Genomic DNA, 56,910 nt, shown 5'->3' with positions numbered 1-56,910 from the left:
TAGTTAGCCATGGAAGCTGTACTGGAATGCCTGATGAGAGACTTGTTTCAGAATCAAAGCAAACGTTTATCATGTTCAGTTGAGATGAGAGAGCTCGTTTTTTGGTTGGATTAAAATAAGAGATTCTGAGCAGATAAGTGGTCTGATGAATATCATTTTTAGTAATTAGCTATATTGATATTCAAGACTGCTGAAAATTCACCTTTGCTGAATGCATAAATTACAGTACATTTTAAAATATATTCACATAAAAACTGTTATTTTAAATTAGGGCTGCACGATTAATCGTATTTTAATCTCGATAACGATATCCACCTTTCTCGTTTAATTAAAAATAATCTTCACGATATTGGCCACTCGTTATTTATCCTGAAACATGTTTTTAATTTGGCATTTGCATTTTCTTGCATAGCTAACAAGTCTTCACTATGCTTGTGGTTGCCAGATGTGAAGATCTTTAAGCCCCAAAACAGAGCTTTTTTCCTTTAAGGATACACTTTCTGCCTGGTGTTTTATTTAATTTGTGCAATCTGGCAACCCTGTGCACGCACTTATGGCAGAACAAGCACTGATGATGATATGAAAACACACGAGTTAAGTGATCTCTCTATAGCAATATTCTGCTTACATGAAAGTGTCCTATCGACAATGTGTTTTTTCACAAGCCAATGTATACTGTTTGAGTTACCAAATGTGCCATGAACAAACTTTCACCGGGTTTCAATAATGGATCTATTGTGTTTGAGGAATAAATGCGCTTTTCCTACCTGTGGCAATACAACGGGGGTAAATGTACATAAATTGGAATTTATATTTAGAGTTTCTAAATTTTTTACCAGTTTTCGTGTTGAAAATGGCATGGGAATGTTAGTTTTTAAGTGTGTGTTAACGATCTTTGAGCAAATTTAATGTAAAAATCTAATGTGAATACAGATTACAAAACTAAAAAGCTAAATTTAGGCTGGTTTTAGCAGTGTTTTTCCCAGCAGGATAGAATAATTGTTATTAATAATCGTGATTATAATTTTAATAAAAATAATCGTGATTATCAGTTTAACCATTATTGTGCAGCCCTATTTTTTTTGTTCTGGTTTTTTTTGGTGTTCATGTATGTTTAGATAAAGGTCCTTAAATTTGTTTTGTGATTATTTTTTTTTTTTTTGTTTTGTTTGAAGTTTCATTATTTTTTCAGTGTATTTATTTGCTTTTCAGTTTTAAACATTTTCATAAAAATCAGTATATTATGTAAAGTTCATCCAAAAAGACTAGTTAGTGCTCCCAGAAGAGGTGTGTTGTCAGTTCCACAGATTGTGTGTTGTATATTGTTTTTTTATTGATTATTTTTGTTTTTATTTTTTGTTGATTTTTTGTTTTTGTTTTATTCACATACAAGATATAGAGATATTGCTATTGATGTGTAGTAGTAAGAATAAGATTAACATTTTTATGAGTTCTCCTGATTGCTGTAGGCCTATGCTAGTGAGTAAAAGTGAGGGTTTTTTTAATATCTTAGAAGCAGCAAGCTCACCAGTGCTCAGTCTCACTGGTCTCTCTGCTCTGCTGGATTCTGAACCTCTTTTATTTAGTCAAGCATGCTACCTAATTAACAGCCTCAAAATACTCTCTTAATTTATATTTCATCATAATACAGTTATAAGAATTCATCGACAGCTGCTAAAAGCTCTTACTGCTTTTCAGCCTGATGGGGAGCCCCCAACCACTTCAAACGTGATTTCTCCTTCCCCTCTCTCAGTGGTTTTCAATCCTGGTCCTGGGGACCCACTGCTCTGCACATTTTGTGTGTTCAGTTCATCAGCTCATTAGGAGAGATCCATAAACTAAACTGAGTGTGTCAGATAAGAGAGACATACAAAATGAGCAGAGCGGTGGGTCCTCAGGACCAGGATTGAAAGCCACTGGTTAAACCCTACATGTCCAGCCCGTTCCAGTATTGTAGATAGGAAAATGTGAGTTAATTTTTAGAGTTAATTTTTTTGCGCCTGCCATAGATCTCAGTAGGCAGGTGTGAAGTCCAGGTATGTTAACAAGTCTCTGAGGCCCTTTTTGGTAATACTTTAATTGTATGCATCAAATCCCCAAGGCATCATGAGAATTAATCCTTATATAAAACCCTTCATGTATTATTAGAATATTCCACTGGTCACCCTGTTTTTATGCCAGCAGTATTTGGTAAGCAGCCAGTTTGCCCTCTTCCTGCTGGTGGGCTGTGTTGTGTAGGTGGGCTGTGAAAAAGCACCTTATGTTTAATGTGTACATCTGGCTCACTATGAAAATGATATTTGCGTGACAATAGCCCACGAGATTGGATCCTTCCCTGTGTTTGCATTGTATTATCTCTGGCTAGTCGAGCCAATATTCATAGCTGTCAAAGGGGGAAAAAAAATATTTCCAGCTGTACGGTGAAGGATTTCTTCGTTTATGATCATTTTTATCATTGGTTCTCAGCTCCAAATAAAAAAAATGTGTCACGGTGAGGAAGAGGCGAAGACTCAAATGCAGGCAGAAGGGTCCTTCTTTTAATAAGAAGATGAAACAAAACTAACAAAAACAACCCCGAGGGGGAAAACAGGCAGACTAGAAACTGCACTATAAACAGACATAACACCACGATAGAAAACAACAGATCAGCACAGGATTACAGACACCAGGAGAATAAATAGGGAACCTAACGAGGGAGACACAGGTGGAGCAACTAAAACAATAATGATGTAACAAGATGGGTGGGGTCAGAAAATAGGGGAGAGAGCACATGGCACCCAAACACAACACAAGCCATGTGCGCACAGAAAACAGTGTCATCTGTAGGCCATCCTGGGCACCCCAGCTGAAGACTGTGACAGAACCCCTCCCTTAAGGAGTGGATTCCAGACGCTCCAATGAAAGAAATCCCAGAGGGAGGTGGAACGGAGGTGGATCAGGGGGAGAGATGGTGGGCCAGGCCCATGTAGTGGAAGAGGGCCTGGAGACAGAGGTAAACAAAGGTGCCAGGGCGGGGCCGGCAGCTTGGCAGGCAGCAAGAGTTGAGCCTGCCTCAAGGAGGGAGCCGGCAGGGCGAGCAGCCGGGGTAGAGCTGACATCAAGGGTGGCCCCGGCAGGGCAAGAAGCTTGGGCGGCTCTGGGATGGCACCCAGATCTGGGAAGACCTCCAGGCCTTGAAGGACGGAAGAAGACTTCCTTCTCCTCCTCCGTTTCCGAGAGGGTGGCACTGCAGCTTCGTCTGCCGCCTCTGGGAACACTGCAGCCTCTTCAGCCACCACGGGGGGGCACTGCACCTTCGCCGCCTCTGGGGCACTGCAAGCGGACGCTGCCACCTCGGGGGCACTGCGAGTGGACGCCGCCTCCTCCGAAACCTTGTGAGCGGAGGCCGCCGCTGCCGCCTCTGAAACCTTGTGAGAGGACGCCGCCGCCTCGGGGGAACTGTGAGCTGACGCCACCGCCTCAGAAACCTTGTGAGACGACGCCGCCGCCGCCTCCGAAACCTTGTGAGAGGACGCCGCCGCCTGGGGGGAACTGTGAGCGGACGCCGCCGCTGCCGCCTCTGAAACCTTGTGAGAGGACGCCGCCGCCTCGGGGGAACTGTGAGTGGACGCCGCCGCTGCCGCCTCTGAAACCTTGTGAGAGGACGCCGCCGCCGCCTCCAAAACCTTGTAAGAGGACGCCGCCGCCGCCTCCAAAACCTTGTGAGAGGACGCTGCCGCCGCCTTGGGGGAACTGAGCGGACGCCGCCGTCGTCTCCGAAATCTTGTGAGCGGATGACACCGCCACAGCCTCCGAAACCTTGTGAGTGGACGCCGCTGCCTCAGAAACCTTGTGAGAGGACGCCGCCGCCTCAGAAACCTTGAGAGCGGCCATTGCCTCCCTCACCGACATCAGCGAAGGATCGTTCATGCTGCGTCTAAGCCCGAGGTGCCCAGAGAATGACCCCAAGAACCTGGAAGTAGCCGGCACGACCTGAGGAGGTTCTGGAACAGCAGCCCAGACTGGGAGGGGGGCCCCCTCCAGCAGTTCCACCTCCTTCAGATAGATGATGTGGTCGACCATCTCCCAGTAGGACCACATATCCAGCTCCCCCAGCTCCTCCCAGTTGACAGGCTCATCCAGGCCTGCTAAAAACAGGTGGATGAGGGTGCTTTCCTCAAACCCTAGCCCCTGCCCTGCATAGAAGAGATCTTCCGCATACAGCCCAAAGGGGCGATTGTCTTGTGGGCAGGGATGTGACCCATTGGCCAGGGTCTGGATCCTCTGTTGTCTGGCAGCTGAGTATAAAAAAATTCCCATTGCCGCTGAGTCTTCAATCTGGCTGATCTGTTCTGTCACGGTGAGAAAGAGGCGAAGACTCAAATGCAGGCAGAAGGGTCCTTCTTTTAATAAGAAAATGAAACAAAAAGAACCCCGAGGGGGAAAACAGGCAGACTAGAAACTGCACTATAAACAGACATAACACCACAACAGAAAACAACAGATCAGCATAAGATTACAGACACCAGGAGAATAAATAGGGAACCTAACGAGGGAGACACAGGTGGAGCAACTAAAACAATAATGATGTAACAAGATGGGTGGGGTCAGAAAATAGGGGAGAGAGCACATGGCACCCAACAAACACAACACAAGCCATGTGCGCACAGAAAACAGTGTCATCTGGTGGCCATCCTGGGCACCCCAGCTGAAGACTGTGACAAAATGGATATGCTTTGTAAAGAATGATCACAGTTTTGCTAATTCAAGCTTCTTTGATTGATGTCTGACTCTTATTTGACTTCTCCTCATGAGTGTTTGCACTTGTGGTTACAAAAGTGATACCTTTTGGAAAGTTGGTTGTTCCATTTAATGAATGTCTACTTAAAAGGCATAATCTTATTGTAAACAATTTTAGATTATATGATTTTGTTCATTTTGCTGATAGCATAGGACTTGAACTGGATTTAAACTACCAAATATACTTAAACTTGTATTTTGGAACACAGTATCCTGGTATCTTAGCTGATATAAACAGGTCAATAAATGGTCCATGCTTGTCATTAGCCAGTGGACATTGTTCACCTAAATGAAATAGTTCATCGAAAAAGGAAAATTTGCTGAAAATTTACTCATCCAAAAGCCTTCCAAGATGTGGATGAGGTTGTTTTTTCATCAGAACAGATTTGGAGAAATTTAGCATTACATGACTTGCTCACCAATGGAAACTCTGCAGTGAATGGGTGCCGTCAGAAGAGCCCAGAGAGTCCAAACAACTGATAAAAACATCAAAATAATACACAAGTAATTAACATTACTCCAGTCCATCAGTTAACATCTTGTGAATGGAAAACTGCAGAAACTGTCATACTATAAGTTGGTAGCTGTTATTTTCTTGACCAACTTGGACTAACTAATATCTTGCTTAGAGAAACCAGCTACACATGCAGTGCTATAATAACCTGGAATTTCTTGCAGGGTTGTAGCAGTTCATTAGCACTAATTTTGTTGATCTGCACTTATCTCTCACCTCATCTCATCACCTTCTACAAGATGAAGTGATGCTTCATGTTTCTGTTTGTTCGTATTGATTAAGTTGCAGGTCTGCAATGGATTCAAGTTTTTGTGATTCTTTTATTTGTATAGAATTTGTTATGTTTATGTTTGTAAGTATATATCTTTCAATGGTTGCCCGAGGACTGCCTTAAGTGAAAAGAGCTGGCTGTGTTTAATGAAGCATACCTTAAGTCAATGAGGCCTCATCACCGCTGCCATTAAATGAAGTGCGTGGTATTTAATAGTAACAACGATCTGTGGTTATTTCTGGTCATGTAAAGCATGCTATTATAGCTGGAACTAAAGCAGTTTAAAATAATTTCCATTTAGTTTTTTTCTATATCTAAAAATAGGCAAAGAGCATGAGGGTTCATCTCAATAAGAACAGCCTGTAATCAAACCAGGGATTTCAGTGGATGAGCTGGCATATTAATACGGATCTAATGAGTCAAGAGCTTGTCTAAAGTCTCCTCAAATTCTGTCCCTCATACGTATTCTGTATTCCCAACCACAAATTTCCAATGTCTGAATAAGTCAGAAATGCACAAAAAGCTCAGAGAAGGCAGAGAACTGTGACTACCAAGTGAGCAATATCTGAACCGGACTGGAACAGACTGATCTTCCTTGAACTCTTCAAGCAACAGCATTATGGAAGATTCTCTGTCTGTTTTCCGTTCTGCCTGTTGGGTGAAAGGTTTTGGCATGAGAGTTCACAGAGATAGCATGTTCTGACATAAGAGGCACATTTTTGATCATTCATCCAGAAGGAAAGGCCATTAAAGGAAATGAAAGTTCTGTATTCATTTGCACACCCTCATGTTGCTCCAAAAATCTTTGCTGTTGGTTTTTGTAGTGGGACACGAAATGAGAAAATATGTTGAATTTAATACAATGAGAGTTTATAATTACAAGATCTGCCGTGTCCAAAATGGACCAAAACATGTTGAAGGCCATATAATTGCTATGGATGAACTGAATGTACAGTAAGTGTAAGTCATTACTTATCTTCATATCCACTTCACCCCTAGAGCACCTTTCAAATCAAATATATTTATTAGTTATTTATATATTGATTTGTGTGGTAACATCTAAATTAATTTTCATTTAAGTCAAAATATATTTTTAAAAAAATTATGTTTTTTAATTGTTTATATACCATTAATTATTATTTTTTAAACAAATTAATACATTTATTCAGCATGGAATCATGCAATTGAACAAAAGTAACTGTAAAGATATCTACAATGTTGCAAAAGATTTCTAATATAAAAGCTGTTCTTTTGAATTTTATATTGATAAAAAAAAATCTAGAGCATTGACTTAGAATATTAGAATGATTTCTGAAGGATCATGTGATGCTAAAGACTGGAGTAATGATGCTGAAAATTCAGCTTTGCCATCACAGGAATAAATTACATTTTAAGATATAAAATAGAAATTAGTTATTTTAAATTGAAATGATATTTCACAATGTATTTACTGTATTTTGATCAAATAAATGCAACCTTGTTGAGCACGAAACATTTCTTAAATATAAAATCCTAAATATATTCTTATATAAAAAATCTTTACTGCTGTGGCAACTATGAACTGCTGTTGTATGGAAAAAAAAATTTAAAGGTGAACTGCTGTTGTATGGAAAAAAAAATTAAGATACTCCACATTCCATACCAGATGGGGGCAGTATGCCTCAATAAAGTGAATTGGTCTACTCTAGAGTAACAAACGATGAAACGGCATAGTCTCTATGCTCCGCCCCTACCCTTCACAACAACCCTAGAGACATAGCCGAAGGCTAAAGGACGTTTTGCCTCCAGAGGAACGTTGGGTGATGTCAAGTGATTTTGAAACATGACATCTTCAAGCTACTCCCCTTCACCTTTACCAGTGAATATGTTCATATTTGTTTTTGTTCATATTACATTTTGAGTTGTATATACACATTATTTGAATTAAATTAATTTGACAGACAGCATTCTGTCAACATCATTGGTCAACATCAGACAGCTGATGTTGACCAAGCTAGCGCCAAACAACATAACCAGAGCTGCAAACTCTCAAGCATTCACCGTGAGACACACGCAATTGACTCTTTTCAGACGCTTTCAAAAACTTGACCGCTCTGAATATAGTGAGTGCGCGCGTGGCGCTCTCTCTCTCGGGTTCATTATCATCGAAGACATTTCAAGCTTCTTAGGTAATGTTACATTTTAGCATCAGCTTGGTAGAGACAGGCTTTAGTAGATAACAGGTGAAAACCGGATCGGATCTGTGGGTAAGTTATAGCTAGCTAATTATCAAACGCAGCTACGGTTAGCCATCGCTAACATTAGCACGTTTATCGAACAGCCTTCGATACATTTCTATGTTATAACTTCCCGAAAAAAATACGCAAACATATAAAACAAACTTCTAGCGAAATACTAACAGCATCTTACTTACCAATCCAAAATAAATGTTGCAAGTTCGGAGTCGAACCTCATTTCTTTCAAGTCCATCAGTTGTCTCCAGCGATGGAAAGCAGTGCCGATGTTTACTCTGTTTCGGCTCCTTTTCGTATCGGATTTGATTTGTGATTCCGAGCGCGGTTGTGTCCCTGTAGCGGGTGGTGGTGGTAGGTGTCTCTTGCCAAGGGCTTCAGCCATCATTCCGCTCTCTTCCCTGAACTGAAATGAAGTAGTGGGCTGTACCTTCCACACGATTGACATCAGGTTCAAGTACGCCCACAAGCCGTGCGAGTTATTCGTGTATTGCAGGTTGGCTGGTGGTTATGTTTGCCCGCATATCGCCTCCCATGGCCGAAACTGGTATTACGACACCTGTCGGGCCGTGGCTAGTAATGCTAATGCTAATTAAGGTTGATATCTCTGCAGCACTATAACGTGACATTTTTTTAATGACATCATCGCCCTTATTTCTTCTCATTCTTTTGATGCGTGTAGGTCATTTTTTGGATATTTTTACCTCAATTTTTACACATGGCACCTTTAAGTTCTTTAAAATTATTTGTGTTCTACAGAAAAAAAAACACAGCATATGGGTTTGGAATGACATGAGGGTGAGTAAAAATGATAGAATTTTAATTTGTGTGAATTCTCCTTTTAAAAACAATAGCTAATATTTACACACTGAAAATCACATGCCCAAGTACTGAGTCAAGAGACTTAACATTAAGTGAAGATGAGAATGCTTCTGTGGAGTCACTGCCCCTTCATTTATCTTTTAAGCCGCTCTCACTGGGATTTAGTGAGTTGTCCTTGACACTGCTACTGTATGAATCACACAATCAAAAGAGACATTTCATGTCTGCTAGCTTATTGTGGAGTCCAGTGCCAAGCTGCCCTTCTCTAATGATAGTCTCTTAATGGCACCCCTGCTGATCTGAGGTCAGTATGGTCCATGCTGTGACGCTCCTAATGTTTTAAGCAGACCGTGTCTGTGCACTCAGAACCATTAACGCACACCCTGCCAGGATAACCATGTTGACCTGGAAAAAACTTTTAAGATTAGCTTTTCTCTCTCTCTCTCTCATGACCCTGAATGTTCATTTTTGGATTTAACAATGGATAGATGATCTTGCTGCTCTTTTCAGATCAGTGTCATTCTGATGTTTTTCATATGCATGCAGACTGTCATAAGTCAGAGGTTTTGTTTAAAGGTTAGCGAGAGAGTCTGTGACCAGGATTGTTCTTGAGGGAAGAGGGTTGAGCTGCCAAGATAGCAGAAGCAGGTGCCAAACACAAGGTTTTAACCCCCTGTAACCTTTTGACAGGCTGTCAGTGGGCGAGTAATTAAATCAATAGTGGAAGAAAGGATGTCAAGCCTCTTTAATACAAGTGTGGCCTGTAAATTGGACTCTTTGCAGGAAAAGCATAGTTATTTTTCTTTGAGTTAAGTCTGTGTTTGCAAAGGCAGACAGTCTTTTTTTTCTTTTTGAACAGTTTTCTATGCAAGCATTGTATTTAAAAATTAATGAGCTAATTATAAGTTTAAAATAATGAATCAAGTCACAATTGTGAGGTATTATGTCATATTGTGAAAAATAAAGTCACAGTTATGGAAGTAATTACTAAAAGTATTTTTTCTATGGCAGCGTTATTGTGGTATCAACTAACTATGATTGATCACTTGATATATCAATTAAACAATCTCTTCCTGTCTAACTGGACAGTTCCTTGCTAGAATAAACTGCAAAGGAGACCAGACAGATGTACTTAGTCAAAAGTCTGGCTCCATCTGACTGCTTTTAGCCGTCATTCGACAAACAACTCAATCGATATGCATAGACGAAGACCTAAGCAGTTTATAAAATCCTGTCCTGTGTTCATTCACACCGAATGGCCTTAAATATTTAGCTGGAACTCAGCAGACTACAAGTAGTTTCTTTAATCACAAATGTCATTATTCTGCTTGATCAGTGTCAGATTTGATAATGCATCCTGAAATCCTACTTGTCTGCGGCAGATTCCCTTTTAAGCAAATTGTGTGATTAGCAGTCAAAATAATAGAATGCTGCTTTTATGAAGAGCAAGCTTTCATTGAATCGCTGTCGCTCTGTCATAAGTCAAATGGGTAGGTTGTCTGCTATTCATGTCTGTTTGATTTATCAGCGGTTCGAGTCACGTCTTCAACAGCGTCTATTGTGAGTCATGCAAATTCTCGGCGATGCAATTCCAGATGGCGACGTCATTGATTGATTTTAGGTTAACAAATGAGTGGAAGATATAAAAACCTTCACTGAAAACTACTCATCACTGTCCCGTTCAAAGAATAAAGGGATCTGTGTTGTCAGATGGAAGAATGGTTCTCGTTAAGGCTCAAAGCTGCTGCCTGTGACTTATGGGACATAGGCGAAATGAATGTGGTGATCACAGTTAGCATCACAGGTAGTAGATCTTGGCAGATAGATGAGCTCTCCGACATGTCGCTCTAGTTCCAAGGTGTGCATCATTTCATATGTATACCTATTGTGTTATTAATTATTGATGTAGCATGGCATTTTGATGGCTTGTCAGCATGTGGGGGTGGGGGCTGACTTTTCTCATCATTTGCAAGATCATATGCATGTGTCACCTGGAGCATTGCACCTGGATGTCTGAGCATCCACTCATGTTTAAGTCATTGGATTTCCCAGCCTGCAGCTAAATGTGTCCTTTTCCATGCAGTTTGATTGTTGTTCAAGTCAAAAAATGATTTGTCACACTTGATGATGTTTTGATTACACACCTCTCAACTGGTATCACGCTCTGATACTGGTCATAACAAGGTCAGTTCAAGGTCATATGTATATATATAATGACAAGTAAATGATATATATATATATATTTCAGGGACGTTTTTCTTCCAAGGAGGCAAGAGAGGCAGTGTCTCGTCTCCTCAAAATTGGATGAGAAAATAATCTATATTACAAAAATAAAACTGTGCAAATATGACTACATATTATATTAAAAGTCTAAAAGTCACTCGTTTTTATAAGGTAACACTGTCCAACAGCGACGTCCACAGGTAAATTTTCAGCGTAGGCTTGCCTCCCTTTGGTCCATAGACTTTCTACAGAGACCCCTTAGCATGCCCTGACTTTTCTGGAGGCTCACTGGCCCTGTCCCAAATGGCACCTTAAACCCTCGCAGTCTACCTCTGAGTCCGCACTTTCGTGACGTAATGCCGCTTTGACTGTTGGGTAGACATCTGCTGTGGAGCTCCCACTAGTGCGGGCTCTGCAGAAATGTGGATTGAAGAAATGAAGAAAATTATGGCGTTATTGACTAATTATAAAGTAAGTAAACAACTCTCCCGCTTAGATGCCACTACTTTGTGTCACGTTAAAATAAAACTTGAAATGGTCTGAAAATGTGATGACTGCATCAGTTTTTATTGAGCATTCAGCGTGATGAAATGAAAGATACAGCTTTTATGATCATGACCCGAAAATGATTTAGAGCTCGTTGCATTCTTTTCTGTTAAAAATAACAGTGGACAGTGGTTTATGAATGTTGAATGTGCTTAGCCTAAATAATTTGATCGGGAGCATCCCCTCCTGTGACCCATGATTTGTCTGCAGAGCCAGTGAGCAACGGACTTTCATAATAACAAAAAACTGCGTTAATGCGCGATAAGATAGCCCAAGTTGCTTGAAGTCCAGTGTTAAGTTTCCACAGTCTGTGATGATTTGGGGTGCAATGTCATCTGCTGGTGTTGGTCCATTGTGTTTTTTGAAAACCAAAGTCACTGCACCTGTTTACCAACAAATTATGGAGCAATTCATGCTTCCTTATGCTGAACAGCTTTTTGAAGATGCTGATTTCATTTTTCAGCAGGATTTGGCACCTGCCCACACTGCCAAAAGCACCAAAAGTTGGTTAAATGACCATGATGTTGGTGGGCTTGACTGGCCAGCAAACTCACCAGACCTGAACCCCATAAAGAATCTATGGGATATTGTCAAGAGGAAAATGAGAAACAACAGACCAAAAAATGCAGATGAGCTGAAGGCCACTGTCAAAGAAACCTGGGCTTCCATACCACCTCAGCAGTGCCAAAAACTGATCACCTCCATGCCTTGCCGAATTGAGGCAGTAATTAAAGCAAAAGGAGCCCCTACCAAATATTGAGTACATGTACAGTAAATGAACATACTTTCCAGAAGGCCAACAATTCACTAAAAATGTTTTTTTTTTATTGGTCTTATGAAGTATTCTAATTTGTTGAGTGAATTGGTGGGTTTTTGTTAAATGTGAGCCAAAATCATCACAATTAAAAGAACCAAAGACTTAAACTACTTCAGTCTGTGTGCACTGAATTTATTTAATACACAAATAAATAAATAAATTGACTTTTCCATGACATTCTAATTTATTGAGATGCACCTGTATATATAAAGCATTTTTATATAATTATGTATAATTATTTTATTTATAAAGCTTATTGTTTTATAAAGTTTTTATTTTTATAAATAACTCCGATCAAACAAATAAAATAATTAAAAACAACAAAAAATTAAAGAACATTATTAAGATGTCTGTTGCCTGTAAGTATGGTACAATTACTAAAATGACTCGTCTTTGATTTGATTAAAAAACGGGTTATCACAAACTGAAGCTTCACAAACTGTCTGCTCTGAATAACGTGCTTGTGTGATGCCTGTCTAACTGTGTGCCTGCTGACTTTTTTATTTTTTTATGGCTTTTTTCATTTCTGTCATGTTTTGCTTTGTGTGTTTGTCCTCCCAGGATTCATGGACTCGACCTGAGAAAAACAAGGTAGGGCTGCTTCAAGCGTAGCAAGGATATTCACTAATCCTAGAGAAGCCATTTATCACGGCAGAACATCAGGTGTTGGCTCTCTTCTACCCTTAAAATCCTGTAGACACACACACCCATACACATCACATCCAATCAAATGGCATCCCTAGTTTACAATGATTGTCATGTAGTTTCATTTCTTTATATGCAGCATATTGCTCATTATTTTTCTGTATAGCTTCTGTAAGCAGAAATGGTGAATATCCTATTTGGTCTTTCTAAGCTATTAAGGTTTTTTTTTTTTTTTTTTTTTTTTTACTTCTCCTTTCTTAGTAGACCTGTTTTCCTTTACAAATTCCCCTCAGACAAACTTTCTCAAGGGACTGGGGAAGAAAATAAAGAGAGGGTGTTAGAGCAGGGCTTCAAGGGTTGGAACATGCCAGGTTCTTCTTTAGAGTATGAGCCAACACTCAGTGTTCTCCCATAGACTCAGACAGGGGAATGTAGCAGCACTAAAACACTAGGACATATAACCAACTCCAGCTACAGACAGCACATGCTTCTGTTAACATAAATATACTAACCTTCACTGGATAAACTCATACACTACATGTCATAGATGATTACAGTAACTTTAAAGTCAATGTGAAACCCATTTTACTTTAATAATGTGGTACATTTGTGTTAAATAGGACATTTAATGAGAAAAAAAATGTACGACGTGTTTTATCCATTGGAAGATCATTGGATTGGGAAAAGCAGGCGTTGCATATCAAACCGAATGTGTGTTTGTGAAAAATATTGGTTAACATTATCCAATAGTGATGCGAATGGAAAGGGAAAAATATGTGTGTTTGTGAAAATATCGCCTGTCGGTTTTAGTTGTAGTTAAGTAGGTTGATTTTGATGTTATGTTGACTTTAGCTTTGTGTTTAGAGTTTGAGAAGGTGATTCCATGCTTGACTCTGAAATGTTAGACTCTCGCTTTATTCATCTGTCAGAGAGAGAATTCATCAGTGTCTGCATTGCTGATTAAGAATGATTCAGATGCATATGGATTGTGTGGGAAGGTCTGTTTATCTGATCTGCTGAGATGAAAGCCCACAGTTATGGGATTGCCCACACATCACTTCATATTTTCAATCCTCAGGAGGACAGATAAAAAGCACCATGGTTCTTTACACGTGCTCTTTTGCTCTAAGTCAAAGACAATGAAATTACTTTATCATAAGTTTTGGAATAATCAAGAGTCTGTAGTAATGAGTTGATGCTTTAAATTAAAAATTCAAGATTACAGTCTTTCTACATTACAGGGAGTACGGACTCAAGTGTTGTGTGACTGACAGGCAGCTGTTTTTCAATGCTAGCACATACTGTGTGCGTGCTCTGTGAAGTGCACTCGTGCCTCGCAGTAATGCTACACGCACGAATGGCCAAATGCTTTTCTTGTTCATGAAATGCTTATCATGCCGAGGTGTTAATGTAATGTTTCTTTTTTTATTTGTTTGTGATGATTGTTATGACGAGGTGTTGGTTTTGCGATATGTTAGAATATCCGATACTTATGCTTTTAAATGTAAATGGGCCTGCCACTGTCTATTGTGTTGCTATTATTAATCAGTTATGAATTTTAATAGGAAAAAGAGAAAGCCACTCGCTGCTCGCAGCTGGATAACTTTAGTAGGTTTGATATACCCTCTACAATCAAACATGAGCACAAAGTTAATCCTGCTTTTCAGACATACTCATACAGAATTAAATCAGTTTTAATGAGTTATATCTAGTGATCATGCAAGATTAAGTCAATCATTTAATTGTTTACATTTCAATAACTTATTTTAACAAATAGGTGTGTTCTGCCAACAAGAAATCAATGTAATTTTATAGATTTTTGTAGACATTTACATAAATTCTCATACTGTACCATTCAGAATTTTAGGATAAGTACATTTTTTTAAATGTTTTTAAAAGAATTCTCTTATGCTCTTATGTCATAGTTAAAAAAAAATGTCATTATATTTTCTATTTTAATATATTTTAAAATGTAATTTATTCCTTATCATCAGTGTTAAAATACTTGTGCTGCTTTTTTTTAGGATTTGTTGTTGAATAGAACATTTTTAATTTTAATATATTTTAAAATGTAATTTATTCCTTATCATCAGTGTTAAAATTTACTGTAAAATCATTTGAATGTCATTGCTGAATAGTTCATTTTCTGTCATTGCAGAATAATAAAATAATAAAATGCAGAAAAATGCAATGCAAAACCTCTTTTAAGATGTACAACATCAACTTTTGAAATGTACAAATATTGTTTTTATGGAATCGGTTTTATTTTATGGAACTGATTTTATAGTGGTCAGAACAATTGTAAATGTGCACACAAATCAGTAAGTGAGTGAAACATTAATTTCACATTGTGGGATCAATAGTGTTTCTCTTATATAATTCAGTTCAGTCATAGAAAGAGTACAAACATCTTTTTGGTTATTAGTTAGTTAGTTTATAAATAAATTCACCATTTTAGATTTAAGACTTTCTGTTTTCTAACCGATTGTTAAAAGATTTGTAAAGATTTGTACATCTCAAGTTGTTTATTCATAAATGTTTACTTATACAGATGCTGTCCATACCTATATACTGTATATATATATATATATATATATATATATATATATACATTATATATATATATATATACACACACACACTGGTACTGTATGTATGTACTACAGTATGTGACCTTGACCAAATTCAATTAGCATTCAATCTTGGAACGTCTGGCCTGCTCACTGTCTAGACTTTCACTGCTGCAGACCACCTTAGGGTAGCTATTTCTCAACACGTCTTGCATCAATCCGAGATAGGCCATCTTTATCAAAAGTTCAGATTTATTCTCTTCCGCATTTGGACACACTGTGATCCATCTTGTCTGTGCTAGACTGCTCTTCCAGTTCTTGTTAGCGTGAAATTTGAAGTGCAGGACACCGTTTGACTCACTTTTCTCAGTGACAGCTTTTTTCTTACATTGTCTCTTTGTCAGTGCAGTCATACAATATGATATACGTCACCTACTATTTTCTCCAGAGGGAAAAGAAGAAATCCTTTTCTTTCACGCGGGAGAGCTTGAATGTGAGCTCTGATTCTGTTCGGCCGTTGGTTGTCTGTTCTTTCAGGAGAAACGGATGGGCAGAATTTGGCTTCCTACGTTCTCTATTAGGTGAGATAAGAGGCGCACAGGCTAGTGATTGCATTTCAGTGCAGAAACGTAAGCCAAAACATTCTCTGTCTCTCCCTCCCTCCTGTTTCCTGCTAAATTTGACAACAGAGGAGGAGGTAGAGTTGCTGATGTGATGTGATTTGCCGGAAGCGTTCAAGGTTAGCGTTCAAAGAAATCGTGAGGTTTATATGTGACCGGCCCTACGTACGCACATAAAACAGGAGAGACTCTGCGTATGTGGCTTACTGTCAATTACTATGCAGCGGGAGGGGACTCGCTCGACAGCCCTGCATACTAACAGCCCTCTGAACGTGAGGCACAAGCAGGATGGAATTTATGGTCGAGACCCTGGTTGTTACTTAAAGCACTCAATCCCTCAGATCGTGACTAAGCCACCACACCTTAAATCAAGTCTGTGAATTGATTGGATTTCAGCGCCGTGTACACTCCATTCCCCTCTGCAGTCAAATTTCTCACTGACCATTGAACAGGCACTTTATAAATGAAGTGCCACTGCAGGTTTCAGAAACATCTTATTTCCCGGCTGTCTTCGCATGCTGTCGGGGGACCGTCTGTGGCACTGATGAAAGGTGCACGCTAATGTTCACTTTTGCAGTGCCTTCACTTAAAGAAAAATGTGAATCATACACTGAGCAGTTTGCAGTCAGTTATTCAATGCTCAAAACAGCTTCCCATATTTTATTCAGTATGCATGTACATGCAATAGTGACATTGTAGTGCAGGTAAAACAAAGTATGCTTCGCTAAGCAAGAAAAATGTAGAGCACATCCGGCTCTCCTGGGCTTATTTTATTCATTCTGCTGCATTCAATTCTGCTTGCGAATGTCAACAATACTTAGGTGTGACAGCTACTCTTTTTCTCTTTGAATGTCCATCCGTAATGAATGGGAGTGGGTATCCATGTGAATATCGTGGCTGGTGGCTTCAACGCAGAAGTTGTATTTGTTAACTGAGTAATATGGTGTCAGCTGGCATGACTAATAAATCTATTTAAACGTGTCATGGAAGAGGCTGCACTCTCTGATTAACATGGGTCACATCATGCAAGTCAGATACGCTCAGTCAATTAATTTTCTTGTAAATTACATGAGTGTCATTAATCTGTGGATTTCCGTTTGATTTCTTCTTTTGAAAATCACTAAGTCAAACCCATATGTGTCAGTCACTAATGTATGGGTAACATATGGAAGGTTGACGCAAAAGTTTTTACAGTTTCATTCACAAGGTGCTTGATTATAAATGTGTAGCCAATTAAATGGAGAAACAAATAAATATTGTATGTGTGTACTGTATATGGAATAATAAAAAAAGGTAAAATAAAATTAGCATCAAGGTAAAAATGTATGTATATACATACATGCTGTATATAATGCCTCAAGGTACAAAAAAATAATGTTAAGATCTTTTGATTTGCAATAAGATATGGTTGGTGGAGGTATTTTTTGTTTATTTGATTAGTGATTATTAGGTGATGTTTTTTTTTTGTTTTTGGTGATAAATGAAAGAAAATTCTTTTTATTTGTTGTGGGTTATATGCATATATTATAAGAAATTTCATGTATATAAGAAATATTACATAAGTTCAGGATTTTTAAAAAAAAATGCAATCTCTTGGAAAAACAAGTTTTCGGGGATTTTTTAATCACAAAACAAGAATTTAATTTGTGGCATCTTACAGCTTCAGTAGGTTCTTTAATAATTTTCTTTTTAAACTTTTTTTTCTTAAACTTCTTACTTTAAACTTTTTTAATTTTTCTTTTCATTTTAAATGGTCATGTGATATGGAAAATGAACTTCGAAAAGTACAAATATACCATGTGGTTTCTCAATTAGCGTGAGCTAATAAAAGCTGCTTGTTTAAGAAGTAAGGAAGAATTAGCAAAATACTGTAGAAAATAGTTTGAGTTTTAGGGTGTCACGGCACAGTATTTGAAATTTCCAAAAGTTTTTCATGTCAGCTGCGCATGTATAATCACGGGTTAACAATGTGAATTTGCTCCTTTCGGAAGCTGATCTGAAGGGCCTTTTTAGTTGCTTTTGAAAACTAGTGAAACAACCAAGAAAACTAGCAAAAAATGCTTTGAAATGCAAACAACACAGAGCAGTGATGAAAAACATGCCGGCTTTTCATTGTAACAGCTGGAACTAGCATTGATTGCTGAATTCAAAGCCCCTCCAAGCAAAGGATCTCAGATGACCACCGTAACCAGAGATGGGCAGCAGAGTTAATGCAGTACAAGCTAAAGAGTGTGCGCATGTGTGCAGGATGGAGCCTGGGAGTAAAACTGTTTGCAGATTGTCCTAGCTGTGCTGTTCAAACAGGCTTTGAGAAGAAAAGGCTTTAAAGTGGCCCCTGCCGTGTGGTCCACTTCATTATTGATCCCTGCCTCACTGTCTCCTAAAATACCCCCCTGAGCCCCAGACAGAGCCTGAAACACAAAGACATGCAGTTTCTCTTCCTTTTGACTGGCCGGAATGATATATATATATATATATATATATATATATATGTATATATATAATGATAGAGAATATAAACTGGATATGTTTTTCAGTAAAGATTGAGAATATATATATATATATATATATATATAAAGATTGTTTTCTAAAGATGAAATAGAAAATGTCATCATCTGGTACAAGAAAACCTTGACTTGGTTTGATTGAGTCATTCTTTTGAGTCAGATCACAAGAAAACCTTGACTTGGTTTGATTGAGTCATTCTTTTGAGTCAGATCTTTTTGGTGAATTAGTTGATTCATCTCACAAAACAGCTCTGAATGATTCATTCGTTCGCATACTCTATTCTCTACAGGTTATGGAGGGTGATGTCAATACTGATTAGATGTTTTCTTTGAAAACTTTGAGGTAACTTTGAATTTAGATCTCAACTAATATATAGTTCAAAAGATCAGATTTAATGATTTTTTAAGATGGTGCTTCTGCCCATGGCTGTTGATCAAAAATACAGTCAGACAGTAAATGTCGTGTCTTTTATATATATATTCATTTATTATAATGTTGGAAACAGTCTGTGATACAGTTTTGGATTCTTTGACAAAGGTTGCAGTATTCAAAATAATAGCAAATCACTTTTTACAATTTAAGGACCTTGCTAAAAATATATATTTTTTTCTTTCGCAAAAAAATTACTATTTGCACTTTTTTAAATAAATGATGTCTTTTCAGGTTCATAATCCTTTTTTATTTTTTATTGTTTAAAGAATAAGTGAGTAATATTATATATTTTTTATCAACAAAATTTTTTTTTTTTTTTATTATAGTTTTCTTATATAAATTTTTTTTACTTATTTTTTTTTTATTTTTTTTCTATTTTTTTTTTTTTTAGGTTATGGTTGGTAATGATGCCCGTGTGTCCTCTCTGACTCTGAAATACGTGCAGTTCACCGATGCCGGCCAGTACCTCTGCACGGCCCGTAACTCCATTGGTCAGGACATCCAGAGCATGTACCTGGAAGTGCGCTGTAAGCTAAACCACAAACTTCTCTCTTTGTCCTTTGTAGGTTATTTGTCTTGTTGTGTTTAGGGCAAATGTGTCTAAGCTCAATGAAGTGGACAGACTGTGATTTCTCAGTGTTCCTTTTGATCTTTGTCAGCTACTAGCTTTTGTTGGCTACTAAAACAGCAGGAAATGGATGCTGGAACCAAAAATAAACTTAATCATCAAGACTTTCTTGTTTGCCAGAAACTAAAGCAGCTCATTTTTGGCAAGTGAACAGTAGATCCACCAGCTAAACCCAGCAGACCCACATGAACCAGCCTATTGAGCTCTTTTATGGCCACATGAACTAAAACTATTGATAGTTCAATCTTGATTTTTTTTTTTTTTTTTTTTTTTTTTGATTAGATTTAACAAAATAAATTATTTTTTAAGGAGTTGGTGGTTTGAGGGCTTTTTTAAATGTCTGTTTCAAACAAATTAAGCTTGCTTTCCACCAAATCAAATCACAGTGCCATGTACTCAAATGTGTTTTATAGCTTTTGGGCTTATTTCTTACATTCAGAGCTCTTCATATGAAATGAAATACTGCCATCTTCACATTCTTAAAACTCAATTTTGAGAGCAAACGCTTATTTTATTAGATTATGTTTACTGCAGTTGGCTGAGTGCATTTTTGTGCCATTTGCCAGGTAGAGAATTACAGTAAAGCTAGCTTTAAAGTTATTTTCATCTGCATTTTTACGCATTCTCACAATCTAGTTCAGAAAAGTGGGAGGGAGTGAAGCTTGAAGTGCAATGAAAGTCTAATTGGATTAATTTTTCTTGCCCTAAAATTCGTCTCCCATTCCTGAGATAGCATCACAATGTGCAATTGATAGAAATTGTGTGGAAATGCAGTTTGCCACAGCCCGGCTTGTGAGTAATCAGCTTCTTGGTTGAGCACACAGAGCTTTTCGCAGTAATTAGTGATAAGAAAAGGTGCTTTGTCTGCTTCAAATGATCCTAGATGGGATTGTTCACTCCCATGCTCAGACATTTGCGGTTTGGGTTAGAGTCTCCCATTCTGTTTTGCATGACTGTACATTGCTTTTATTTCCTACTTTTTACTTCAAGTTTACACTTAAATGCATTTTACTGTACATTGCTTTTATTTCCTATTTTTTTCTTCATGTTTGTAATTATGTGGTCTCAGGCTGGCAGCCAGTTGGAAAGAGTTTATTCTAGCTATTTGAAATCAGTATCTTTATGCAAACTTTTGCTGTTTACTTACATCAACATGGTAAGAACGTGCTCTCCTGAAATCGCACATGAACTCATGAATCATTTCATGCCTTCAAGTTGCCAATATTCATTTCAACCACTGCTGTGATAAGATTTCATTGGCCGTTTCATCCAAAAAAGAGACATTATGTTTTGGGGTGCTGACATTATCTCAGCAGCGGTGTTGCAGCCTGTGGTCCTGAGATAGCGATAAGATTTGAGTGGATATGTGTCTTATCAGACCAGCTTTATGGGAAATGTGATGACTCAACTGCATGTATCAATCCTGGAGTGAAAAGTCTTGTTAGCCGAAGTGAACATCAGGAGGTACAATCACAAGCAGACAATAGAGTAGATATCAGAAATTGCAGTTCTGTAAGGTAGTTTAGGGAATGATGGGTGATGTATGCCAGCTGGAAGCCGTCGTATTTTTTGCCCCAAGGTCTTTTTTCTGGGTCTTTCCATGTTTTGGTTGGTCTTTGTTTTGGTTTGTATGATTATGTGTGTTATTAAGGTTGATGGAAATGTGGAGGTGTTTGCGTGGGTTTTCAATTGGGATGGTATTACGTGTGAGGCCCTCGCTCACCCAGGCGCCTTCGTTTCATGGTTGGTTGAGTGGCGGGCTGTTGTTTAGTGGTGATAATACTAATGTCGTGATGTTCTACAATACTGCTGCTGGCTTCTTGCTGGGTGCTCGGTATTACTGGTGAAACCTATCAGCCTTTAGATGCCCCCTCATTAAAGTTTTAACCCTAAAGACGTGTTTGACAGTTATAATTGCTTTCTGAGCTCATTTTCAGTATACAGTACTTCAGAACTCTGTTGCATTTGATATTCAATCATAGCAATAGTGCACAATAATTACATTTTTTTTTCTTTCCAGTATTTTATGTTCCTTGTTTATGTACAGAATAGAGCTGATACACACACCTACCAACCCTTATTAGCCCACAAGTGCTAAGTATATAATGACTTGTTTTTATTGTGTAGTAGAATAATTTGTGTCATTTTAGTTCTCCAGTCGCTTGACTTTTTGATTTTGTTTTCGTATTACTGGCTGATAACATTAATTACGATAATTAAGTTGCTTTCTGTAAAGCAATGCATTGTGAATGACCCGCATGGAGCATATTGTTTTTGGGGTCTTGCAAAGCACAGATTGTGATGTTTAATTTGTTGCATCTAAATACAGAAAATATTACTTTTTGTGAAATGTGGGTTCATTTGAAAGCAAACTAAAGAAACAGATTTTGATTTTTGTTTTGTTTGGTTTAATTTGAGAGAATATTAATTTTTGTTTTTTGGATCAGATCACAGCATTATGAGTCTTCTACTGTATATAAGAGTCATGATGTAGCATGAAGCAAAAACTAGACTCGCAATCCCAGGAAATCTATTTCATGCAGAAAATATTTGATTATTGAGCACAGGGTCAATTTTTTCAAATACAATGAATGCTTTTTACATACAGATTTGCATGCTCTTTTGCACAGCAAAGCAGTGTAAAGATGCATTCCAAGTTTAAAGAACACTCTTTTTCAATTTATGCATGATGAAGCAGCAGTGTAAAGATGCTCCAAGAGCCTTTTTCAGTTTCCAGAAATGCTTTGCTTTATCACAGTCAAAAATTACAATTTTAAATTAAACTAAAAAAATCATTACAGGCCCTCAGATTAACTTTTAAATATTTATTTAATATTTTATAACACTTGTGGCTTTGTCTTACTGGTTTAAACACTTTCAACAACAGCTGAAACGGCAAACGGTGATCTTGTGACTCATTATAGGCCCTTTATAGAGTTACACTTTCTAAATGACATAAATCAGCAGTAATATTATACACTCCCATAAACTCTTGCACATGATGTCACCACTCGTGAGCAGGGCTTCATCTCATGGTTCTCAGTAAGGGGGCTTTAAATATGCAGTTCACTACTGCATGAGAGGTTGTTTTTGACTGTTCTGTGAAGCTTGAAATGTTCTCTGTCACTGTCCCTGTTCCCATGGCACATTTTACTAAGTGTTCTGTTAAGTTTTGAATGTTAGGTTTTTTTTTACTTTTTTGTGTGGCCTTTCTCCATGGCACATTTTACTAAGCTCTCTCTCAGTCTCTCTAATGGAGACAGTACGCTTCCATTCTTTCTCACTCTCTCTGTCATTCAATAATTATCGAGCGAGGTGAATGCCAGCGGTGCAGAATAGGAGGTCACTGTCATTGCCATGGCAATGAGCTTCCCTTAACCAGCTAATTTCTGTGTCATGCTAGCTAGGTCAGTAGAGAGGCGGTGCCTTGACGTGGCTTTTTTTTTTTCTCTGACAGGTCACTCCGGAGTCCCAGAATGACTTTGGCAGTTACAACTGTACGGCTACCAATGTCATCGGCACAGAGTCAAAGGAATTCATTTTGGTTCAAGCAGGTTTGTGAATGTTTAGAGAATGATGTACAAAAATAGCAGCTACTTTACATTTATGGTGAACATGAATCAAGCACAAATTGTCATTCAAAGGTTCTAATTAGCTATTCACACATCCCTTCTTACAAATTGTGTTTTAACACAGAAAAAACACTTCTAAAATCCCACTTGGTACCAATTCATAATCCATTAAATGCAAAAGGTAAATCTCCCCCAGACAGAGATGTTTTAGCTCCAGATCAGAGCCTGCGCTCGTATTTTTTAGGCTGAGACTCTTGGGTAATAAAAACAGCAGGGTATAATTTTCAGGCTGCAGTTTCGACGGTTAAATGCGACTGTGCCTCTGATATTTTTGGTGCTCTGTAAAGTGGGGCAGATGTGAAATGGTGTGGAAGGCAGTGAGGTGATTATTTAGTCTCAATGCGATGAGGCGGTGCAGGTGTGATGCCTCTCTTCTGCCTCACAGGCTTTAGAGCCACCACAATTGGATTTTATTGTGTGATAAAGTCTAATTTCTTTAAAAGCAAGTGGCTTTGGTGTGATGCCTCTCTTTAGTGTCGCATGTTTTATAGTTTCTTTAAAAGCAAGTTTTACTAAGGATATTATATGATATATAAATGTATTTTCCCTGAAGGATGAATTATGTTGTTGTAAACCTTTTTGTAACAAAAAGCAATTTTTTTTCACAGTTCTGACTTGTAGCATTGAACAGAAGGTTTATTTTTTGCTACTGTGCCTTTAAGACTTTTATAAAAACAATTTTTTTTGCATGGGAAATGAGAAAATGTGCTGTGGGTTTGTTGTTTGCATCCAATACTGTTTATAGATAACTCGTCCATTGATTAGATATTATTTGCAAAGGTTTATTTGCATTGTATTAGTTTTATTATAGAATGATTATTGAAATGTGCTCAGTGAATTGAAAACATCTTCTTTGCAAAGCTTTAATTACATTCTAACAGGATTACGAATAAATATCAGATTCATGTTTCTAACTTTGGGATCCCTCGGGAGGATATGCAGAGGAAGATTTACTCAGGCCAGCTAAATGTTTGGCAGACTTCCCCACATTTAAAGGAGAATGTGTCATTTCTGTGCCTCTAGTGGCACCAAACAGAACTGCAGACTGTTTGGAGGAGTGTTTGAAACTTGTTTGAAAACAATAGTTTTCCTATTGATGTGCCTGTCTGATGTCCGAAGGTTGGAGAAGGTTAGAACAAGCCATTTTTTGTAGCTTTGTTCCAAGTGTAGCTTTTTTTCTGAAAGTTACAGTATGTTTTCATAGTACATCAAATTCTTTCATCTTAGAAGTTCAAGGAAAATTTGATTCCTCATGATATGACCACTTTTAACAATATATTGGTTTGTCTGAAAGATATTTTACTTGTGCTTCAGGGAAAAACTGTACTGGCCACTGCAATAACTGTTCCCTTGGTGAACTATTCCCCAAGCCCATAACAATTTTTCATTGAATAGTTTGTGTTTTTCTTTTGTCTCATTTTTGTTGTGCCTTTGTTGTGTGTTGGGTGTGTGAGAAGAGAGTTATGTAAGATTTTGTGCTTATAAGTAAGTGTGTGTGTTCTCTAGATGTGCCTTCGGCCCCCTCTATCGAGCGTGTGGAGCCGTATTCCAGCACAGCAAAGGTGGAGTTTGATGAGCCTGCCTCCAGTGGAGGAGTGCCTATCCTCAAGTACAAGGCTGAATGGAGGATAGCAGGCCAAGACTGGACTGACAAAGAGTATATAGCTGGGGATGGTAAGTATCCAACACACACACATGCACACACACACATTATAATAATATTTATTCAGAACTGGAAGCAATGAAAAGAAAAAACAAGATAAATGAGGCTTTTGGGAGGCTATAAAAGCTTTTCCTCATTTGTGTGAAGGTCAAGCTTTTGTTTTTATAGCATTGTTTTATACAGAAATGAACACAGATTATCAGATGATTGTATTAGAGCAAGGATTTTAACTGAGTTATATTGTTTTAGTGCAGCTGTTTTTAAAAACACCGTCTTAAAGCAGACGTGATGCGGCAAGATTCCAGCGACAAGCAATTTTTTCTGTCTGTGCTTAAAGCAAAAATATAAAACCACAGCCAATCAGAACAGTGTGTGTTTGCACACTTTCTCGCACTTGCAACACACTGCGTAGTGTATTCCAGATGGCCCTTTTATGGTTTTTCTTGAGGAACTTGAGGAATTTGTACTGAAGCTTGTTTCCGCCTCAGAGTAAAAAATAAAAAAAGAAAGTTATAAATAAGAAACATGCACATTGTGACATATGAAGTCACACTGTACAATTTAGATTTATAATGTCACAATTATGAGTAATAATGTAGTATTTGTGGTATATATTTTGATTTTATAGTTTGTAATTTCGAGATTTTGAGTCATATTATGGCATTTAAAGTCACAATTATGAGTAACAAAGTTGGAATTGGTAGATATGAAGTCACATAAGATATAAATTTAGTTATGAGTAACAAAGTTGGTATTGTGAGATATATTGTAAATTCACATTACAAAATACAAAGTCACAATTATGAGTAACAAAGTCGCAATTGGTACAGTAGATAAGAAGTCACATTATGAGATATAAATTCATATAGCAAAATACAAAGTCACAATTCAGTTATGAACATAAAAGATATGAAGGCACAATTACGGTAAAATTGCAATTACATTAAAGTTGCAGTCAAGAAAAAGTCGCAATTGTAAGATAGAAAGTTACAAATTAATTTTACTCTCAGGAAGAAATGGGCTTCCATAGATTTGTCATTTGATAGCCTCTCTGCGGTTTATTCATGTTTGAGGTTTAGTGTGCATGAGGAGCTGAATTTTGGTGCAGTGAGGTTTCATTGTGTGCAACTGACAGCATGTAGTGTTGCTTGTCACCATTGCAGCTGGTTAGGACAGAAATTTTGATTAACATGGAAGTGCTTTTATTGCTTGTCACACTGTCGCTTCTCACCTAGTTAAGATGCTGTAGTATACTTAAAGAAGAAAACAGCAGTCTATGACGCACATAGAGCCACCCTCCCATAGTCAATATAACAGCTAAACACTTTCCACAGCTGCTAGCCATTTCAAATTGTGGCAAAATACCCTTCCCCGCTGCCATAAAAACTCTTTCATTGACCATATTGCTTGGCAAGCATGAAATGCGATGCAGAGTTGACCAAAAATACAAAGCTCAAATGTAGGAAAGGGACGGGGTTCAGTTGAATGCTAAATAAGAGTGCTCCAAGCAGTTGTCACAGCCTGACATGTGCTCTGTTTGTCTGTGGGTACTGTCTGTCTCTCGGGTTGGCGGGGGGAGAGATGTCAGTTTGCTCACTGCTGACAGTCTGCTCGCTCTGCCAGACCTCCTTGGGACATGCGTCAGAACAAGCCTCACACACACAAACGCAGCCTTTCACGAAGCAGTCTACCAGCCACCTACACACAAACCCCTGCTCAGCCAATGGCTTTTTGATCACTCAACCTTTTGTCAGTCAGTCTCTAATGCATTAGATTGGTATATGATAGTCATGCAGCTGGCTCGAACACAAGGTACCAGATTGAACAAGAAAAAAAATAAAAAAAAATAAAACACAAGCAACACATTCTGGTCATTATTGATATATGATTGATGACTGATGTAGGATAGCAAGAGAGAATATTTCTTCTGAACTGGTTCTTTTTTTCATCATTCAGTCAAATTAATTAAATGGAGAACTTTTGGAGTTAAATTGTGGGTGGTAAGATGAAAAACTATAAAAAGCATTTCAGATTCATAACTTACACTGTAATTGAAAACTTTGATATTCATAAAATTAATGATGAAATTTAGTGTTCTTTACTTAAGTGATATCATAGTGGAAAGAGTGCTGTTGTTTTTATATTTATTAAAGAATACGGAAAAAATGTATCACGGTTTCCACAAAAATATACCTCTTATTTTTTATAAGAACCAAATCAGCACATTTAGAATGATTTCTGAAAGATCATGTGAGAGTGAAGACTGGATTAATGGCTGGTGAAAATTCAGCTTTGCCAACACAGGAATGAATTACATTTTAAAATATACTGTATATAATTTTATATACATGAAAATATTTTCGATTGTAATAACATTTTAAAATATTACTGTTACTACTGATTGTTTATCAAATAAATGCAGCCTTGGTGTGCATGAAAGACTTCTTTCAAAAACTTTTGAATACTAGTGTAAATTAATATAAAATAATTCACATTTTAGACAAAATGTGGCCAGTTATTTTGTTTACTTTTGTTCTGCCAAAGAAAATGGTTTCAAACGAACCCAAAGTAGGGTTTCTGGAACAACACAAAGAAATATCAGCACTCTTGTCCAACGCAATTAGACGATGAAAACAAATGGTTGTAATATAATACAAAAATGAAATGTAAGATGCTGCATGGGGACCTCTGGGAAAACCTCTGAGTGATGACTAGGATTCCAGGATCGTTTTTGGATCAAACTAAAATGTATTTTACTACAAATATGAAACTCAGAATTCTTAGCAGGGTCTTCTGGGAAAACACACAAAATCTATGCCCACAGAACTACCCATAAAAAGTCCTGCAGACTTTTCTCAGAATTGGAAACCCATTATTGATAAAGTTTCACTCACCACTCGCCTCTTTGTTTATTTAATATTTTGGCTTACCGGTTAAGGCTTGTTTCTCCTTATATCCTTTCTGCACATTTTCCCTTAAAATCTGGATTTTCTTTTCTTTTTTTTTTTTTTACTGTTAAGACACATATCTCTATTCTCTATAATGCTGAAGGTCATGTTCTGAGATAATATGTGCAATTTGATAAGGCAATCAAATTAGTATATGTATGTCATATCTAACAGTTTTTGAAAGGTTTCTTATATGCTTTGTTAAAACCAGATATATTTTATCGTCTAATTCCATGTTTTTACATCAGATATTTTATTGGAGCTCTAAATCTGTCTAAACCAGGTCTCAACTTTATCACCATTGTTGGGCTGAAGCCAGAGACCACGTATGAGGTCAAGATATCAGCCATCAACGGCAAGGGTGCAGGAGAAAGCAGCCCCCCTGAGAGCTTTAAAACCCAACCTGTTCGTAAGTGCCTCTCTTTTTCAGTCCCTCTTTATCATATGACCCTGTAGTGCTTTCTTTACGCATCAACCCCCCGTCCTCAGTGCAGCAGCAGACCTCACTACCCACAATGCATCCCTGCCTTGGACCCTGCTGGATTCTCAGTCCCAGGAGATGCATTGCTTGTCCTCTCTGTGTGCTTCTGTATTTATATGTGGATGTGTGTGTTCATTTAAGTCTGTGTCCGTGTGTTTAAACAATTTCCTGAAGGTCATCATGTCACTGCAGCCTCTCACCTCAGCAGTGCTTCCCAGTGATGTGGCAGTCCTCCCCGTCCGTCCGGCTCTTCTGCTGGTGCCAGCATGTGCCAGGCAACAGCTGTGTCTCGTGTCTACTGAGAGCTGTGTGTTCTGTTAAGTGTTGTCCGTGTTGATTGGGCACTCTTCTGTAGAGTAGATAATGAAACCCTCTTTAACCTCATATCTACAAACAGATCAGGATTAGACTCTCAGAAATTGTAATCTTCATGAAGCTGGGATATTTTGCATTTGTACAGCATTTTGAAGATTTGAAGATAATTCCAGATGGAATTTCTCATGTTTAACTAGAACTTATTACTTTGGCTCTAATGTACACTAGGTGTGCAATGTATGTAAGCCTGTTTCTGCCTTAAATAAAAAATAATAATATTAATATTTTAATGACTGTATTTCCAAATTTGATCATAATTGTTTGTCATAAATGTGATTTTCTTCATAATTGTACATTTCTAATCTCACAATTACAACTATTTATTATAATTGCAACTAAATCTCAATTGTAGCTTTACAGCTCACAATTGATTGTGACTCATTTTTCATAACTGCAACAAAAATATCAATTTTGGCTTTAAAGCTCACAATTTTGATGCATAATTGTGGCCTTGTATCTCACAATTCAGACTTTTTAGCTTTGACTTTAAAATTCACATTTCTTCTAACCAGCTTTATATCTCATATTTAAAACTTCGTGCCCCAATAATTGCATTGTTATATCTCATATTACTTAGTTTTCATAATTGTAGCATTAAATTTCTATCTCACAATAGCAACTTTATCATAAATATATCATAATTGTGACTCTGTATCTCACAATTAGGACTAAATACCTCATTTTTACAATTATATTTTCATAATTGCAATTTTTTAACACATACTGTAATTGCAACTTTATATTTTACTTTTGTATTATTTTAAGCTTATTTTTGCACTCAGGTGGAAACAGGCTTACACAGCTATATGAAAGTCAGGTGAAGTTTGAGGTTGGTTTTTTAGTGCTTGTTTGACTTTCTGTTGTGGAGCTCTCCACATTAATGAAACATCATCCATATTTAGATTTCACAATGTAGTTTTCAAATTTCCTACAAATCTGCTGGTTTAATTACTGCATGTTGGTTCAGAATGTTCCACTTAGAAAGGAGATTATAAAAGTCAGTTTGCAAGAAATGTGGGATGAGCAGAAACACAGTTCTAGTTTGATTATTCAATTTCCTTCTGCACTCGCAGGGATTAAGTGACTAAAGTTTAAAGTTCCTTGTTGCTTTATTAATCCTTTTTATTGATCCAATTCAGTTGATTCAAAAGCACTTTGTAATAACATTACAAAAAAAAAGGAGTCACATGACAATAAGCTTGATTTCCATTTGAATTCCCAGAAGCTTTGGTGGAATCTTACAGAAATGGGTAAAAAGCTAAAATAACACAAAACAAGACTTGTTTATTCTTCTTTTGGATGTACAATAACTCATGGCAGGAGTGAATTGCTCCATTGATGTAAGTCAGAGACAGGTTGGCATGAATTCTTATCTTACTTTTCTTATCATGTTTCATCTTTGCTTCAGCACCCTGTGTTTTCACAGTCCCCACATTCGCTCTCTCGCCTGCACTCATTTCACAACAGCTAATTGGGTCACCCAGCTTTGCCATTTTGGGACTTAACAAGTCATTCACATAGTATATTCTGGCCAAATGTGAGTCAGCAAGGTGATTTTCTCACTGCTTTATAAGATGAACCCCAAAATGGCAAGTTGGGATTGGCCTCTATTTTATTTATTCCTGTTCTCATGTTCACTGCTTTTTATGGTTCTCATCATGTTTTCCATTTTGTTTTGTTCCACTGGACATCAGACTCCCCTTTCAAAAGTAAGTGTTCCATCTCTCTGCTCTCTTTCTTTTGCATTTCTGTTTGTTTTTCCATTTGCTTCCATTTCAGCCATTGCAACACTCCTGCCAAATCTTCTAGTAAGCCTTTAGAGAAGATGGTAAAAGCTTGAATAGAATGTTAAAGGCTCCATGAAATGGGTTATAGAGTGCAGTTTTCTTTCCTGCGTTTGATGGAAGTCAAAAGGACTCGTCCTTTTTAGAATAGCCAATAAGCTGTTACAGTACTTCACAGTCATGAACAGTGATTGGACTTTGAGAGAAATTGCATTTATAATTTACTGAGAGGGCACAGTTTCTTACTAGAGAGCATTTGATTGGACAAAAAAATGGTGAGGCGTATAGATATGGAGATGGATTCATGGATTTCATGGGGCCTTTAAATGAAAATGTATTGAGAATGAGTATTTTTGCTTCAAGTGGACTCAAGATATATCTCTGTGAAAATTAAGTGAAACTTTCTGGGGGGTTTTCGCTGAATTTAAAACTCATCGCAGTAGCCTGTGCTTTAAAGAACTGTGACGACTCACATTACTGTGTATCTGTCGTTGTACTGTACTTTCCAGATGGAATTCCATTCTATTACTCAAACAGGAATCAAGGTTTGCTAGAAGATCATTTAAAATCTTAATTTTTTTTTCTTTTCTTTCATTGATGCTCAATTTAAAATATTGCTTTTTATTAAAAACCTACAGTAAATATGCACCTGGTTCAACTCAATTATGCCACATGGAGCAATTAGCACTTGATTAATTGAATCAGGTGTGTTAGGTTGTGGCTTGAAATGGAAATTTTGTCTAGGCTCCCTGGGCACTGTTGATGAAAAGCCACCGTTTAAATGTATATGTTTGCTTCTTAGTATAAAAGATGGTTGTTGGTATGTTTGCAGTTATTTCTCCATTTTCATTCACAGTAATACACATAAAATCCACAGAAGTCTCAAAACAAGCTATTTATTTCAAACTCATAGGATAGTCACAACCTTCTTGGGTAATGTTGGTATTTAATTCATAGTTTGTGTGAGGGTGATTGCTTTGCAAAAAAGCAATTTTAAAACAGTCGAACTGTAGAATGACTATTGTTTGTTTATGTAACGAAAAGCAAATAACATTGTGATGAAGCTGTTGCTAATTTAATTGACAGTATTTTCTTGTCGTGACTCTCTATTGTTCTCATTATCCCTGACAAGGATCATTTGACTTCGGAAGCTTTCTCATGATCATTACATGGGGGAATAAAAAAGAGACGATGGGTGAGGCAGAGACCTCATCTCGTAATGGTAGTGTGATGTGGTCGTGTTCAGATGAGATTTATGGCGTTGTCTGCTCTTTCTCTGGAACTATACCTGTGTGAATTTAATAGGTGATTGGCGGGACAATGATCCAGGCACTTCAAACACTTACTGATCTTTTATCAATTTGTACATGACAAAGCAAAACCGCCGGCAGCATCGACACTTGTCAAATTACGGCTTCGCAAATCTGGTGACAGTTTATTTGTTTCGGGCTTCCAAACCAAAGCGAAAATTACTTTTGTTGCAATTCTTCAGAAACTTCAGAAGTAATCCTAACAATAGCGGAATGTTTTTGCAAGCTTTCTTTTCTCTCTTTTAATATGAACAGTCATAATTAAGTTGTTTTTTTTTCTCAGAAACAATGAGTCTTGCTTTATCTAGGGCAGAAAATGTGTTAAGGCAATAATTCACCCAAAAATGAAAATTCTATCATTTCTCAGTTTACAACCTCATGTCATTCCAAACCTATATGCTGTGATTTTCTCAATGTCCCTGCTTAAAAACTTTCACCAGCCTAAACTAGTTTGCAGGTCTTTAGGTGGTCTTCTAGGCTGGCCTCTTGACTGATTTTAGATGGGTTTTAGGCACTTTTTTGGAGCTTAGACTGGTTTTGGTGTTTTCCTTTCAGTATGTAGAACACAAAAGGAAGGTTTTTCCCATACTTAGACAATTTACAGTGTCCACTGGTGTAAAAAAAAAAAAAAATTAGTTTAAAATACAATATCTGATGAGTTGGTTTTAACATCTTGTGACCAAATATTATTAAACCTGTGTCATAGACATCATATTTAATTCGAGACAAGCTATACAGTTTGACTTGAGAGTCAGTTATGACATAATTCCATTCTGTTCCTCATATAAAAAAGCTATCGTATGACAGATGTCAGACGACTTGTAACATAGTTTATGAGTCATATGGACCACTTTTGTGGTGCCTTTGTAGCTTGATATACTGGTCACTATGTGCTTCCATTGAAAACATGAAGTCAGAAATGATTCTAAATGATTTCACAGACAAAAATAAAAGCATACAGCTTTGGAGCAACATGAGGTTGAGTAAATAATGTTCAAATTTTCACTTTTGGTTGAACTATTTCTTTAACAGTTAGGGAAGTATGACAGATTGACTCAATCCATTATAAAGCAACATCATGTCTGCAGTGAGTGGCGTAGTTTGATGTAGATGGAGCTTCAAGTAAGATATACGGTAGTGCCCTCAGGTGCGTGTCAGATATTTATCACCACAGGCCATCCTGCAGTCTCAGCCAATAGAGTGCCCAGAGTGCTGGAGGATGAGGAAGACAATGACACAAAAGACATTGTTGCCAGTAGCGTGACTGAGAATTTCTCTCCTCAAGAGCAAGGATCCATGCCTCTGGCCTCCACAGCCTGTGGAAATTGTAAAAGAGCACTATATAATTCACATTACTGCGGTATGTGCTGCAGGGACCAGTGATTCAAAGCTTGAGAGCTCCCTCTTCATTTTATGTGCTTTGAGCGTGAATGAAGAGGCTGGGATTGTGTATGGAGATGGAGTGATGACAAAGCTAGCTAGGCCTGTCACGTAAGCGTTAGAGGCAGGATTGATGGGCACCTCTGGGAGTTTTCTGATGGATAATGCCGCCTCTGCAGCTCACTGCGGTAGGGTCATCTCGGGTGACAGCTAAAATATTCACAGCGACAAATAGGGGCTCTTTCTATTGCTGTGTGCCAAGCTTTCAGATGGCTAGCCTGTGCACAGGTCACCCTGCATCCAGAGAGCACGTAGACTCCACTGACAGAGCCTTTCTTTAATATGAATGGGATCACCACAGACCGCAAAGGATCAGAGAGCTTGTATTTACTCTGTCTGAAATGCAATAAGAGATCTTTGATGAAATGTATTTAAGTATTGATAAGTGAAGTGGAGTTGGCTTTTGAAAATTTTAGGTTGTACTTCATCAGATTGTGCTCACTTATTTAGTACTCCTGAGAGATAGTTTAAACTAGGTCTATTACATAGCACATCTGGTGGATCACAGTGGTTTCTCTGCATCAGTGCAGGTGAATACATCTCTCACAGATCGAGACACAGGCCAGCGACCTAGCAGATGGTCCACGTCCTCAGGTAGAGTTCTGGAGTGCTTTAATTGTGATCACTGCTGCAACTGCATTAACACCCCCTTTATTCCCCTTGGCATGAAACACTTACGAAATGATAATCCTTATTATTCCGCAGAGCAATTTTCTTCTCTGTCTGAGACGCTCTGTGTGCTTTGAAGCTCGGCCTCTGCTCTGTGATATCTACAAAGCACTATACAATGTAACTACCCCACAGCATTTTATCAGACCACATCGGATAATACAGTTCCATTTTAGCATGTATTTTTTTCATCTGCAGTGCAGTAGACCAAATTGAAGAACAGAGCAGTGTTTTGTGAGATCAATAAGCCTGCAGTGACTAGTTGTGTGCAAGTTAATACACTGGAAATCAGAGAGAAGAATAATTGTGCATGTTTAGGTAAAGAGTGGTGTTTTGTTAGAGGTTATTATTTGTGTCTCGGAACCCGGTAATATGTGGAATCTTATCAACTGCCGTCATAAGCATTAAATTGTTTGTGCATGTTCCAGAAGTGGCTGTTCTTTGAAATGTTGTTCTCTTGCTAGGAGTGATGGTGTCATCTACTGTATATGTTCTTTGTACTTGAAATCAGCTTGTGTTGCTCTCTCAAAAAATGTGTAAAAGGTGATTACGTACATTCATTATATTAATTACTTGGTTTGATATAGCTCTCTCCTTAGTTTAGTACCACAGAATCAAACAGTTTAACTGTTAATCTCAATTCAATACTTCATGAGCAAAAGTGCCTGGGTACTGTACATTTTATTTTACTATGTTAAAATATTTCAGATTTAGAGTTTTTTAAAAAAGAAGTTTAAGGACCAGTTAACACAGAACGCATTTTCCTTCCACTGCACTTTATATTAATATAAATAATATGATATTATTACCATTTAAAATAACTTTTCTGTTTTAATAGGTTTTATATATTTAATTTACTCCTATGATGACAAAGATGAACACTTGCTCCAGTTTTCAGTGTCACATGATCCTTCAGATATCATTCTAATTTTCTGATTTAGTGCTTAACAAACATGTCTTATTATCAGTGTTGAAAACAGTTGTGATGTTTCATACTTTTATGAATCTGAGATCCATAAAAGTAATTGTTTTTCAGTATTCTTTAAAACATAGAAAGTTCAAAAGCACAGCATTACCAATTACTGAACTAATAAAACATTATAAAAAAGAAAAAACTTTCTGACCACAAACAATTGAATGGCAGTGTATATTACGTGGGATTAAAAAAAAAAGTATACAGTAGTTATTTCTTTATAGTTATTCTTATATAGTTATAGTTATAGACTTTATAATTATTTCAGTTTTTTTATTTATATTTACATTTTGAATACTCTATTATCTAACTAAATTAAAACTAAATAATAAACATGTATTCAGTGAACTTTTTAGTATTGTGATGTTTGTTTTGTGCAATTAAATGTTTGGCATAATTTTAATGTACTACTTCTCATTAGACTTTGTTACCCATGCCACATATCCAACTTTACGACCAAAGTCTAATAAGATTAAATAATTTCAAATAAAATTTTGCCATGCACATACATTTTGTCATAACTCTGATCCAGAGGGAATCCCAGTAACACCCTTCATTTTCACCTTTGCTTATTTTTGGCAATATAGTATACAGTATGTCTGTGTCTATACACTTTTCATTTGGGTCGCATGCACTTCTGCCTGGACTGGTTGAATGTTGATGAGGTGTGATGTACACTAGTTAGTTATTATGAAACTGTTGCAGCAGTTACTCTGCAATCAGTGCGTCACAACGAAAGCACATCTCACCATGTTCTCACCATCTTCCAGTGTCTTCAGAGACTCCAACTTCCATTCCTCCAACCACTGCCGACCTTAGTGAGTATGCCGACTGTGTGCAGTGTCGTTTGCCACTCTTTATCCGCCTGCTACACGTTTGTTCGCTCACCTAGACCATTGTCCTGTTGAACGTTTGTTCGTTTATGTGGTAGAGAAGCGAGACTGTGTAGATGTTAGTGAGGGCGGGGGAAGTGAGACACTGGGATAGTGCTCATGACCCTCAAGCCTATGTAGAGAACCATCACTAACATCCGCTTGTAGACCAGCTCACCTGTCTAACATGTCAATGCATTGTATACATACAGGAATATGACATGAACCGACATGCTTTTTTGTGCTAATGGTTAATGGTTTATGAACTCGTGATGTGTGCTGATTTTTTATGCCTTTGGATGTGCAGAAAGTTATAGAAACAGCATGACACATGCAGTTCTCCTATGGTGCACTCTGAGATATTAATGAAACGTGTTGCGTACTGTCACGAATGTGGAAACTAATGGAGCTGTCTTCACAACATTAAGCAAAATTGTCAACATTAGCATTCTTAGGAATGCGTGACATCTGACAGAGACGCGAGCACAGATGCTTTTATCTGAAGAGATTTCCCATATAGCAGCCATCAGTATGGAACAACCTGTGTTTAAGTGCACAAGGTCTCATGATTCAAATCGACAAACTTGTGCAATCACCAAATTAACAACAGATGTCTTATTCAGACAGAGAAATGACAGGTTCTTTATCTTAGAAGTAGGCAGTTGTTTGACTATTGTTTGCTTAGTTGACATTGACTGGCAGGTTTAAGACTGCACCAAACTAAACTTTCTCGGATGTCAAAGAAATTAAAATATAATAGTGCTTTTTAGGGTTGTATGAGTAGATAAGCAAACAAAAGATCTGTTCTTTTGTGTGATAATGAGTCATAATCAGCATGAAGATTTTAGACTTTCTAAATTGCTTGACAGCTACAGTTTATAAGGAACCCTGGTGGTTTACAGACACTCATTTCAGATGGCTTCAAAGTGAATGTGAATGTTATTGCTTATTTGTATGTGTAATGTGCCTATTTGTTCTTTTTTTATTAGTACAGTTATCTGTCTCAGATTGCAAACTTAAACACACCTTACAGTATTTAGCCAGAAGTTCTTTAGAAAATCTTTAGAAAGCTATATGACATATAGAACTATTCTTGAATGTAAGTGCATTGCAAAGAAGATGAAAATTTAGTTTTTATTTCCATTCAGAAAACTTCTTCATTGTTATTAATAAAATAAATATTGTAGGCTTTTTTTTTTCTCACTCTCAAATTTTGTATGGACCCCAGTATGGAAACCCGTTTTAGCAGATGCTTTGAAACAGTGTGGCTTCCATGAGGCTTCAGTTTATGCATTTTTACATGTAACTTAAAGGTCTGAAGGTGTACATTTGGCATCATATCCAGTATTTTACTTGTAGTATTTTACTGCAGACCTCTAGTTTGTGATGGAAAACAATGCTTCTTGTCTTTAGCCTCCTCCACCCTTCTCAGCTACAGTCCTGAGCACATATGTAAACGTCTAGGATCCGTTTTGTTTTCCATCCTGATGAATAATCCCGGATCAACATTTCATGGTATTGTCCCAGACATGGGCAGTCTCTGCCTTAATGCTTCTCATTTGCCCATTCTGTAGCATCCAGCTTCATGTCCAATAGATGAGGCAGGTTTCTATCTGTACGGTCAACATCACTGAGTTTCCTCTGCCTTTAGATGGCCTGCTCTGTTTCGGTTGGTTTTACAGGCCTATTGATGCTATTCAGTCTGCACAAGCATTTATAATTCAATGTACAGTGCAAGAGAGCTGTATTTGAATCCTCTTATCGAAAGTACCACTCGCAGTCAGAGGAAATACTGCTGGTGGTGAAGTGGATTCATAAAGCAATTTGGACCCTATTCTTACCCTGCATAGTTTAAATGGGCTTCATGAGAGCTTATATAGGGACGATTTTTTTTGTAAGTGCTTTGATTTGTATGTGTGTTTAAAAATAAAAAACTGTTCAGGAATTGCTTTATGGATCTATACACACTGTATCTAATGTTAAAGAGAAGTATTTATGTTTATAATTTGTTTTCTTTTTGTTGTTTGTGTTTCTGTTTGTACTTTTTGGTCTTAACACGTTCCATGTTTGTGTAATTTTTTTTTCAATGTTTTGTTTTTTCCATGTGACACCCCCCCCACCCTCCACTTTCCTTTCCACCAATCATGTGCGTGCGTATCATGTGATTTTGTCATATGACTCTTGCATGGTGCTGATGATGTCGTCTTCGCTGGTGAACAGAAGGTAATTTTTGTTGATTTTATTTTGTTTTGTTTTGTTTCTTTTCTTTTTTCTTTTGGTTCGATTCCCATTAACAGTGAGAACAGAAGTTAATGAGGGGAAGATAGAGGAAACACCCACCTAGTACCATCAGGATTTATGAGCCATTTAATTTTTGAGTCATTAATCCTTTAGAAATCTTACACCACCTACTTTATTTGGCTTTTTGAAAACCATCAGCCACTCTGCCTAGACAGTAATCCCAAAGCTTAGTCTCCTACACATCCTGCTAGGTGCTCTGCATGTTGAACTTCTTATTGATTTTCAATATATATTTTACTCTACTGACATAGAAATCATTTCCACCCTCCCACTCCAACTCTACTTTTAATAAATGATGCAACTTTTTGAGACAATGTCTATTTTATTATGATTAGTTAGATATAATTTTCATTTTCTGAGTCCAACTCTCCTTTTAGAATAGTTTGCTTATTAATAAAATTTGCTGAAATTTTACTCACCTTGTAGATGAGTTTGCTTATTCATGAAAATTAGATAAAGCAATATTATGGACAGAGGACTTGTATTTTAGCCAGAAGCAACGGTTTGAATTAAAAAAAAATCTTTATTGATTTATTACAAACACTCAGCTTTTCAATTCACAAGATGTTTATTGAAGGACTGGAGTTGTGTGGATTACTTGTGGATAATTTTTATGTTTTTACTAGCTGTTTAAACTTTCATTCTGACGGCACCCATTCACTGCAGAGGATCCATTGGTGAGCAAGTGGTCTAAAAATTTCTCCAAATCTATTCAGATAAAGAAACAAACTCATCTTCTTATTGATTGGCCAAGTACATTTTCAACAAATGTAAATTTTGGGTAAACTATCGCTTTAATAGAGTTGCTTAAATGACTAATGAGATGTTTATGATGTCTCACAAACTCATTTGTTAAAAAGAGACACATATTTTTCACTTGTTTTTGTACAAATCAGTATATAAAAAGAAATATCATCCCCTCCTCTTTCATTTGCACATCATAAATGTGCTTTATATGATAAAAAAAAATTTTGTTATAGTTGCAGTATGTGCCAAATATGTTCATATCACAAAGACTATCAGCAGCTAATTGCATGAACACATTCACACAAACTTCTGTTCTTTTTCTCTTGTCTCAGTCTGCATACTCAAAGCCTCTCATGCATGTCCTAATTGTACGTCTTTGTCTCACGAATGTACATGCTCACTGTCCCTGTCTGCTGTTCCTATGTGGAAATACAAAGGAGGAAGAGCTTCCTCGTATTTCAAGAAAATGCTTCTACTCTCTCTTTTCCTACCCAAACATTTTTAACAACACACTTGGTTTGAGATGAGACACTGTCTCTGTCATTTTTCATCTCTCAGCTGCTATTCCTGAAATATGTCAAGTTAGGATAGCAGCTATTATTAGTCATGATCAAGTGGCACAATAATCCATGACCCTTGAATCTAATCCTCCTTCTGCATGGTAGCGCATGTTTGCCCTCCTTCTCTCTGTAACCCTAATCTGTCCCTCTTTGCCTTCTTAGCATCTGGAAGTCCTTCAGCTAACTGGAAATGATGACTGGAACTCAGAAAACCTGTTTAACTGCCATCACTCCTGCACTGCTTGTCTTAAATTAACTTGTCTTCATTTAAATTGCAGCATCCGATTACAAACTTTAATCAAGATTCAATTCATCACAAAGGAAACACCTTAGGCCTCTATTTTCATGCATGCTGAAACTAACTGCCTGATGGCCTGAAAGTTTAAAAAATGCCTCTAACTTAAATTAAGCTTTATTACAGAAGACTACAACGAGATTTATCAATTATATGAGACCATAACAAACATATATAGAGAGGGTTACGGTTTCAAGTTTACATACTTTGCATACCATTTGTAGAATCTGTATTTAGTACTTGCCTGGAGGAGCTATAATGTTAACTTTTGAACAGGATCAACTGTGTAAATTCAGTTATGTTGTCTTGTGGATAGTTTGATTTAAATTTTTAGTTTTTTTTTTTAGTATTTTCTAACTTGTTCATTATATTTCTTAGGTTTGGTATTATATATATAGTATTATATTCCTATTATACGCTTATCTAGCAGCTATTTATATGATGATGAATAGCGTATTTTGGCCTATATATTATAAATAGGTATTATATTATATTATATTATATTATATAGTATTTTATTATAATATTATAAAATATTTTTTTTAAATATTTAAAATATGTATGATTTTTATGGTAGATTTTATTTTTATAAGATTAATGTTATAATATCTTATACATAATTGTTCGTTATATATTTTTATTTGGTAAATTATAATATCCAATTGCCTTGACCTAAAATTCATCTCATTTGTCATGTTTTGTACATTTGGTGGTGTATGTGCATAGTGTCTCATCAGTTCCTAATAGGGGCTCTTGTCTAGCAGCTATTTATAATGATTAATGGGAGCAGAGCACTGTGTTTTCTTCTTCCTTGTTCCTGGCTCCTCTAGTGACACAGCTAGAATAAGAAACTAGCATCCCAAATTTCTCATTCGCTTCTGCCCTCAGGCCTTCTTATATGTTTTTGGTTGTGTTTTTAAATGTAATGTCTGAGAATCTTCAATCAAAGCATGGAGGATAATTAAGGGAGTTCTGTCATTAAGTAGTGGGCAAGTCGAGATAACGAGCTCCCCCAGAGACTGCATTACAGCCCCGCTCTCTTCCTCCATCACTGCCACCAACACAGGTCCAGCTCTCATTACAGCCCTCCACATGCCCAAGCGACTCAGCTCCATTTTTACAAGAGCCAAGTGCTTTCATTAATGTTCCACATTTGGAAGGATGGGAGGCAGAAGTCATCATTATGCTGCCAGAAAGCCTCTGCGATGAGATGTCTCGACAGTTTAGCCAAAAAACGAGAAGAGAGGAATTGAGACTTTGCAAAGTGACTCAACTATAAAGTGTTACATCTCTTCCTTTGATCGTTAATTTTACCATTTTTGTGCATAGTTTAGACCATGCACTGCTATATGACTTCCTTTTAAATTCTCCCAGCTGGGTCAACACTGTAAATTAATTATAAGCTAAAATAAGCCAGGAGTTTGATTAGCTAACCTATTTCTGCAGCTCATATTCAGAGATAAAGAATACCTTGTGGATTACAAATCAGCTGTTAAAGGATGAGGGGACATTCACCTGTGGAAATCTTCTAACAGTGGGGTTTTTTTTTTTTTTTTTTCTTTTATTTTTTGTGGTAAGTGGTACTTATTAATTATAGGCTGGGGGTTTGTCCACAGGCAACGAGATGAAGGTCCACTGGATCAAGCAGGACGATGGGGGCTCTCCCATCAAACACTATCTAGTGCGCTACAGAGCTGTGAGTATGATTGGACATGAGGTAGATGATGGGTTTACTCTTATCTTATTCTGTCTTGTGTATTACTTATCTTTGCGTATGTGAAGTGACTTTGGTTTGGTGGTGTAGTTGAGTTGTCGGTTAAGTATAAAATTTTATATATGTTTGATTTGCTTTTTGAGTTTTATGTATTTTTGAAGAAATTAGACTACATACAATACAAACAAATCCTGTCATTAACATTTTTTTAAGATATTTGATTAAATTGTTTCATAATGTGTTAGTAGAAGATGAAAATGAGCATTGTGTCATTGGTCCGCCTGCCCAACGGCAGCGAGTACGTTGTTCTGCGAGGTCTGGAATGGAACACGGAGTACGAGGTCTACGTCATTGCCGAAAACCAGCGAGGACGATCTGATCCAGGCAAACTCTCCTTCAGGACTTTGCCAGAACCCACCGCCATCCCAGGTACGGCCCACCCCCTAACCCTGAAGCACAGCCACTGCCAGCCAGAGCAGCCAACAGCCCGACCGCCTCAACCCAACCCCTGTTAACCCCATCCTACTAGCAGGTCTTGTTGTGGATTACACTGGCCACCCTTGTGTCAATTCAGGTTGTGGCCTGGCCTCCCTTTTAGAGAGTGATTTGACACAATCTAAGAGTAATAAGAGTGCAGAGTGATAAATGTCTGTGAGAGGTGACCACGGGTGAAGCCTGGAGACCTTCAGCTCCTCTCCAGAGCTTTGACCCCTCCGGCAACCTTCCCCTGACTCTTGCAGCCAGCTTTATTGCTCGTCTCGGAGCGATTGCAGATGATATCAGCAGAGATGAAATTTCCTATTTTTTCTATTTGGCAATAGGGAGGCAGATGGCTACGTTAGGCCATTTAAACCATTCCAACAAGGGCTTGTTTGGTCTGTGCTCCATTGGCAGTGCTGTGCTTTTGTTTTCTTGCGAGCTGCTTCCCTGCTGATAAAAACTGGGCCTTAGATCATCCCTCTGTCTCTTTCTGGAGGCTGAACTGAGGCTCAGTTCAGGCTCATTGTGGCAGACCGATTGAATTGGGTTGACTATCTGCCTGTTCTCAGTGGGGATGCATCCTCTGGTTTTGCATGATGATGCCTCAACAGGATTAATGGTTTAATGCTTTACTGAGGACCTAACAGGCATCTGCCAGTGCATGGCCAAGAGACCTGCTTTTTCTCATCCGCTTAGTGGGAAGCAGCCATATAGCAGTGGGAGCTTTGGATCTCGGAGCACTTGTGCAAGACAGGTTCGGATGGATAGAAAAGCCTTCCTTTGTCTCTTTTCTCATCTCGCCACACTTACACATTGCAGAGTTTTTAACCTCAATGTGTAGCATGTGGTAGTTCAAAAAAGCGGCTTTATTTTTAGCCCAACATCTGCATTGCATCAGCTGGAGCAGCTGCTGTTAGAAACGATGGTCCAAAAACAGCTGCTCAGACAGAGATTTGGGGTTGGTGCTGTCATGATTGTTTGTAGTCTTATATTTGTGCTGTTATAGAGGCTTAAAACTGTCTGGACACTATTATTATCACAAGACATATTCCTTCAGCTTGCAGATGGTCAACACATTGAGAGTTTGGCAGGAATTAAAATAGGGAGCCAGTGGATTTCTGTGCGTGGTACGAGTAACGGGTCGAGCTTAGCCCTGGCCGCCCGACAAATGATGGAGATATATTTACTGTGGTCAAAATATAAATGGTTAAGGTTGACATGGAATAAAAGCTGTTCTAATACAATGCCCGTTAACGTTTGTGCAGTTTAAGTAACATCGGAAAACTCATTCAGTCACCCAGCTCATTATTACAATATATTGCATCATAACCTGTTTGTTTCGCCTTGTCTTCTGACTGGGCAACATTTTCCCTGGTGTTTGCGACATAGAAAGATGAAAGCCTGTTTGTTTCCTAATTTCCTGTAGAATGTTTTTCTCGATCTGAATTAATTATAATTAATTTAAATGCAATTTTCTGGAAGCACTTGTTTAAAGCTGAAGTGTGTATTTTTTATTTAATAATTTTTCATTTTAAAATACCTTCACTATCTCTGCGCAGTAGAGATTATTATAAATAAGCCACTTATGAAGATGAAATTCTCCAAAAAGTGTAAACACTGTCTATTAATGACCGTCGGCTTTGGGATGGGACTATCTATTTGACAGAGCAATTGCAGTTCAATTACACTTTTAGTAGTAGAGAGGACATTGCACACTTCACCTTTAAAGAGAGGGGGGATATGTAAGATTTTTCAAAACTGCCTAATGTCAAATACCAGGAAAGTTGCCTGATCCGTGTTTCTTGATTGTATGTGTCTTGGTGTCCCTTATCATTCCATGTTTCCCATCATTTGACTGTCGTTGTCCTTTCATTCTCGACTTGCTGTCATTGCTGTGCTTTTAACATGCTACCGCCTTCTTACTTTGGTTTTTATTAACTTGTTTGAACTTTCCTTTGATATTCTTTTCTAATCTTGATTAACCTTTTAAACTTAATTTTGTGTATTTGACCTATTCTCTGTCTCTCTCTTTTTTCTCTCTCCCTCTCTCCCAATTTCTTTCCCTGTTTTTTCCTTCCTTCCCTCCCTCTTTCCCTTTTTCTGTCTCCATGTGTAAAATCGGACATCACTGGATCATCACATTTTCAATCGTGCACTCAAAACTTTTTTTTTCCCCATTTTTTTATTTTTTTTCTTTTTTTCTGTGCACTGTCCCTGTGGTCTTCGGGTGTCTTTTTTTTGGTGTGGTGGTGTGGGATGTGTGGTCTCAGCAACCCTTGGCTGCTCCTCTGTGACGTATGCTCTCGTCACTCTCATGTTCTCCATGCTGACTGTGCTAGTGCTCTCATAAACTGGGGCTCGCCAGAGGAGAGGAGCCCCGTCCACTCTTCAACCACACCCTTCAGTTTTCTATGCCTTTCTGATCCTCTCGCAGGCTAAACAAACAAACAAAAAAGAATATCAGTTACATGTATTGTAATTAAGCAGAGTGTTCGGTGCTTGTATCATTCTGTTTTCTTTTTTGTTTCTTGTCATTTTTAGTTTCTTAATCATTTTATGTTTAAGCAAGGCAACGTTGATGTGTTTGAAAAGATGTTTTTCAAACCATGGACTTTTTGGGAGTGTTGTAGAAAATCTTTCCCTATCAAGATGCCTAGTCTCTTGATATTAATCTCGATATAATTATTCTAGGGCCCATTTAGGAGATAAAGTCCTTATTTTCATTGCCTTCATTAATTTTAAGTTTCTTATTCTTTTGTTATTGTTCTTCTTCTTATTCTTCTGTTGTTGTTATTATTATAAAGATATTAACTAATTTGGAAGGGTGTTTTTAAGGAATAGGCACCAAGTTTGTGTGTTGATATGGAAAACATGTTTTTTGTGACAAAATGTACATAATTTTAGACGATTCAGAAAATATATACTTTCTTGTAATGGACTTTTATTTACATTTTCTTTTCTCTGCTTCTTACTTGAAAAGACCATTCAAAACTAATGCTACTGCTGTTAAACTCATTCACGTCAAAAGTGTCATTTTCAACAATGTAATTTAATTATGTTCTGTAATACATTTTTTGTATACATGTACCAGTATGGTGTCATGCAGTAATCATTGTAGGTTTTAAGAAAATACGGTAAGCTAGATGGATTTTTTTTTGTTTATTTTGTGTTTTTAAAAAATGCAACATGGATTTGAGTCGAAATCTCGCGGCAGCGAGTTGCATGGGACCGTAATGCGTAGCCGTTTCATGTTTATCCTATGATGACATGGTGCTCAATGTCAGTTCGGAGGGACCCATGGAGCAGGAGTGTTCTGCAGTACTTCTGATTGACCATCTCTACTCTAAAATGCTAAATTTCTTAAGGCTGTTTTTTTCTTGCTTAGACAGGATTTAACAAAAACACCCCCCAGACTGAATTTTTAATGCGAAACCCACAAGCGTTTTTGTGTGCATGGCACCGCCTCCGTTGTAACCGTATAAATCAATTTTGAACATTAGCGATGGATGGATACAGGTATGGGTGTCGATTGACCTCCAGCCAGCTGTCCGTATTAAAGAAGATGTTGGTCAGTTTACGTGTCCGAGGCTGCTGTATGCCATCGGGAGTGGAGATGCGAGTGTCATTATTATTCAAAGACCTATGCAGGCATTTCCTGGGAGGGTGTCGAGTAAAGTGCAACTAATGTAATTAAGTGTCTTACAGTATAAAAGCTCATATATTTGGGAGGGTTATGGAAATTAATGGGGGAGGGAATGGGGGTCGTTTGTTCAATAAAATGGAGTAGCATTTGTTTCCCATTTTGGAATGGATTCTCATGGTAATAAAGTGATGCGCCCTGGAGGTTTGACTCCTGGAAACGCATGTGCCAATCAGTTTGTCATGCTCATCATTCATATGCAGGTGCGTCTCTTTCTTTAATCATTGTGTGTTGGTGCTAGGTGACATTTCATCAGAAATGCTGCACCCCGTTTGGCCCGTCTGGGATGTTTAATGCCACTCTGGATAGGCAAAATGATTTGAGAATCCAAAGTTGGCACCGGCAGAAGTGCCACTTGTTCATACTTATCACTGAGAGTGACTGGAGACGGAGACAAGTGCCAAGTCTGGAGGTGTCTCCGTAACCTGAGAGTCTTCAGAACTGACTGAACATTTGTAATGACCGTGCCGTGAAGGTTAAAATGGACTGTTAGTGAAAAGTCACATTCAGCAGATGCCTCTGAAGCATTTAAAAACTATTCTGGTGATCTGTTGTAGATTTTTACAAATTGTTATAACACCTGCAGTTCAATTTCGATCCTGCAGTAGCTTTATTTAATACATTTATATGTAATATTCAACACAGGGGATAAAGTTTGACTAGTTAGCATTAGCTAGCTGCTAGCCCCTGCCATAACTACATTCTGAGGACACAAAACCTGCTTTTACATTGATGGCTATGCAAAATTAACCACAAATTAATTTGCTAGTATGTCTATTTTATAGAGTGCTGCAGCTATAACAATAAAACTAGAAAGACTAATTCACCAAGAGTTTTTCCTATGGTAACTTGACAATACTTGGATGATTTGTTGTACAACATGATTTAAAAATAAATAAATAAGTGTTGTCTATTTACATTTACCACAGACCTTGTTTTACTCATTAAAAAAAATAATAATAATAAAATTAAAAAAAAAACATTCCCTAGGGAACCCATAGTAAATTAGTCTTCTGAGTTTGGACATCACTCTAAATGTACAAGCTGTTACAAGTCACATGACATTTACAACTTAAGTAATTTGCTTGTAATTCCGTGTGGTTTGATTTTAATGTGTATGGGAATGGATGACTTTGTGCAGGTATTTCAATTTTGTGGGTGCTTACAGGTGAATTTGTTGATGTCATTTAAGTCTGTCTTGTCTAAACCTAACACTCAGAACATATAACATGCACCACATTGTGGGTTTTTTTCACAATAATTTTCATTATTCAGGTGATGATGTGTTTTGTAATTGGTGGAGTCTTGTGTGTTTTGTTTAATTTTTTTGAAGGCTGCTGAGTCAGCAGAGCTGGGTGTTTTTGGCCAGTGAAGGAGCTCAGTGAGACAGCCTTTGGGCTCAGATGTGTGCCGTGATTTATCACACTTGTTAAAATGCAGGCTGAAGCTCAGGAAAACAAGTGCGACCCACTCCACACCCCGAGCTAGGAGAAGCGCTCTCGGCCCTCTCCTGGCTGGCCGGTAGATTAAATCTGTCAGCTCTGTCTCCTGTTACCCCAGCCTCTTATACACATCCATGGAGTGTGTTAACTGCTACAGTGGCTAGATTTCATCACAAAGTCCCCAGCACCAGATTACCTATCATACAGGTTTCTTGGTTTAAATTCATAATATGTTTTGGTTTATTGTAGGTTTATTGCAAGTCTTGAGCACAGTTTTCTGAGAGCAGTAAGACTCATGTGGAGCTGCAGGTTGAGATGAGTTTTGACTAATGCATTTTTCCTCCAGGTCTACATCTGTACATCCATAATTCATAATCTCCTTAATACACATATATTTGTTTTAGGTCTTTATGTGGCTCCATCAATGATTTAGAAGGACGTTTCATTAGAGACACTTCATGTGAAGTTGCCTAGAACTCGATATAAGCCATTGCAAATTCAGTCAGCTTGTTCATCTTAATTCACGGTATAATCTATGGCTGTGTACTCACAAGAATACTTGAATGAACTTCCTATGGAGTGTTAGGCTAACAGTAAACTATGTTAGCATAGTCAACATGTTATATCATCAAAGCTGTGTGCACCCAGATGAACCCAGAATGTGATGTCTCAGTATATATTTATATATAGAGAAGAAAGTGATTTTGCTTGCAATGAAGATGTTTTAAGGATAAAACGACCTACAGTATTACAGACCTACTGCTATATGATAGTAGGTATTATCTTTTTACCTGTCTCAATAAGATTTTTTGTTTTATTTTAATTTTTATTTTTATTTTGTTTTTTTATTTTATTGGTTTAAATCATTTTTTTTCATAAGTTGTTTGTTTTTTATTTTAGATGCACACTTGGTTTAACTTTTATAATCATCTTCCCACATTTGAATCTAATATTTCAGTATAGATTGATATGAATTGAGTTAATATGAATTGATTTATTTGAATTTGGTTAATTTGGATTGCCATAGCTAATGTTTATTTAACCACATTTTAATTGTGCATTATGTTCACTGATCCAGACCATACCCATCCGTCTCAGTAGATCCTGTAGTTATTTAGCATTTTCATGGTATAGCTTGTCATTCCTGGTAAGTAGTCTGTGTTTTCAAGAGCTGAAAACACAGTTCTGCTTGTGTTTCTCCATCTCGCTTAATCCTTGTTCCTTTAACATGGTGTTTTCTTTTATTTTCATCAGTGTGGCTTCCGTTTGTGTGTTTTGTGTGTGTGTGTCTATGCAGGAGTTACCCCATAAGTGAATGCACTAAGAGCTGAATATTGAGATTATCTTCACCGTTCCATGCTAGTGCAATTTCTCTGTTAAAATATGTGCATGAATACGAACAGAACAAGCCTTGTAGTTAACGTTCTGAGTAAGACTGCTGAAGTTCTGTACAAAGAGGGTTAATTATGTCTCTGAATAAGCATGCTGGGTTCATTTCCATGTGAGTGATGAATGCCCTGCATGTAATGCTATTTTGTTAACTGTGTGTAGATAACACATGAAAGGGATCCCATTTTGGCAATCTATGTGGTGAACCTAAACATTATGGGGGTGAATTCACTAAGAATCAACTGATGGCACTGTTTATTTGCACATGATTGTTGTTTTAGTAATTCTGATGATGCAAATAATTAATTCATCTGCGTAACTCCTGATCTTGCTATGTTGTGAAGGATATATCAGACAACCATAATCTGGCATACTTTACTGGAACTGTACAGCATGGTTTTAACACTGTGATCCATGCACCTCTTTAAAATGTGTAAAAAGGACTCATCTACACCACGCATTTGGACATACGCCCGGTTATAATGCTTTTCTTCATTGCTAGATTATCATTTGATGAATTGCTGTTGCCATGATTAATAGAAAATGTACACAAACAAATAAAATTCTGTTAACCGCTCTTTGAAGGCTCGACGTTACGTTTTGTGAGGTTCAATTCCTAATTTACAAAGAGAGTAACATTTCACCAAATGCAGTATAATGACTTAAAGGGACAGTTCATCCAAAAAATGAACACTCTGTCATCATTTAGTCACCCTCATGTCATTTGAAACCAGTATGACTTACTTAATTCAAAGACAAATAAAAGAAACGTCTCTTTTGTCCATATAATGAATGTAAATGGGATCCAGTGTTGTTTTGCACCTTGTTTACTTTTATTGTATAGAGAAAAACAATTGAAACATTCCTCTTTTATGTTCCACAGAAGAAAGTAAGATGCATACAGGTTTGAAACAACATGAAGGTGAGTAAATGATGACAGAATATTCATTTTTGGGTGAACTGTCCCTTTAATTTAAATACAAAGCAGGACAATTCAGTGCATTTAGTTCCTGGATTGCTGGTGGTTAGTGAATAAGATGCAGTATGTAAAAGTGCAGTTGTTTAGTGAATTCACCCGTATGTGTTTCTATGAGTGTGTTGGCTTTAGTCCTAACTGCCTTCAACAAGCCAGTCCTTTCAGCTCACTCCAAATTAGTACAACATGCAAAATAGACTGTAATTTTTTTTAGACTGCATACTGTAGATCACTATGGCACTGTGGAAAAGCCTCACACTTTAAGGTGTGTTCTGCAGTGAGGTCATTTTGTTTTGACTTTCTCCTCTTCCTCCTTCCCAAAGAAACCAGCTCAGGGTTGGGCACCGGGGCTATAGTGGGCATCCTCATCGTGGTCTTCATCCTGCTCCTCTTCGGTGTTGACGTCACATGCTACTTCCTCAACAAGTGTGGCCTTCTCATGTGCATCGCCGTCAACTTCTGCGGCAAGTCTGGGCCCTCTGCCAAAGGGAAGGATATCGAGGAGGGAAAAGCCGCTTTCACGTGAGCCTGTCTTTTCCTTTCCATCTCATCTGTGTGTGTTCCCTTGTCCGATAACGCTATCCATCATGGATCTCCCATCATTATCGCTCCCATCAGCTCTACAGGAGGGCTTGAGGCAGGGCTGATTGTGACATATCTGACTCTATGAATGAGAATGATGTGAATATTGGCTCATGGTGGCAGTGTTGAGATAAGAGGAGAGGAGGAGAGGTGCATGCTGGTTTGGAATGAAAAGGCGGCCCATTTGCATCTGTTTTAGTAGCCTTTGAAAATTGTATGCAGAGAAAACCTTTTCTTTTTTAACTAGCAAGTTATTAAATCCAAATTTTTATGTAATTTTTTGCACTGAAGGGCACAACAATACAGTTTTTGATTATGATAAATAGTTATTTATAGCACCATATTGTCATGAATGTCAGAAAACAGTGTATTATAAATGTATTTATATTTTGTCATGCAAAAATATAGAAATATTTTTTATTTGATTTGACAGTAGTGTATTATTGTTTTATTTATGTTTTTTTATTTTGTAATATAGAAATATTTTTTATTTGATTTGACAGCAAATTTGTTTTTTCACAAAAATAGATATAAACTGTGCTAAAAAGGTTATTATCATATGTCTGTCCAAAAAATTATGAAATAAATTTTTTCCTTTAATGCCAATAGTTTTAATTTTTTTAATAAATAATTTTTTTTTTTACACTTTATTTTATGGTCCCCAATTTTTTTTCCAACAACTGTTTTACAAAAATATAAAAACATTTGTCAGAGTAAATATCTCAGACTTTTACAATTTTTTTATTTATTTGAATTTGGTGTTGTTTTATATATATAATAATTAAATAAATTTTTTTGTTTCATTTTATATATATAATTCTTATATTTTTTTTGTTTTTTTTTTTTTTTACCATGACAGCTATAAATTAATATAAACACACTTTTACCAGAAAAGTACACCATATGGTGCGAGACCAATTTGTTTATAATCGTCAACCCATTTTAATCAGTGCTTCTAATTTGAACAAATCCTTATCTGTGTTAGCCAACAATGTTTACTACATGTTTGGAAGCCATAAATCAACACCCCTTGTGACGTTTGTTTATCTCTGTAACTCTGGTGTGTCATCTTTTACAGTAAGGATGAATCTAAGGAGCCCATTGTGGAGGTAAGGACTGAGGAGGAACACACACCAAACCATGAGGGAGGAGGACCCACCGAACCCAATGAGACCACCCCTCTGACCGACCCTGAGTGAGTCCCTAAAAACACACACACGTGGTCCAAAATGCAAAAGTCTGGTCTTTTCTTCAGGTTATTAACATCTACTTGTGTTTAACAGTCTCTCTTTTGTAGTTTAATGGTGTAGATGCCACACACCCCTCATTTTTTTGTTATTACTGTACCTAACATGGTGTGTTTGATTTTGAAATGCATGTTGGACTTACTGATGTATGTGTATGTTTTGCCTTGGCCTTCCCTCCCTCCCCCTCCTTTTTCTTTGTGTGGATCTCCTTCCCCCCATCTCTCTCCTCTCTCTCTTCCCGCTGTCCTCACAGGCACGCTGCTGACACCACAGCAACTGTAGTGGACTTGCTTCCCTCTGTAACCACTAACTCAGACCCCGGCACTGACAGTCCTGCTAGCGATAGCACCACCCTTACCTCAAGCACTGCCCCTGCTGCCAACCCTAAAGTGGTCCCTAAAGCTACCCCCCAATCCAGCACCCCCAAACCTAGCGTCACCTCTTCCACCTCCCCACAAGCTGCTCCTGCAGCCGTGGCCCCTCTGGTGGACCTGAGCGATACGCCCTCCAACCAGACCTCAAAGTCCTTAGATGCCCCCCAGCCTTCTGATTCAACCACTGCAGATCTGGCCAAAGCCGATGGCCAGAGCCCGGCTGAGCTGGCCAATGCTCCCCAAAGTAAGGACTCTCAGGTACAGGGAGGAGCTCACCAGACCACAGATAGTGACCTTGCCAAGGATGCACTGGGCAAGCCCTCCAGCGACTCCTCCAGTGCACTGTCCGCACCCAACCAGGACGAGTATGGCCACCTCTAGATGTTTAGTTGTGTTTGTGTCCATAACCATCTCCGATTTCTCACTGTCTGTTATCTTCGTCACCCCCTTCCTCTTCAGTTTCTTCTCACTTCTTAATGTAAAATCCGAATTTGCATCTTCAATCTTGGCGTATTCCCTTTGGTATTCAAATGAGAGATGACTTGGTACGCTGGGACAGCTTGTGCGGGTTTATTTGCACCTCTGTAAAAACCAGTTCAATGGTGGCGTTTCAGAGCACAGTGGAATTATAAATGTGTAAAATTGTTCTTTTGGTTTTGTTTTTCAGAGCGAGCTAATTGAATCCACCATTATCACTGGCAGAGCCTCACAATGATTGGTTGTCGCAAATGGCACAATTCCACAGCTGATGATTTTAAATGATGGCTTTCAAAGCTGAAAAGGGCAGTGAGAAATAAATTAGCAGCCTTAATGGTGCTATTGAAAAAAAGAGCGTCTTAGAGAAGGCTAATGTATGATCATTGTAATTACATTAACACAGCAGATGAGGTGCGGAGTCATTTGTGCCTCTGTGGGTGAAATGGCTGTGATTAGTGTATCATTGTTGTAAATGTGTTGATTCAGTAGATGTTGTGTTTGTTATTTGTATAGATGATGTAGATATAAACATCAAGGTTAATATTGGTAACAAAAACTGAAGAAGAAAAATCAGCAATGGAAATATTTTCATTAATTAATGTGTATGATGGTTGGAGGTATGCTGGATAAATACTCTAAAACTACGATATGAAGTTTATTTATAGAGAATAAATTTTTAGGTTTTATATTATGCCAGATGGTCTGATCTCACAGTTGGTTCATTCTGGCCAAAAGAGTCACTCAGTTAGACAGAAATGCATCTGATTGTCATGTAAATAACCATCACAGTTCAGTTTAGTTCACTTTTTGTATAAGATGTTACAGATACATTGCAATTCAAAAGATTCTGGGGAGAAGGAAAAAAAACAACAGTCTTTAACACTGATAATAAGAAATGTTTCTTAAGCAGCAAATCAGCATATTAGAATGATTTCTGAAGCATCATGTGACACTGAAACTCAGCTTTGCCATCACCGGAATATTTAAAATATATTCAAATAGAAAACTGTTACTTTAAATTGTATTTTTTTAATTGTATTAATGTTTTACTGTATTTCTTGATCAAATAAATTCAGCCTTGGTTTTTCATGATTAAATATATTCAGCCTTTTTTTTTAAAAATATTTTTTCAATAGTATAAAAAAAAATATTTTGATTAGTAGTGTTTTTATTAGTTGTGTTAATATGCAATAATCTTTAAGTAGTTGATAATTAAAATAATGTGTATGTGATGTATTTTTGAGACATTGTGAATTAAATGAGAGTTATTTTTGGGTTTTTTTAGTTGGTCTCAAACAAGTCTCTTGAATATATTCCAGTAATTCTCTGCCATGAACTTTGCAAACTTTAGCAAAACCAGCCAGGACTTGTTCTGCATCTGACAAAAGATTTGAGTGGATTTGGTCCATGGCTCTGAATCATAAATGTGTCAGAGATGCCAGAATGATAGTAGTTACAATTGTTTTATGGCACATTTTATTGTTCACAAGAACTAAGCTATGTTGTTGTGAAATTGAATTAAACTAGCGAAAATTTCAGCTAGAATGTACAAAATATCCATAAATGAAACAACCCTGCTCCATGTTCACTGGAGTCATGCTGAGAGCATCGGATCAGCGCCTCTGAATAGCAGTGGTTTCATTCATTCAAGGGGCTGGAGCGTTTTTGAGATTTTGTGGGATTTAACTTTTTTTAGCATTTGAAGGTTTAGTTCTTGTTGGTTTTTTGGGGTTGCTTATTTTAACAGGAGTTGGTTTTTTTTCAGGATTCTCCTAGTTGTGGGGGGTTTTTTGGTTCTGTTGCGAAGTACAGAGAAAATCGGCTGTTGAACAGTCAGCCAAAACTTCCAGCAGGGAATTAGTGGGAGCATGGCGTTGGTTAAATATTTACCAGAGACTTTGTTTTCCCCACTTCCATTTGTGCTGTGTAGTTTGTGCTTTCTATGTAGGAGTTTGTGAGGGGAATTAGCTTGTTCATCGCTTTTGTTCGGCTCAGTTGTCTAATTTGAGCAGGAGCACTCCAGGGAAGTTGCCCTCATTGGTTGCCACCTGGGCTTATTGGCTCCGTCAGTAGATTTCCGACTACCTGAGTAACTTCCCTGGTCTTCACAGAACCAGCAGAATATCAGTGGAACTCAATCTGCCGTCTTTAGTCTCAGAGATGAGTTTTTTCCCTTCAAGAATGAGAGTTTGCACTTTTAAAGACAACTCGCCAAGGATGCAAACTGACAAATGACGGAAGGTTTTCTTGTGGTGCCGCTGGAGCCTCAGCTCGCTCAGAAGGAATAATGATGCTTTGTGTCTGTCGCAGTCATTCGGCGGTACTCTGCACACTTGGCTGCTCTTCATAAGAGCCTAGAATGTGATCAGATAGCTTTATTGTGATGAGCGTAATGACATTCAGCCGGGGGACAAACAGCTCAGACCTCGGACACCGACAAATCAGCTTGCTCTTGTGTCGTACCACTGAGATCGTGAAGATTGTAACACGAGACGCCCTCACTCCACTACCCCCATTCTCTTCCCTGCAAAGCCTCTCTGTGGATCTGCTGTATGCAAGAGCGCTCGACACTGCCGCCGGTGGTCCGGCGTCATGCCGTAGAAGTCAACTGCTGTCCAGGCATGTTTGACGAATATAATGAACAGTCATTCACAGATGATATCAGCCTGGCAGCCGGGCAGGTTGGAGGGGAACGTGTTAGAAATGCGATAGGGACCGTCCATCTCGATTCCCTGCCAGCGAAGCTCATTTTTAATTTTCGTGGTTCATTATGCATTTATGAATGATTTGGCACACCAGTACAGTCAATTCCATTACAGGAATTATCAGTGCTCCGAAAGAATCAGCCTACTGCGAAATAATTTAAGTAAACTTCCTTTTTTCAAGGCCCAGTATGTGCTCTGTCAGCTCCCTTGAGAACAAATGTCTGTGTGCCTGTAAAATATTCAGTAATAGGCAGTTTGCGGTGGATGATTTTCATTTATTTATGATTTATTATTTATTATTATGCTTTTTGCTCCAGCCTGACCCCAAGAGACAAGTGCTCTGTGTATCAACAAACTATGACACAGCCAATGAGCGCAGAGGGAGAGGTTAACATTTATGCAGCTTTATGAGGATTGTGTCTGCAGCTGAGTCTATGCAGCTGTCTGCACCAATGCCATGGATTTACTGCTCACAGCAAGCTTTAACTTGAGTATTATGATTCATATGAATCATACCTGCATGCACTGTTCCTCTGTCTTCATACATGCTCATGCTCATGAATAATCTTTGATGTTAGCGTAAGATAACCAAACTGATCCTGTTAGCTGGGAAATTGATTGGCTAGACTGAAGTCTGTTCACAAAAAACTTAAAGGGACAGTTCACCCGAAAATGAAAATGTGCTATCTTATTTTCTTCCTCATGTCATTTCATTGGTTACTGTTAGGATGTGTGCTATCTTATTTTCTTCCTCATGTCATTTCAAACCTGATGATAGCAATATTTTTTTTATATTATTTAAAGAAATTAATTTTTAGTAACCATTTCACAGTGTACAGTCTAATGTGTTCGCACCTCCATTTTTATTTCAAAGCTCCACTTGTATAGACCTACTATTTGTGCAACAGCAGTATGTCTTAAATACTTACAGCATGGACACTAAAAGATTGGAGTAATGGCTGCTAAATATTCAGCTTTTCCAACAAAGGAATAAATTACATTTTGAAATATATTAAAATTGTACAGTATTTTAAATTGTAAAAATTTTTCACAAACTTTTTTTACTATATTTTTGATCAAATAAATTCTTTGTCTACAACAAGATCTGATTTGAATCATACCCTCGCAAATATATTTTTGTTTTAACAATTTCTTTGTCTTCTATAGTGTCTGTTTTTAATAGTACCCTCATAGTTAAGGTTTTTGTCACATGGTTTTTATGATTATTACAGTATATGGTGTTTCTTTGTCATTTGTTGAGCATTGAGCACCAGTCTTCATTCACTTTCATTATTTTAAAAAATAATGGCTAGCATATTCTTCAGTTTCATCAAAATCCATCTTTTGTGTTCCACTGAAGAAAGAAAGAAACTCATATAGGTTTGAAAGAACATGAGGGTGAATAAATCATAACAGAACAGTCATTTTTGGGCGAGCTCATCCTTGGAAATAGTATAAAGAGGGGAAACAGCCAAACAGAGGACTGAAAGACACTGCTGATAAACTTCTCTTTTTTTTCTTTCCCCCAGTGGTAAAATTGTTGTAGATGACAAAAGTAAAGCGCCGGAGATGGAGGTAAAGAAAAACCCGGCGGAGGTGAAGACGGTCCCTAATGAAGCCCCCCAGACGAACGGCAACGAGAGCAAAGCATGATCCGGAATCGGCGAGTGCACGACAGTCGCAGACCACCACCATCACATCTCAAACACAAGGCTTTCTTTCTTCAGTGTCTTTGAGTTCACAGAACAAAACACGTCTGTAGATGTATAGAGCGCCTAAAGAGCTCGCGCACATGCCTTTTATTTTTTATTGTTTTTACCATTGAAACAGTTCTTTTTTTTTTCATCAATGCAAGAAGGAGAGATTCTTTACCTCTAGCGCAGTCTCCTTGACCTCTGTAAGATCAGTGTCTCTCAAATACACTCAATGTCTTTCGAGGAACTTCAGTATGAGAAATACAGTAGATTTTGCCTTCACACATTCAGCCCACAGTGCCGTTTCAATTATGTCCTGTTTTATTACATGCAGTATTGCCATTATTATTGTCTGCCACATATGAATTTTTGGGGGAATATTTTTGACGTTTTACTTGTGTTTAAATTGTGTTTTTGGGGGAATATTTTTGACGTTTTACTTGTGTTTAAATAATGTACAAAAGCAACCTTTTA

General features: G+C 37.6%; 1 protein-coding gene across 1 annotated transcript; it reads left to right on the top strand.

The window, feature by feature from the left end:
* Positions 1 to 19,372: 19,372 nt before the first annotated feature.
* LOC109045661 (neural cell adhesion molecule 1-like) lies at positions 19,373 to 52,343 on the top strand. The gene is made up of 10 exons (XM_042711462.1): positions 19,373 to 19,505; positions 24,745 to 24,912; positions 28,133 to 28,258; positions 35,652 to 35,770; positions 41,254 to 41,352; positions 41,619 to 41,799; positions 49,265 to 49,303; positions 49,681 to 49,879; positions 51,018 to 51,134; positions 51,440 to 52,343. The coding sequence occupies exons 1-10, from the start codon at positions 19,373 to 19,375 to the stop codon at positions 51,939 to 51,941; spliced, it is 1,683 nt and encodes a 560-aa protein (XP_042567396.1). The 3' UTR covers positions 51,942 to 52,343.
* Positions 52,344 to 56,910: the final 4,567 nt, after the last annotated feature.

This window comes from Cyprinus carpio, chromosome A21 (assembly GCF_018340385.1).
Source record: "Cyprinus carpio isolate SPL01 chromosome A21, ASM1834038v1, whole genome shotgun sequence".
Taxonomy (NCBI): Eukaryota; Metazoa; Chordata; class Actinopteri; order Cypriniformes; family Cyprinidae; genus Cyprinus; species Cyprinus carpio.
Note: the sequence above shows the minus strand (reverse complement) of the source record. Positions and strands in the feature narration are given on the sequence as shown.

Bases quoted from the DNA above. Each gene is read 5' to 3' on its own strand.
- LOC109045661 (XM_042711462.1), top strand. From the start codon at position 19,373: ATGGTTGGTAATGATGCCCGTGTGTCCTCTCTGACTCTGAAATACGTG. The intron at 41,800-49,264 runs GTACGGCCCACC...TATGTTCCACAG, and splicing joins AGAACCCACCGCCATCCCAG to AAGAAAGTAAGATGCATACA. The intron at 49,304-49,680 runs GTGAGTAAATGA...TCCTTCCCAAAG, and splicing joins AGGTTTGAAACAACATGAAG to AAACCAGCTCAGGGTTGGGC.